The sequence below is a fragment of the Nicotiana tabacum genome, chromosome 5 (genome assembly GCF_000715075.1).
Source record: "Nicotiana tabacum cultivar K326 chromosome 5, ASM71507v2, whole genome shotgun sequence".
In the NCBI taxonomy this organism is placed as follows: domain Eukaryota; kingdom Viridiplantae; phylum Streptophyta; class Magnoliopsida; order Solanales; family Solanaceae; genus Nicotiana; species Nicotiana tabacum.
In genome coordinates, this window is record NC_134084.1 from 87,180,844 (window position 1) to 87,252,535 (window position 71,692).

Here is a 71,692-nt window from a genome sequence, read left to right on the forward strand (position 1 = left end):
GCCCCGCCATTTATGTGTTTATCCAGCGAGGCTCATCTTATTTATTTTAAAAGGGCAATCCTAAAGTGACTACATTTCTATTAAGTTTGTTTTTAAAATAAAGGGAGGACTCCTAGTTAATAATACTTCCTAACTCATGTTGCAATTATCCTTAACTAATTATCCACAATCATTCAAATATCCAAATATCAACAAATGCAAATCCAGAATCAATTTCCAAACTTATTTCCTTTAACAGAGTTAATCAACAAACTATTCTAGGCTAATTAGTGTTAAGCAAATCCAACAGTCAAATTATACCTCCAGTTTTGAACTAACTCACAATTTCATTACTAAGTACAAAACTGTATGGCTCCGGGAACTGCCAATTATTAGGACGAGTGAGGACTGTGAATCACAAGATTGCTTTATGTTTTGAATAACTTCTGATTTTTAAAGCTTAAATACACTAAATGAAATTAAAATACCACATGTCTTAACAAACTATCAAATGTCCCGAACAGTCCATGAGTTCGGCAATCCGAACCAATCTAAATCGTTGTAAGACAATTTTAATCACATTCCAAACTACTACAATCCATTAGGATATAATACGGCAAGAACTAAAGCTTTCAATGAAGTTATATTTCCATTTTTTATTTCATTTCAAATGGACAGCTACATGGTTTGAGATTCAGGACATGTACCTGGAAATGGCAATACAAGAAAAAAAGAAAGAGGAGTCAGCAACAGTAATAACACCGCAACAGCAGATTCAACAACACCGCAAAACCAGTAACAACCAGTAGAATAACCCAGCAACAGATTGAAAAATCAGCAATACCAAAGTGCAATCGCAGTCAAAGCAGAAGAGAGACGGATACAAGATGAAATAGTTTACTGATTTTGAATCACACTCGAGGAAAGGCAAACGGAAATTATTCAAGTGAAAGTTCAAATTGCCTTTCTCTTTTACTCTCAAAATGTTTCAAGTGTCAAAGTCCTCTTCTAAAAAAAAACTCCTCAAACTAAAAGCTCTCAAGTATTTCCCTTTTTTTTCGTCCCCGGTTTTAGTCTAAAACTCTCTTTCTTTTTAAATTGCCCGTTTTTTTTCAGTCCCAAAACTCCTAAGGGTAAAAGTCCTCTCATTTTTTTTTCTCTGTCAAATAATGTGTCAAATGACCCTATATATAACAAGACTCTTGTCTTGAATCCCCAACTCGAAATATTCCCCAATGCATGCTTTGCTTCCCACTTTCTTAAACAAATGAATTATTCCCCACTATTTTGTATCTTGTCCCCCATTATATTAAATAATTGTATCAACCCCACCCCATTACATCTTGTCCCCCATGCCTAACCTAAACAATTACAATATTCCCCTCCACTACATTATGTCTTGTCCCCCATTATATTAAACAATTATATCACCCACACTCCATTACATTTTGTCCCCCATGCTTAACATAAAGAATTATTCAAAATGTTCAATTACCAAACTACCCCTCCGACCTTATTGCAATTACCATTTTACCCCCATCAGCTATAACCAATCAATTAATCAAACTCAACCAAAATATAGCCAATAAGACCAATTTCTTAATCAATCTCAACAACAAACCATATGAACACAGATGAATCATTCAACTTCAAATTAATGGAAATAAATTAACCATATTGGGAACCAATCCTGGTTAACTTAGACCAAAAATGGATGGGCAAGGACACAACAATATTAACAACACAATACATGATTCAAACTAAATCAACAAATCAAAAACAAAACATAAATTCACATTAAATCACTGGATTAAAAACGAACTTCAAACAAAGATGAACATGAATTAAATCTATTTTAATCAACAAACATGACGGATTCAAACGATTTAACCAACGTTAACAATTTCTGAAAAAATACATAACACATGAAACAAACTGAAGAAATAATTAATTAAATTTCAATTTGCATCTAACAAACATTAAACTAACAATTTCACATGAACAAACTGAAAAATTAGCAAAACAATGAACACGAACAACAAACATTTCCCGATTTTAGATTTGAGAATATCAAAACGAAATACGGACAAAAGTAAAACTCAAAACCCACTAACCGGATCGAAACAATGATGAACTTGAACGGAAACAAATCTGCCCGGAAGCTTTGAAACTAAAATAACTCGAATCTGCCCAAAATTTTTGTATGTTTTCCGGTTGATTTTAGGTGATGAAGCAGTAACGTTTGGTCGTAGCAGAAGCAACAGAAATGAGCTGGAAGCGAGTGGTCGTCGAGGAAGGCAGTGGTCGTTCATGAAGCAGAAGCAGAAGCAGCTGGGGTGTGTTTGGTTTGTTTGTACGAAGAAGATGAAAGCAGAAACAACAGCGTGGTCTGCTTGGTTGACGACGAAGCAGTGGCGACGGGGTGGCTTCGAACCAGCTGCTCGACGGGCAACAGCAGTAGAAGAAGCAGACGATGCAACAGAAGTAGCGACGAAGCAGACGACGCAGCAACAACTTATGGAGAAGATGCAGCGGCAGCCATGAGAGCTCGAGTTCGAGCTCGATGAAGCTCGTCCATGGCTAGTCGTAGCAAAAGCAAGCAGCAGCACGACGGAACAGCAGCGGGCAGCAGCAAACACAGCAATGGCGGAGCAGCAACAACAGTCCGGGTTGTTTGGACGTAGCAGAAGCGACAATGGAGGAATCGAACATGGAGCTCGACGAAGAAGGCAGCCATGGGAGCTCGTGCTCGATGACGAAGACGAAGAGGATGAGGCAGCAACAGTGGTCGACATCGTTGGTTCGAAGGCAGCCATGGATGTGTGTGTTTTGGAGCTTTGGGGAAGATGAAGAGAAAGAAGGGGGGCGGGGGCGGATAGTTTGGTGTTAGGTTTTTAGGGTTTTTTTCTTTTATTTTGTTTTTTTTTTGAAATGCAAGATAGGGGGGTGTTGGGTCTTTTGGGTTATGGACCGGGTCGACCCGGTTTGAAATGGACCGGGTCGTGGGGAAGGTTGGACAATTTTTTGGGCTTGTGGTTTGAAATTGAAGAAAAGGCCCAATTCCGATTTTCTTTATATTTTTGCTCTCTTTTCTTCTTTTATTTTTCTAAAACTAAATTATAAAAATACTTAAATTATTAAGAACTAAATTAAGTTATAAAAGCGCAAATTAACTCCCAATAACAATTAACGCACAATTAAGTAATAATTAAGCATAAAATTGTATATTTGGACATTAAATGCTAAAAATGCAAAAGATGCTTATTTTTGTAATTTTTAATTTTTTTGTAAAACAAACTTAATTACTAACAATTGTAGAATTAAATCCTACATGCAAAATGCGACATATTTTTGTATTTTTTTATTAATTTAACAAATAAACATGCACAGACAAATACAAATAATTATCCAAAAATGTCACAATAATTCTCAAAATTGCACACCAAGGAAAATCATTTTATTTTGAATTTTTTGGGAGTAATTCTCATATAGGGCAAAAATCACGTGCTTACAGCTCCAATATCTGCTTCGTGACTTGGATATACCTCTCTCTGATCCTCCTTTGGTGCTATGTGACAATGTTAGTGCTTTGTATCTATGGACCAATCCCATTTATCATGCTTGTACTAAGTATTTGGAGATTGATTTCGCAAAAGTTCTCACTAAAGGTTTATCTTCTCACCGCCTCTCAGTTCTTCGTGACAAGCTTCACATTTCTCCTAATCCATGTTCAGCTTGAGGAGGCCTATTAATGTATTATAGTTTGGTTTGGATAGAAGTGTATCTAATTACAATTAGATAGAGAGCAGGAGCCTTATTGTTATCTCATTGAAGAGTTTGATTATAACTTGTAATCTGCATCATCTTTTAAATAGCAATATAACAAAGCGCAAAGGTGCGAAGGTTATTTCTCAACAACTAATGCTTGTTTTTTTATTTGAATGAGTAAGATTCAATTCTTCAATTTATTCTTATAATACAACCCCATGATGGAGATTTTCAGTTCTTTCACATATTAGAGACGCAAGGGATCTATCAACATATTCAGTTAAGATTGTATAGACTACAATATCTTGATCCTCGTCCGATTGGCCAAACACGGATTGCTAGCTCCTAAGTGACATAAGCTTTTTTCTTTAATTCACCACTAGACAGTCAAAATTGACCGCGGCCGACCAATTGACTTCGATCGGTTTTTCAATTATTATTTTTTACGAAACCGATCAACTTCTATCGATTTTTTTGACGTAAAATTGTGGAAAACTATTTTGGCGTCCCGCGAAATTTATTTTTTAAGAAACCGACCAACTTTAATTAATTTTTTATGTAAAATAATTAAAATTAATAATCAAAAAATCGGCTGAAATCTGTCGGTCATTTTAAAAAACCAACCGATTTCGGTCGATAATTTTATATTTTTAATAAAACCAACCAATTTCGGTCGGTTATTTTCGCGCGAAAATCCAACTAAAGAGTACAAATAAAATAAAAGAAAGTCTTAAACCAAAGTATATCAATGGTCTAGTGTAGAATAATATCCTGCCACAGTATAGACTCCGATTCGATTCTCAGACGGTGCATCTTTAATGAAAATACCGACCGACTTCGATCGATTTTTCGGCAATTTTTCTTTTGGCTGTTTATGATATTTAATTGACCGACCGAAGGCACCAGAAGTTGCCAAAATGAACGTACTTTAACTACCAGTTGAGCTTAGACAGTTACCGTGGCCTGTATATTAGAGTCGATACTCCCCTAATGGAGTGATAGGACGAATCTCGCAAGGATAGGTCATAAACCAAGTATTTTTTATTTTTTATAATATAGATATTTATATATAAAATATTTTTGTCGATGCTAATAGTTCCGGTGACCCCAAATCCCAAAGTAGGTCTATTTCTAAACACACGACTTATAATTGTGAAAAAACGTGCTCATTTAACAAATTTAAATTACGGGCGAATAGATTATATATTAATGTTATAATAAAGAGCAGATGGCTATTGAAAAAGGAAAAAAGATAATAATGACGATACCATTAAAAAATCACACGACAATACAATCATCAGTGTTCACTACTTTTCTCGTCCATTTTATACATCTATTTGGCATGTTCTTGTTTGACTTTTGGCGCAAATTTCATAATTCTTGGTCCCTATCTCTTTGCTGGATTTGCTAGTACGACAGTTGGATGTAGACCCAAGTTGTACGTAAGAGCTTTTAATTGCAGATCTCATCCTTTCCCTATATTCTAGCTAGTGTCATAGTCTCATAGATTAATTAGTAACTAGCTCACCTACATTCAACAGATCAGTCGAGGACCAAATGTTTTTATGTTGACACTCAAATTTATGAATGTTTTTGCTGCAAACTTGCTAGTATTTGCAATGACTTTTTGCAGTAAAAGTTGTCACTCATTCTACAGTTGTGATCTGAAAGCAAAATACTTGCTCCATGCCATAAATCACGGCTCTAAGATTTAGAAACGGTGAGTGATTGTTCTTTACATATATTACTTTATATTTTGCAAATACGTATAATGTATATAGGGTTTAATTTGGTTGAACCCACTGCAAAATGATAGATTTGCAAAATCTACCTACGTAGTTGTGCATTTGGTTTTTGAATTTAATTGAGATATGTGCAAATTAATTCAAATACCACCATATTATGATAAAATGAAAAAATCGAATGATATAATGCTAGCTAGTGAAAAACTTTTAAATTTCAGGATCATGGTAGTTCGGTGAAATGACAAGTGGAGATAATATAATAGTGAAGATTTTCATATACCAACATTTTTTCTTGTTTGAGAGTCAAATAGCGCTACGCGGGCCGAGTCAGACCTTAAAATAGGAGATCAGTTGTACTTTTATATTTATTTATTTATTTAATTTGGCAAATTTTTTAATTCTTACTTAAATACCTAAGGTACTAACCACAACAAATTAAGCTTCCCCTGTAAATGGATTAGCAGTTTGCAGTATACAAAATTATTAAAGATATAAACCTTGGACTTAATGGCGGTAAATTTTGGTACTTTTGTTTTCTGAAAATATTATTTGTTCTTTTGAAAAAAAATTATAAACAATTTCAAGTTGCAACTTTTGGTTAAAATATTTTCTTCCATTCACAAAATTTCAACTTTTTTTCAAATAAAATACATATCAAAATACAATATCAACTTTTAAAAATTATTTCTCATTACAGTTTCAAGGATTCTTTTTTCAAGTTTCAACTATAGCTTTTGGTTAGGCAATTGACACTATATAATTGGCTTTCTTAGAATTTCTGTGTACTTATTGTACTTTTCTTTTTATAAATTCCTTTCCCCTCTCAGATCCATTGTCAGTTTTTTTTGTCTTTATTCCGCAGTTTTGGCTGCCCGTCTGTGGTGCTGCCATGTTTGGTCGGCAGAATAACTTCTCCTGACTGAGTTGCGTCAACTTTTCTGTTAGTAGTATATTCAGTAAACTGTTCAAGTTTAAACTTAATGCGATCTTTTTACTCAATCAAATACAGTGGAAGATCGCAACATTTGTAATTACAATTAAGAAGAAGAGCGAAATCTTCAATAACTGCTTCAGCTCAATGACGACTAATTCCAACTGTAACCTTTACGTCCTAACTGCTTCTCAAGATGTAAATCTTGTCCAGTGTGAGTTTTTAACTGCTTCTTTCTCAAATCTAATCCGACAATTTCTTTATTGTTTGCATAATTATTTGATTATTTCTATACAAGTTGAGAGCTCGAATTGCAGCGAGCTGTCTTTGTTATTTCAGAGATCCCTTTCTATCCTTAACTGTTTCCTTTTTTGGCAATTACATATTGTCTGCTGGCTTTCTGTTTTTAGTGTCAAAGATCATGGACTGCTTTTCCTTTGTCTCCTTAATTCTTCCTTTTCAGGCAATATAAAATTGTTTAATGTTTTTTTTGGGGGGATTAAACATAAATGGAAGTCCTGACATTCTAATCAATTTGTTTCCATATCATGGAGGAGTGCGTGATTTTCTAATATCATTTGTCTATTCAGTCATGCTCCTCTTTTTACTGTATGCAATTTCCAGGAACGAATTCGGGTTGCTTTTGTGGCCAGTGGGAGAGCCAGGAATTTATGCTAAGGGGGTTCGAAAAAATACTAGAAAGTTACACTTGTGGATTTGAACCCCCTTTGATACTATACTAGAATCTTTATGTCAAGGGGAATCAATAGTTTATATACCCAAAGAGATTCATTTTTGGCCTATTTCCGCTGTATAATTTTCGGAGAAAGGGGATTCAATTGAACCCCCTTTGCTCTACATAGCTCCGCTCCTGTTCGTGGTTATATGGCAGCACTCAAGTTCATGGATGGTATAATTTACTCACTTGAATTTACTTTCTGTAATCATTCTGTCATTCTAGCTCCATAATCTTTCTTTTAGCTTTGCTCATTTCATTTTCTTTCTTCAGCTTGTGAGTACAATAAGCCTCCAGGGCTGGTCAGCGATGGTGGTGGCGCTGAACTGGAAAATTACTTGTCAGAAGAAACTCGAGAAGCATGTTTAGGACTTCATCCAGATAGACTTGCATCTATTGTTAGTTCCTACGACATCAAAACCTTAAATAAAATAGGAGGAGTTGAAGGGATCGCAAGTAGGCTGAGAGTCTCATTGGATGAAGGAGTGAAAAAAAGTGATGTGCATATCAGACAAAATATATATGGATCGAACAAATACATTGAGAAACCTTTTAAAAGTTTTTGGACTTTTACATGGGAGGCTTTGCAGGATATAACTCTCATCATCCTCATGGTTTGTGCTGTTGTCTCTATTGGTGTGGCGCTTGCCACCAAAGGGTGGCCAAAAGGAACATATGACGGGCTGGGAATTCTACTTAGCATATTCTTGGTAGTCATAGTTACTGCAATTAGCGACTACAAGCAGTCATTGCAGTTCAGGGATTTGGATAAGGAGAAGAAAAAGATATTTATCCAGGTCACAAGAGATGGATCCAGGCAGAAGGTTTCCATTTATGACTTGGTGGTTGGTGACGTAGTTCACTTATCTATGGGGGATCTGATTCCCGCTGATGGAATATTCATATCTGGATACAGCTTGCTAATTGATCAATCAAGCCTATCTGGTGAGAGTGTACCCGTAAGCATATATGAAGGAAGACCTTTTCTTCTATCTGGAACCAAAGTGCAAGATGGTTCAGCTAAGATGCTAGTAACAACTGTTGGAATGAGAACCGAATGGGGTAAGCTGATGGAGAGGCTAACAGATGGGGTAGAAGATGAGACTCCTCTGCAAGTTAAGTTGAGTGGTGTTGCTACCATTATTGGAAAGATAGGACTAGCATTTGGTCTGCTTACATTTATGGTGTTGACAGTCAGATTTATGGTAGAGAAAATACTTCACCACGAGCTCACGAAATGGTCTTCGAGTGATGCACTTACTCTTCTAAATTACCTCGTGACAGCAGTGACTATAATTGTTGTTGCAGTTCCAGAAGGACTGCCTCTGGCAGTGACGTTGAGTCTTGCATTTGCAATGAAAAAGCTAATGGACAACCAGGCATTAGTGAGGCATCTTTCTGCATGTGAGACAATGGGTTCAGCTACTTGCATATGCACAGATAAGACAGGAACACTTACTACAAACCAAATGGTAGTCAAGAAGATATGGATTTGTGAAAAAACTAAAAAGGTAGAAACTGATGGAGGTGGGGATGCAGTAACTTTGAATATATCAGAAAATGCATTGGCCTTTCTTTTACAGGCAATATTTCACAATACGGGAGCAGAGGTAGTTAAGGATCATGATGGAAACAAGTCGATTCTGGGAACACCAACAGAATCAGCAATATTAGATTATGGATTGCTTCTTGGTGGTAATATTTATGAGCAAAGGAAGGACTGTAAATTCCTAAAAGTTGAGCCTTTCAATTCAGAAAAGAAAAAGATGTCTGTGCTTATTGCTCTCCCAGATGGCAAAGTCCGAGCTTTCTGCAAGGGTGCATCTGAGATAATCCTAAAAATGTGTGACAGTCTTATTGATCTTAATGGTGAAATTGTTCCTCTGACAGAAAATAGAATAAGAAATATTATGGATGTCATTAGTGAATTCGCTGGCGAAGCCTTGCGTACTCTTTGTGTGGCCTTCAAGGACTTTGAGGATGGCTGTGAAGAAAATATTATTCCTGATAGTGGCTACACATTGTTAGCTATTATTGGGATTAAAGATCCAGTTCGTCCTGGGGTTAACAAGGCAGTAAAAACATGTTTAGCTGCTGGAATTACTGTGCGAATGGTCACCGGTGACAATATTAATACAGCCAAAGCCATTGCTAAAGAATGTGGGATACTAACTGCTGATGGTTTGGTCATTGAAGGCCCAGATTTTCGGGACAAAACTCCTGATGAGATGAGGCAAATAATTCCTAGAATTCAGGTTTTGTTCTTGATTATTTAATCTCACTCTTGCAGATCGATCTGATGTAAATTAAATGTTGCTGAAATGCTACAATATTGAATGCAGGTGATGGCGCGATCATCACCAACGGACAAGCTTGTGTTGGTAAAGAATTTGAGAGGTATGTTTAAAGAGATTGTTGCAGTTACTGGTGATGGCACGAATGATGCCCCTGCTCTCCGTGAGGCAGATATTGGACTTGCTATGGGTATAGCAGGAACCGAGGTTTGTAGATTTGCTCCTGTTTTAGGTTAATATATTCTTACCATTTTATTGTATTAAAGATTCCAAATTACAGTTTTTCTTTTCTTCTGCAGTTAATATTTTGTTCTCATATAAGGGCATAAACTATACCTTAGGATTTTCCATTTGAATTGCTCATTTACTTAAGTCTATACAGTTGCCATACTTATAAAGAAGAAAGGTTTTGGAGTCCTAACTGAAGTGGCTCATTGACAAGTTAGAGCAATTAAAAATCAATGGTCTTTCTCGCAGTAGTATGTTCAGTCGTTTGCAATTGCAATAAATTCAAGATTATGGCCCGGTAGATCCACAGCATATAGGTGTTTATTTAGTTTTTTTTTTTTTTTGTTATCCTAATATTGATCCGATACAACTTACCGATGACAGTCTTCGCACCAAGAGTTTTAAATGGTGGAGGCCAGGACTTTCCAGTTCTATTCTGGACTCAAAATAAAAACAAAAAAAGTTGCCTGCTTTCATTTATCTTTTCTTTGTTTTTCCAATATCAATACCTCAACTTACGCCTTCCCTTATATAGACAATTTTAAGCTGTGTTTCTTAAATGCATTATCAGGTAGCTAAAGAAAGTGCTGATGTTATAGTACTTGATGACAACTTCAGTACAATTGTGAATGTGGCTAAGCGGGGTCGTGCTGTGTATGTAAATATTCAGAAGTTTGTGCAATTCCAGCTAACTGTCAGTATTGTGGCTCTGATGATCAATTTTATTTCCGCATGCATCTCAGGTATTCAATATTCTGTTGGAGAAGTTCATTTCATTTCCTGTTAGTGATCAGTGTGTGCCAATGAAAAAAAGTGACACATTTTTCCAAAATTGATGACTGGTATTTATCTGTTGCTATAACATAGCAGGATCGGCTCCTCTTTCAGTGGTTCAGTTGCTTTGGGTCAACCTTATCATGGACACTTTAGGTGCAATTGCCTTGGCCACTGAACCACCTCATGAAGGACTAATGAGCAAGCCTCCTGTTGGAAGGGAAGTGAGTTTAATTTCCAAGACGATGTGGAGAAATATGATTGGACAGAGTATCTACCAACTGGCTGTACTATTGGTTTTCAACTTCACTGGACATCAGATTTTGAGAATTGAAGGTTCAGACACTACCACAGTTCTCCATACTTTCATTTTCAACACATTTGTGTTCTGTCAGGTATTTAATGAAATAAACTGCCGGGACATGGATAAGATAAATGTTTTCCGTGGCATTTTTGGAAGCTGGATATTCTTAGGTGTTGTGGTTTCTACTGTTATCTTCCAAGTAATCATAGTCGAGTTCTTAGGCACAATTGCAAGCACAACACCACTCAGCTGGGAACTATGGCTTCTCAGTGTTTTAATTGGTGCTGCAAGCCTGATGGTTGCTGTAATTTTGAAGTTGATACCTGTCGAACAGAAGAATACCAAGCACCATGATGGTTATGATTTACTGCCAAATGGTCCAGAACTTGCCTAAGAAAAGGGGAGAGCCAATGGATAATAGAAAGCCATGCGATATGAGAAAGTTTAATTGGTCCAAGTTCGAATGATACAATACCTGGTTTTCAGGTGAGGAAAGGAAAACAACACCAATGGAAAGAAAATACAGACAAAAGATTTCAACAGCTCATACACCAATAAACCTCCAAGAACCAGTTCAAAGGTATTTGTTTGATTTTTACTCATGTTTTTGTAAATGGTGCTTGGGATGTTGTTGGAAGTTCATTTCTTGGTAGCACCTAAATGTGTCAAGATACGCGATTCTTTTAATAGGGGAAAAAAAGCTTATTTTTGTTTGTGAAGACAAGTTGTTTGAGAGCAGATTTTGGACCTTGCATTTTAGCCGGAACGTTCTTGATTTTGAAAAAGCATCAAGTAACCAAAAAAAAAAAAAAGAATTCCTGATTGACAAGAATCACAAGATACAATATACTTGGAGAAGTGTTGATTCCAGCAAATGTTGAAAAAAGTATTACTTTCTTGCTTTGTTTACCATCTGAGATGGATCATTATTTTTCAATTATTTTTTGGTTGAATTGAGTTTCCTGGATCTGCACGTGCATACAGATCATAAAAGGAGTTTCTTTTGGAGAAGTTTTATACGTTAAAGCGTTGCTTTAATAAAGGTACCTCAACATTCTTGGGACCGCAAAATTCTAAATTCTAAAATTGTAGAACCAATTGATTTTAGCCCAAGAAGGCAAAAAATCCCTGCCAGGGTGCATATACCGGGAGTGTCAATGTGGAAATTTGATTGTTTGATCCTAGCCAGAATAGTAGGTTTCTGTTACAGGTAAGCTCCCTTACTCTCAAAAGTTTGGGAAGATGCCGGAAAAATGTTTTTTTAAATAGTGTATGAAATATGTAGTTAAGTGTACTCGAATAATGACAACTTCTTGAGTGAAATAAATTGTTAAGTAGTTAGTCATGTATAGTGTCCCACGTTGGAAAATAGATACCTATTATTATGTAATTGTTGTATATAAATAGGATGTTGTACAACACTTGAGATAAGCATTAATATTTTCTCTCGTGCTTTCTCATATAGTATCAGAGCATTAGTGAGAAAAGATCGATGTGCGTCATTCCCGCGACATCCAGGAAGACATAACTCAATCACCGTGCAATTTTCCGGTGACCTAAGTGACTGATTTGTCACGTTTGGTGAGTGTTGTGCACAAACAAATACCACCATTGGACTCAGAAACCTCCGACGACTAAACCCCAAAAAGATTCTCCGGAAACAGATGCCCCACGCGCCACCCAGATCTGACATTCCGCCGACGCGTTTGTCCCACGCACCGGTGCGTGAGTGCATCTCCAGCTATATTTTGGTCAAGCTTCTTCAGGACAACCTGGTCGCACAATAATTCCAAGTCTACCAGTACTATTTCCGACAAATTCCGACAACTTTGGAATTTTCCGGCGAGCTACAGTATTTTCCGACGTAAAATAGTGTTATGTTTTTATGCTGTGAACAGTGTTTTCCCAAATATTTCTTCAGTTTTCCTGCAGGAGTTACTGATTTCCACTATTTCAAGTTAATCGTACTACTTTTAGTCATGATTTTGAGAAATAAATTGTAGCGAAATGGGATCCAATAGTATGAATGGTTGGATTTCTCTACTGGATTATATTGAGTTTCTTCAGTATAAAGCATGTAAACAGACATCTTCAGGGATAGCTTCCGTTGTTCAAACAGATAGTAGCGTTACTTATGTCTCCCAATCTTCAACCTCTAAGTCTTGGGTCATTGCTTCAGGTGCATCTGATCATATTTCTGGTAACAACTCTCTTTTCACTGCTATTTCATGTTCTCAATCTCTCCCAACAGTCATAATGGTCAACGAGTCTCAAACCACGGCAACCGGAATAGGACAAACAAATCATCTTCCTTCCTTACCTTTAGATTCAGTTCTTTATGTTTCCAGTAGTCCTTTTAATCTCATAGCTGTGAGTCGCTTAGCCAAATCACTTAAATGCTCTGTTTTATTTTTTGATGATCTTGTTTATATACATGAATGCAGTACAGGGCGTGAATCAAATGGACTTTATTATCTTATCCTTGCAAAATCACATTGACTCACATCTTATCTTCCTTCAACAACTTGTCCTGTTACCAATTCACTAGATTTATTACATAAACGGGTGGGACATCCCAGTTTGTCAAATTTTCAAAAAATGATACCTTGTTTATCTCACTTGTCCACTCTAGAGTGTGAGTCATGTCAGCTAGGTAAGCATACCCGCTCCCATTTCCCTCGGCGTCTTGATAATCGAGCAAAGTCACCTTTTACTTTAGTCCATTCAGATGTTTGGGGTCCTAGTCAGGTTAGTTCTACCTTGGGATTCCACTACTTTATCAGTTTCATTGATGATTATGCGAGGTGCACTTGGATATTTTTTGATGAAAAATCAATCTGAGTTGTTTTCTATTTTCCAGACCTTCCATACTAAAATTCAAAATCAATTTGGGGTTTCTATCCGCACATTTTATAGTGATAATGCCCTAGAGTATTTGTCTTTCCCATTTCAGCAGTTTATGAACTCTCATGGGATTATTCATCAAACATCTTGTCCGCACACATCTCAACAAAATGGGGTAGCTGAAAGAAAGAATAGACATCTTATTGAAACTGCTCATACGCTAGTCGTACAATTTCATATTCCGTTGCGTTTTTGGGGGATGCATTTCTTACATCTTGCTATCTTATTAATCTTATTCCATCTCAGCTATCCAAAATCAAGTTCCATTCTCTGTCTTGTTTCCCCACTTACCTTTGTTGTCTCTTCCACCCCGTGTCTTTAGAAGCACGTGTTTTGTTCATAACCTTACTCCAGGAAAAGATAAGTTAGCTCCTCGTGCTCTTAAGTGTGTATTTTTGGGTTACTCAAGAACACAAAAGGGGTATCAATACTATTCTCCTGACCTCTAGTGGTACCTTATGTCCGCTGATGTCACCTTCTTTGAAACTCAATCATACGTCACAGGTCCAGGTAATCACTTAGATATTTCTGAGGTGCTACCAGTTTCATTTTTTGGAGATTCAGTCACTATCTCCCATTCATCTTCTTCTATAACTCCAGCTCCACCACCTACAGCTCCAGTTGCAACTCCACCACCTATAACTCCAATTCCACCACCTAGTCCAGTTCTACCTTTCGTAGCTCCATCACTCTTGACTTATCATTGTCGTCCACGTCCATCATCAGACCCAAATAATTCACGTCGTGCATTAGATTCTGCACCTACTGCGGACTTATCTCCTCTTAGTCAACCAATTTCACTCCGTAAAGGTGTACGATCCACACTTAATCCTAATCCTCATTATATTTGTTTATGTTATCATCGTCTGTCATCACCTCATTATACTTTTATATCATCTTTGCCCACTATTTCTATCCCTAAGGGGTCGTTTGGTAGGGTGTATAAGAATAGTGCGGAATAAGGTGTATTAGTAATGCATGGATTAGTAATGCATGGGTTAGTAATGCAAGCATTAGTTATGCAAATATTATTTCTTATCTATTGTTTGGTGTGGTGTATTAAAATTATAATGCATTGCATAGTTTTTAAGAAAAATAGTTGCTTACAAAAATGTCCTCCATATTCTCTTGCTTTAAGGGACTTTATGGATAATTTTGTCTTTAACCATGTTAATGCATGCATTAAAGCCTTGGTATTACTAATGCCATGGTTTTCTATGCATTACTTATGCATAGGATAATGCCAAGTATGATGTATAACTATACAAGTTGAAAAAATGTACCAAACAAGGTAGTAGTAATGCATAGAATTAATGCTTGCATTATTTTTTCTAATACCTCCTCCCAAACGACCCCTAAGTATACAGGTGAGGCACTATCTCATCTAGGATTACGAGAGGCTATGATTGACGAGATGTCTGCTTTACACGCGAGTGACACTTGGGAGCTTGTTCCTCTTCCTTCAAGTAAGTCTATCGTTGGTTGTCGTTAGGTTTATACAGTCAAAGTCGGCCCGGATGGCCAGGTTGATCGACTTAGGGATCGTCTTGTTGCAAAAGTATACACTCAGATTTTTGGGCTTGATTATAGTGACATTTTTCTCCCATGGCTAAAGTAGCATCTATTGGTCTCTTTTTGTCTATGGTTGTTGTACGTCATTGGTCTCTTTATCAGTTAGACATTAAGAATGCTTTTATCCACGGTGATCTTGAGGAATAAGATTATATAGAGAAACCACCTGATTTTGTTGCTCAGAGGGAGTCTAGTGGTCTTGTATGCCGATTGCGCAGGTCACTATATGGTTTGAAACAGTCCCCTCGAGCATGGTTTGGTAAGTTCAGCACAGTTATTCAGGAGTTTGGCATGACTCGTAGTGAAGCTGATCACTCTGTGTTTAGCGGCATTCTGCTTCTAATCTGTGTATTTATCTGGTGGTTTATGTTGATGATATTGTTATTACTGGCAATGATTAGGATGGTATTACTAATCTGAAACATAATCTCTTTCATCACTTTTGGACTAAGGATCTGGGTAGATTGAAGTATTTTCTAGGTATTGAGGTCGCTCCGTCTAGCTCAGGTATTGTTACTTTACAACAGAAGTATGCCTTAGATATTCTTGAGGAGACTAGAATGATGGGTTGCAGACTTGTTGACACTCTTATGGATCCGAATGCTAAGCTTCTGCCTAGACAATGGGAGCCTCTTAGAGATCCTACGAGATATAGGAGGTTGGTCGGCAAATTGAATTACCTCAAACCAGACCTGACATTTCTTTTCCGGTGAGTGTTGTAAGTCATTTATGGATTCTCCTTGTGATAATCACTGGGATGCAGTTGTTCGCATTCTTCAGTATATAAAGTCAGCTCCAGGCAAAGGATTACTATTCGAGGATCGAGACCACGAGCAGATTGTTGGGTACACAGATGCTAATTGGGCTGGATCACCTTCTGATAGACGTTCTACGTCTGGATATTGTGTTCTAGTAGGAGGCAATTTGGTCTCTTGGAAGAGCAAGAAACATAATGTAGTTGCTCGATCTAGCGCCCAAAGCCAAATATCGGGCCATGGCTATGGCAATGCGTGAGCTAGTTTGGGTCAAGCAGTTGATCAAGGAGTTGAAGTTCAGAGAAATCAACAAGATGGAACTGGTGTGTGATAATCAAGTTGCTCTTCATATTGCGTCAAATCTGATGTTCCATGAGAGGACTAAACATATTGAGATCGACTGTCACTTTGTCAAAGAAAAGATCCTCTCAGGAGATATTGTTACAAAATTTGTGAAGTCGATGACCAGATTGCAGATATTTTCACTAAGTCTCTTACTGGTTTTCGTATTAGTTGCATCTGTAACAAGCTTAGTATATATGATTTATAAGCACCGGTTTGAGGGGAAGTGTTAAATAGTTAGTCATCTATAGTGTCCCACGTCGGGAAGTAGATGCCTATTATCATGTAATCATTGTATATAAATAGGGCGTTGTACAACACTTTAGATAAGCAATAATATTTTCTTCCGTGCTTTCTCACACAAATGATCTCAATCTCTCATTTCAGAGAAATAACTCACTCATGAGGTTGATGAGGTAATCCAAGTGTAAGACGCAAGGCTTCTGCGTTGAAACAAGCTCACTTTTCTCAATTTGAAGTCATAAAGCGTCTATATCTGGCTTAATTAATTGCTTCTTGGAGGAAAAGGCACTACTGGTTTTAGTGAAGGCAGCGAATAAGTTTTGCTTACTCCCTGACAAACTAAGCGTCAATACTTTTGAGGTACAGCATTTTCACCTGTTTCATTCTCAATTCATGCATTACAGAAAGTAATTGCCACTAAAATTCTTAACACAGAAGCTAAGAAGACACCAAACAGCACTTTCAAAGTTCCATGCTATGCTTCAACCACAAATGTAGGCTGAACATTCATATCAGCAACAGGATTTACATACAAGCGAACAAATATTCAGCAGAGGATAACAGAAAACCAATAGGATACTATATTACTCTGGTGTGATAACATACAATCTGATACAACTGCGTACATTCTATCACGTGGATAAAAAGAAATACAACAGAAGAACGAAATAGTTCCCTGCCGTGTCCCTTAAAACTTTAGTGCGACGACATAGAATCTGATACGACTGCATACATGCTCTCATGAGGAACATAAAGAATACAACAGAGGAATGGAAACGATTCCCCAGACCCCATCCCCTTTTCCATTTCATCACTTGATCTATGGGCTACAACGTTGCAATGGAAATCTATCTTTCCCTAACTCTACCATGCACCTACCTTTCAATAAACAAAACTGGGGGACTCTGCATGGCCAGCTCATTTGTGTCTTCTTTTGGATTCTCCATAAGCAACGACCCCCATGACGGTCATTGCATAGCCCGCAATGCCAATAAAAGTTACAGGATTGCGGAAGAGAAGTATCGAGATAACAACAGCCACAGCACCTTTGGCATTCCCTAGGACCTACAAATATCCACAGAGAATAAAGATGTTCAAAATAGGTTAAAGCAAAATGTACTAAACAGTAAACAGAGAAGCCTAATTATGACAACAAAAGGGGGAAAAACGGGAACGAGGCAAGAGAAGGAGAGTGCAAACCTGGAGTGTCAATGCACTGGTGTGCTTAGTTACCAAAAAGTTCAACAAGTTGGCCGCATATGCCATTGCAGAATTGATCAAAACAAGTAGGACCAGGTATCTCTGTGTTGCCGCAAGCGTAATAGTGACATCTATCACATTGGGCTCCATTACTAGTGTCGCAGGCAATAAGACTAAAACAGCAATTGGTGACATGTAAAGTAGCAGATTCATGGAGTTCAACTTTTCCCTAAAAAATAACAGGAGGTTACAAAATGTGAAGCAGCAGATCCATGGAGTTTCAACTTACCCCTAAAAACTATCAGCAGGCTATAAACGAGGTCACAAAAGAAAACTAGAGCAGGCTATCAGCAAAGCAAATGAATAAGATATAATCTACCAAAGAGACAAGGCTAAATATAATAATAACATACTAGAGGAATGACCTTTGAAGTGTTGAAGATGAAAATTAACCACAACCTTCGATTGCATGGAAATACCAAAAGCTGTTTTCATTCCAATATTTGACAAGTTGCAGATTGACGATTGAACAACTTGGAAACTCAGACAAGCTAAACAGCAGAAATTGGACAAATGAAGCAACTAGAATTCTAGAAATTGTTAAGCTGCTGGATTAGTTCCACACTCCTATAATGAATGATGGGGTTGGGAAAATGGTCAAAATTATATCCGCTTGATTGAGGACACTGCCCAGTTTTTTGAATTAAAGCTACGTATTAAAAAAAAGTATAAAAAAGCACAATAAACAAACAAGATAATTGTAGTAAAAAGAATATTTTGGTTGACCCTCCTATCATTTGATGTCCGCTCGTTCCCCAATTTCAATTCCCAATGAACAAAATTATCTTGACATATAATTTGTTTCTAGTTATAATGTTATTATATTATTATAAATGGGATATAGGAGTAATATATATTCATATATTTTATTTTATTTTTGGATATATCAGTTTCATTTATATGACTGTGCCAACTTCATAAAGAGTATGCACGTATTAACATTAATCTTCAAAATGTCCAACCATCTTAACAGAACACGGTATCCTCGTTTTATAACAAAAGTGAAAATGCAACAACAAAGGACTTTTGACTATCTATAGTGGTCTTCCAACTCCTTCAAGTTTTCTACTATTCATTTCCCTCCAAATCATCCAAAATGCGAAAAGAGGAGCTACCTTTCATATCTTTTTCTTCCTGGCATCCATCTTTCTCACCCTTCAACTTGCTATAGCTTCCATCATTGTTCTAGGAGGTAACCAGATTATATCAAAGAAAGAATGTCCTAACAAGTAACAACCATAACTCTATTGCAAAGCTGCAATGTAGAAAACAGTGGTCCACACTCCTTTAGCACCAGCTTCAAGCATTGAGAGCCATGATCTCGGCTTATCAACTTCGCTTATGTTTGTGATAATAACCTGCCAGCTACTGGATTGACACTCATTTCTGTCCTTTATTATTTGTTCTCCTTGCTTGGCTCGTACTGATGGACCTGTCAGGGATTTCTCAACTCGTCGATGTCCATGATAAGGCCCGATAATCTTGCACAATTTGAGAATTATTGATATTCAAATTGTCGTGTATTCTCTCCAACTGATTTGTCGTGTATTCTCTCCAACTGATTTGTGCTGTTCCTCAAGCCAATCAAACTCTCTGTGTTCATTTGGCGACTTCAAAACTTGGCACCTTCTCTGTGGCGCAGTCTCTTCACCGGTTTGAAGTCAAAGTATATTGCACTTATGCACTCCTACCACATATAATTTACTCTCTGTGTTACTGGAAATCATAGTGGCTAGGTTCAGAAGCAAATTGATACCCCTTTTCAGGGACAGCCCTAGTTCTATAGCATACTTTGCATTCTGCAACCTACCACAAGCTTAACTCTCGACATGTCGATTAAACGGAACAGTACTAACGACCATCAGGATGATCGTGTAGCAAGAAGGCCTCACCAATCCACTGTCACCCTAGTAAGAGACAAACTACCTTTGGAGGAAAGCGGAATAATAGTAGTGTATGTCCTAAATTTGACACCTTTAAACCTGGCAAAACTTTCCATACTTGAGCTGCCCACTTGCAATAGCTTCCATTGATCTATTTGCTGATCATAGTGGCCCAATAAACATGTATTCAGGAAGCCTTTTCTCTTTGTTGTTTCACTAATGGATACACGGGGACTTGTTTCATCAACAGTCATTGCTGGGGGAGATTAATGGCCAACCTGCTACCTCCTTATAGGACTTTAAAATGGAAGCCATTTTGCTAGACTTTTTACAAGCTTTGCAAACAAAAGTTCCTTATTATCCCTCCACAACGCCATATAATCCAGGGAAATGACTTGTCGAACAAAGTCAAGAAGTTTTATTGCCATTGCTGTCAAGCTGTTTTTCACAATGCGAATGTCCCAAGGCAAAGCACCAAGAAGTGCACAGCAAATTTGCCCCAAAAATACACAAAAATGTGTAGTTCTGGAGTGAGAGTTCACATAGACCCAAAAATATACAAAAAGGAAATAGTTGCATTTATTTCCATAAACTGACTAATATAAGGATAAAGAAAAGAACCAACAACAATTATAACACTACTTAAAACTTAAACAGATGGCTGGAAGCAGGAAAAACTAACCCTTCATTGGAAAGAAGGACGCCTTGAAGAACAGACTTAAAGGCTCTAGCAGCAGTTGCACTTATGCACATGATAAATCCATACAGGTGGAAGCTTGGTTCACCCTGCCAGCAATTAAGATACTTATCAGACAACAAGTCAAATCAAGTAAATAAGCCACTGGAAAGAGGATTGAGATGTCAACTAGTTGAAACGTTTTATAAATCAAGATGTTATCATTCTTTTCTTACTATGGTGTAACTGATATCAACATTGAACAGATCAAGACTAATGATTTAGGAAGACTAACTATCTTAGATAGAGGTAATTCCTGCTAGTGCACAGCCATAAGCCATTACGCTGATATCATTCACTTACTCCCAACTGGGAATACTTTGGACCAATAGCTGTTCAAATTATATCTGCAACTTCAGTTAGCTAATTAAGCTTACTCTCCATTAACTAATTTGCATCTACAGAAGAGGGATATTTAATCTTTTACAATCAGAAGGTAATTTCCCCAAAGCACATATTTTTTTATATAAACCTATCTTCCATATTTCTCTCCTCAAAAAGTACTTTATATCAAATGTATTAGAAGAGGATATAACTTGGAACTTGACATATTTGGCGCTAATCAGAATATTGAATGACAAGGTATTAAGGTGGTAATTTTTTCATTAATTTTCAATAAGGTAAGAAACCTATATATTACCTTGTTTTTTCACAGGATAGACCTAATATTTCAGCTCCACTCGCGTGCTTACCTACTTAGAAACTTGAAATAGTTAATCATCACTTTCTAATTTAATTTAGAACTTAAATTCTCGCTAGCAGACTTTGGATCTCCCAGTTTATTAAGTCTATTAATCATAAAATGGTGACTACATTGCAAGTCAATCTCAATAAGTCCCACATTGGTAGCTGAAAAGACTGGGAGCATAATATAAGGTGTAGGGATCTCTTAATGGTGTGAGGCCTTTTGGGGAAAACCGTGCGAGCTGACCCATCTCTTAATGGTGTGAGGCCTTTTGGGGAAAACCGTGCGAGCTGGCCCAAAGCGAACAATATCACACCATGTTAGAAGTATCTTTGGGTTGGTTGAACCCAGCAACATAATTGCTTGCATTCTACAGCTAAAAACAAAGATACTAACACAACTAGTACTATCAAATAAGAATTTGCATATTGTATGAAGGGAATACACAAAATTCTCAGATCTGATCTTAAGCTGTAAGATTCACACTTTAAAAGAAAACCTTCAAAAATCCTCCAATTTAGTACTTAGCAAGTATAGATCCACTAGAGTTTTTAAAATAAAATAAAAAAAATCCCAAAAAGGTTCAAAAAACAAGAAACACAACAACAAAAAAACACAAAGTTAAGCAAATTTAAAATTGATCCAAAAAGAAAAGATTTTGAACATACCCCACTAGCAATGACAACACCACCAACCACAGGCACAAGGCAGCCATAAGTAATCCAAGATTCCTTCTTATGTGTAATCAAATAAGCAAATAAAGCTGTGAAAAACGGCGTCGTTGCGCCCACAGCCTGATTAAAGGATACAGCCAGGTACCTAAGAGAAATATTACCACCGACAACAGACCCACAAAAGACAATGCTGAGAGTAGCAATTCTGAAAAACTGAGATCTTGATTTGATTCTTTGAAAAGGAACAATCTTTAAGAAAATAATGGACACGTAGCTTAAGACAGCACAAGCTGACATGTGACACATTGTTAAGAATATAGGGAAAGAAAATCCATAGTTTGAGAGTAATAATTTGTTAAGGAGAAGGACTCCAATGTTTGAGGAGTACCAGAAGATGATTAGTGAGGCAATGAAAAGAGTTTGTTTTTCTGATTGTGCTGCTGACATTGTTTTTGTTCAGTGTGTATGTGTGTTTTGGTGTTGTTGGCTTTGTAAGGGAAGGTTTCATTGATGTGCTTTCCTCAGGTTGAGGAAATGTTTTACTAGTAATCTGAAGGGTGATTTTTGATTTTGTATATAGTGTGTGTGTGTGTTTTTGGGAACGTTTGTAGGGAAATGTGCAGGTGGAGGAAAGAGAATATATGATTTGTGTGCGACTGGACGTGTGTCTTTGTGTCTCTCGGACCGCTTCGATGCTGATCTACGAACCCTTTAGATAATGACCGTAACATATGCTAAGATAAATAAATACGCAAATCTATTATGTTTTCGTTTTATTTATCTTAGTTTTATATATATGTTTATCCGTAAAACGGTACAGTTGAATTTATATACGTCGTTTATAGACAAGTGAATTGATTTGATTCCAAAATAATAAATAAATTAAACAAGATGTAAAACTTAGCATTGAAACCGAGATAAGACAGCAAAAATCCTGGTTCCGAGAGCAGAGCTTCCGAATGCAGTAGTAACAATATTACTAAGCAAGAAGATCAAATATTATTGAGCTTTGAATTGAATATAGTATATGCTTGTCAGAAAAATCGTGTCCCTTATAACGGTTGTTGAGCCCTCTATTTATAATTGTACCTAGGGAACAAGGTCCTAGAATTGACGAGGCCATTGTCTATAGGATTTCCCTGCTTGTGCTTTGTCAAATTCTAGTATAGTTTATGATATCGTCCCACAGAGATTAGAAAATCTAAGTTAAAAACTATTATTATAGCACAATATAAAATATAAATAGAAAGTTCCAAAGCAAGACTGTATTAAAACTGAGATAGTATTATAATATATATATCAAGCTTCATCAACTATCCCAACAAAAAAAAAAAGATTACTCCATTATGAAGTAAGAAAAAGAACCTAGTTTAGAAATACGAAGAATTGGTGCAAAGATATTATTTTTCACAAAAGGATAACTACTAGGACTTAGGAATATTAAAGACAAAATAGAGACCAAGAATAGTTCTTCTCTGCTCAAGACTCGATGTCTTCTTTCCAACATTCACTCTCTATTTATAGAGTTTTTTTTTCCTAAGATTCTTCATAGTTGCAATTATGGGAATTGTAGTTGCAACTATGGCCTTATCAATTTCTTCCTTTTGCGGAGAAAGACTATAGTTTCAACTATAGTTCTCTAGTTGCAACTATGTGATTTCCTTCATGATTCTCCATTGTTATCGTCGCAACTATGGTGTTTTAGTCCATTTGCTTCTTCATTCCCAGTAGACTACTCAATTCCCACTTTTTTGTTTCTTTTCTTCGATTTTCATATGCTCTTTCATTTGCGAAGTATGTTTGAAAATATGGGAGAATATGATATATTTATTCATGTTTTATTTAAAATATTTAATATTTACATATAAAAATATATAAATAAATTACATCCATCAAGAATCAAGTCATTCTTAAATGACAATTATGAGAGCAAAGCATTTCTATTGATAATTTTTTTTTTGTGTAACATTTTCTTCAAAACGTTTGGTCTTTATAGGATAGAAAATTTATTCAAAATAACTTCTTTCATCATGCCAAATGATTAATCTTTTAACCTTCACCAAATCTTTTACCTTGCCTCTGATTTTACTTTTGAAAAAATAAAATTTGCATTTTTTTCCTCTTGAATATTTCGGAATTGATAACTTTATGATCACAAGTCTTGAATATCACAATTGTTCGTTTATAGGCTGCTCTTCATGTTAATCTCCACTAATGTAGATTCAACACTTATTTTTGAAATCTATTTAGGGCTTTTTCTTGGCTTATAATGTCAGGCTTCAGGCTGACAGGATAAAGATATTTTTGTAGTGACTTTTCTTCTTCCAGCTTGGAGCAAATGTTCCTTGGTACTAATTATTCCATTTTTTTCCAGTATTTGTTTTTTGTATATATGCTTTCATCAATATAAAGAGATATAATAATATACACACACTTATATATTATATCTCTCTCTTGTTCCTTTTTTTCTTTTCTGTTTCGTGCCTTGCACAATCTTTCTTTTCTTTTTCTAACAAACATTACTTATCATGGCTGGAAGAAGTAATAACTATAATAGTAATATACATCTTTTTTTTCTTTTTTTTTCTTTTGGGGGTTATAGACCATGGTGTTTTGTAAAAAAAAATAGGATAAAGGCTCAAAGATAGGTTCTAAGAGGTAAAAACTTTTTTTCTTGAAGAGAATAAACTAAAAGGGGCTAAAAGGTGTATCAAAGAAAGCCTAATTTCATCTTTCAAGAATCAGTGTCATCCATTATTTCGCCTCGAAGAACATTTAGAGCAAGTTCTAGAAAAATTATTGAGTATACCTTCTTGTAATAATATTTTTTCTCAATTCCTTTGATCTCGGGAGTTGGAGACGCTAGTTTTTGCCTTCACAAAATTAAAGTCATAGGCATGGAATTGATATGATAATGAAAAAAAGACTTAATATTTGAGCACAATAGAAAGAATTTATTTTACTAATTAAAAACCTACAACGACACAATCATTTAAGAAGAAAAAATTCACAATTAGTTAAGAAGAAAAAATTTATTATAACATTATAGAAAAAAAGTATATATATACATGAAGTACTAAAGAAATTTTTGAAAAAATAAATTAAAAATCTTTTTAGCTTTCAAATTTACAGTCACAGAAGAAAGCTTGAAAGAAACTGTGACCACACATATTCTATGTGTAATAGACTGGACTAGCTTTTAGACCTTATCAGTCATGGGGTCCGGGTTTTGATATAAACTAGAAAATTTACCTGAGCCAATAATTAATTTACACAATTAGATGGTTAACCAACCAGTAACTTAGGCATACCGACCACCATGGAATTACTCTTATATAGATGGCTCTATTTTTGTTGAGGCCTGCATGAGATGTCCTGGTTGTACAATAATCTGGATATTAACCAGATCAATTGGTTAAGCATATATTCATACAAATTATATTGGGCTTATGAGGCTCCATTGCTTCACCCTCAATGGCTACGGGTAAAGAAATTGTAGTTCTGAATTTAATGTCGTCAGTTCGACTTATTAACAGTGGAATATATTAGGCTATCAAGGTTATTGATGGTTGTTGCTCAAAATGGCCTCCAAAATACAACTTTAACTTGTGACCATTTACCTTAAATTTGTCTCCTCCATTGATCTGTTGAATTTTAATTGCCCCATATGGAGTAACATCTGTAACATTATAAGGACTTGTCCACCTGGATTTTAATTTCCCTGGAAATAGCCTCAGCCTGCTATTATAAAGAAGTACTTGATCTTCAATTTTGAAACTTTTTTGTTGGATCAAATTGTCATGCCATATTTTTGTTTTTTCTTTGAATATTCTGGCATTTTCATAAGCTTCCAACCTCAGTTCTTCCAATTCATTAACCTGAAAAAATCTTTTTTTACCAGCAGAGGTTAATTCAAAGTTTAATGCTTTCAGTGCCCAAAAAGCTTTGTGTTCTAATTCAACTGGCAAATGGCAAGCCTTTCCAAAGACTAATTTATATGGAGATGTTCCAATTGGCGTTTTGAACGCCGTTCGGTATGCTCATAATACATCATCTAATTTTAAAGATCAGTCTTTTCTTGAAATTCCAACCATCTTTTCAAGAATTCTTTTTAACTCGTGATTGGAAACTTCAACTTGCCCCTGTGTATGAGCATGATATGGTGTTCCAGTTTTATGAGTCACACCATATTTTGATAGCAAGACAGAAAATTTCCTATTCACGAAATGAGTTCCTTGATCACTAATGATGACTCAAGGTGTGCCAAATCTAGTAAAAATATATTTTCTAAGAAAATTACACACTGTATGAGCATCATTCTTCCTTGTGGAGATGGCTTCAACCCATCTTGATACATAATCCACAGCCACAAAGGTATATTCAAATGAATGAGAAGAAGGAAAAGGACCCATGAAATCTAGTCCCTAAACATCAAATATTTCACATACCTTTATTGATTGTAACGGCATCTCATCTTTCTTAGTGATATTACTTATTTTCTGACACCTGTTACATTGTGCAACATATGCTCGGGCATCTTTAAAGAGTGTTGGCCAGAATTATCCGGCCTCCAATACTTTAAATGTCGTACGGTTTGTAGCATAATGACCTCCAATTGCTCCATCATGACAGTGATACAAAATTTTGGTCATCTCTTCTTCGGGTACACACCTCTTAATGATATTATCTGCACAAATTTTGAACAAGTAAGGTTCATTCCACAAATAATACTTAGCATCAGAAATAAGCTTTTTTCTCTGCTGGTAAGAGAGATCTTGGGGTGTCCATCTTCCAACCAACTAGTTAGCAATATCTGCGAACCAGGGTGGTTGAGTCACAACAGAGTCAACTGAAAAAATGTGTTCATCAGGAAATTCTTCTTTTATCTCGCTGAACTCAAGGGGAGGGTCTTCTAGTCTAGACAAATGGTCAGCTACCTGATTCTCTGTTCCTTTTTTGTCTTTTATCTCAAGGTCAAATTCTTGCAGAAGTAAAATCCATCTTAACAATCTAGGTCGAGCATCTTTTTTGGCTAAGAGGTATTTTAAAGCTGCATGGTCAGTAAAAACAGTCACCTTTGTTCCTATCAAATAAGAACAAAATTTATCAAATGCAAATACTACTGCCAGTAACTCTTTTTCTGTTGTGGCATAATTCAGTTGAGCCTCACTTAGTGTTCTACTAGCATAGTAAATAGGACGAAAAATCTTATCCTTTCTTTGGCCTAGAACAGCTCTAACTGTCGTATCACTAGCATCCACATAACCTCAAAAGGTTGACTCCAATCAGGGGACACAACTATGGGGGCAGTTGATAATTTCTCCTTAAGGGTGTTAAAAGCTATCATACAATCACCTGAAAAATCAAACTTAACATCTTTCATCAAGAGGTTAGTCAGAGGTTTTGAAATTTTTGAAAAATCCTTTATGAACCGTCTATAAAAACCTGCATGACCTAGAAAGTTTCTAATGCCTTTAACAGTTGTGGGAGGGAGTAATCCTGCTATAAGATTAATTTAGCCTTATCAATTTCTATCCCATTAGCAGTGATTTTATGTCCTAAAATAATTCCCTCTGTAATCATAAAATGATATTTTTCCCAATTCAGAATCAAGTTTGTCTCTTCATATCTCTTAAGAACTAAAGCCAAGTGGTAAAGACAATCTTCAAATGTTTTGCCAAAGAGTGTGAAATCATCCATAAAAATTTCAAGAAATTTTTCAGTCATGTCAGGAAAAATTGCTGACATGAAACGCTGAAATGTAGCAGGGGCGTTGCACAGACCAAATGGCATTCTCCTGTATGCATATGTTCCATGAGGACATGTGAAAGTTGTTTTATCCTGATCTTCAAGTGCAATTGGTATTTGGTTATACCCTGAATAGCCATCAAGAAAACAGTAAAAACCATATCCTACAATTCTTTCTAACATTTGATCAATAAATGGTAAAGAAAAATGATCTTTTCTGGTAGCATCATTGAGGCGTATATAATCAATACAGAATGTCTATTCTGTAACAGTCCTCGTAGGTATGGGTTCATTATTTTCATTCTTTATAACTGTCATACCTCCTTTCTTTGGTACTATCTGAACTGGACTTACCCAAGGGCTATCTGCAATTGGGTAAATAATACATGCCGCTAGAAGCTTGACAATCTCCTTTTTCACCACTTCCTGCATTGTAGGATTTAATCTCCTTTGGGGTTGGATTATTGGCTTGTAGCTATCTTCCATGAGGATTTTATGCGTACAAATTGCTGGACTAATCCGTTTGATATCCTCTATAGTCCACCCTAAGGCTCCTTTGTGTGCTTTTAAGACCTGAATTAGTCTTTCTTCCTGTTCTACAGTCAAAGAAAATGAAATAATTACTGGAAATAGTTCTTGCTCAAGATAAACATATTTTAAATGAAAGGGAAGAACTTTGAGTTCAATTTTTGGTTTAACTTCTTCTGATTGCATCTCCTTATCCTCCGAATCTTTTTCCAGTATTTTAGCTTCTCTCCTAATTGTGGGATCATCATCTTGTACGGTGCCTGATTCGGTCAAACATATTTCATTGAGTCTGAAATTAATTGATCATCTTTGAATTCATCTGCAAGATCACTAATCATGTCAATAGAAAATCATGAAGATGATGCCTCATCTCCTGAAAATCTTAGTATCTTTTGCATGTAAAAAATGACTCTTTCTTCATCAACTCTCAAGATTAGTTGCCCTTGATGAACATCTATGATTGCTCTTCCTGTAGCAAGAAATGGTCTACCCAAAATTATCGGTTCATCAGGACATTCTTTCATTTCAAGTACTATAAAATCTACAAGAAAAACAAACTTATCTACTCTTACAAGCAAATTTTCAATTATTCCCATAGGTTTCTTTGTACTTTGATCTGCAAACTGAAGAGAAACACCTATGTCTTTCATTTCACCAAGATCCAATTTTCTAAAGATAGAAAATGACATCAAATTTATTGAAGCTCCAGAATCGCAAAGTGCTTTTTCAAAATATACACCTCCCAAAGTGCATGGAATGGTAAAACTGCCAGGATCACCAAATTTTTGTGGTAGTTTATTTTGAAGTATAGCACTGCATTTTTCAGTAAGCATTACCACAGAAACTTCTTCCAATTTTCTTTTACTTGACAAAATTTCTTTTAAAAATTTAGCATATAAAGGCATTTGCAACAAAGCATCAGTAAAAGGTGTGAGCACGTGATTTTTGTTTACACGACAATTACTCCAAAAGAAATCAAAAAATAATAACAAATGGCCTTGCTGTACAATTTTTGGAGTTTACGTGACATTTTGTTAGCTATTTGTGGTTTTGTCCGTGTTGATTTAGTCTTATCAAACAAAAATACAAAATATATGTCGCGTGTAAGTTCAGGATATCATTCTACTATTAGGAATTAATCAAACCATAATTCGGTTATTAAAAGAAAAATCACAAAATATGCATCTTTTATTCTATTTTTGCCGTTAAGTGATTTTATTTTAATTAAATGTTAATATGTGTGATAATTGTTGTTTAATGTTTGTATAGTTTTATTTTACAATTTAGTTGGGATTTTTAGAAATTAAAAGAAGAAAAGAAAGGGGTTTTAAAACTAAAGGAATTCGGACTTGGGCTTAAAATTGAGACCAAGAAGCAGGCCCAATATATTTTCCCATGACCCAGTCCAGTTCGGCCTCGTCAAACGACGTCGTCCAAGGCCTACCAGATCTGGACCGTTGATCTGACATATCTAACGGTCCAATTCAATTCCCATTTTAAAACCAAACGACGCCGTATAAGGGTGTTCAATCAGAGCCGTCCATCTCGTTCAATCCTACGGCCTCCCCTACTCCTTATTTAACCCGACCCATTTAACCCCATAGACCGACCCAGTCTCACTTAAATCACACGACGCCGTTTCACCCCAGTGAAGGATCTGGGTCGTGGATCATTCTTGATCTAACGGTCCAGATCAAATGTCCCACTAAACTATATAACCCCAATCCCTTCACCCCGCGCCCTAAGCCGGACCCCCCTTTTGCCCTTAGGTCGTCTCCCTCACCCAAACCCCAAATCCCTTAGAACCCTAGCGCCGCCCCCTTTCCCTTCACCGTAAAACCCAGCGGCAACAATGCCGGTGACCACCACCTTAACACCCTAGGACCACTCAACCGCCCTGAACACAGATCTGCTAACCTTAGGTCTCGAATCTTCCCCCACCGTCTCGAATCTTCATTTGAAGATTCGAGCCGGGCCTCGACCTGTGCCAAACCACCCCAAATCCATGCCAGGCACTCCCCTGACCTCCCTCATGACCAAACCAGGTTTGGTTTGGTCCGAATCCAACCAGGACAACCTGAATCCCAAATCTGCCCTAAGAACCCTAGAAGTCCCGAGTCCGATTTTTGTCCGTTTGAACCAGAAGTTTAGGGTCTAATCGACCTTAATCGAAGTGTTCTTAGTTTGAGAACACTTCGATTAAAGTCCGTTCAACCCCAAAAAAGGTCGATTCAAATCCGAGACAAGGCCTTCTGATTTTTTCAAGCCTTTAAGGTATTTCTGTTTCCCTTCAACTTGTCAGTTCATTTTGTTGTTTTGTTATAGTTAAATGTCTGTTCATATGTCCAAATGTTTAGTTTATTTGTTTTGAATTTTTTGTGTCGACTGTTCTGTCCTTGCCCGGACCTCTCATTTGGTCGAATCTCTTTTGCTATTCGTTGATGAGTGTATGTGTTTAACAGAGTAATCGTTTGAAATAAATTTCGATCGATTAATTAGTTCCCAAGGTCATTTCTTGTTTTGACAGTGCAATCTGAACCCCCTATTCAATACTGTTCGATTCCGATCATTAGCTGTTGATTGTATGTGTTGTAATTCGCGTAGTCGATTCAATATATGTCGTCAATTAGTTTCAGCCTTGAATGGTAATAATTTGATTCATGTTATTTGTTTTCTGCTGAAGCTTTGTTTGAATCCAATTAAGAATTGAGTATAGCTGCTTGTTAGTGTGTTCAATTCGAATCAGAAACATTTAAGGGTTGGGTTATAGTTACATTTCAGGTTTGAATCTGAATTGATGGCATGTGCACTCTTGGGCAGCATGTGCATTATAGTTTCCTTATTGAATTAGAGCAAATGAGACAACATGTGCTGTCAGGGCATATGCAGGCTGCCCATACTCTTGTTTTAGCTTAATAAAAAAGAAATCACTTTTAATATTTAAAGATAGGGCTGTCAGGGGGAATCTCATGGGAGGGGTTTTTATTTTAATCTGTTGAGTGGAAAGAACAGAGGGAGAACATGGGAGGGAATTGAGTTTGTTGAATAGGCTGTTGAATGGGTTGATGCTAGGATAAATAGAGAAGTTTTCCACTGGTTTAGGGGGGATAGACACAGAAGCTAAAAAACTGAAAAAGAGAGTAGAGAGTTCAAGGGAGTTCTAAAATCAGAAAAGATATTTCTGAAAAGTCAAAAAAGGAGAAGAAAACCCAGGTTGTTTCATTGAAGTTGAAATTCTGTTTTGCCTCACCCTCTTTCTCTGTTTGAAAAAATCAGAAATTGTGTTCCATTATTGTGTCGGATTCACCTATTACTGCCTGTTGATTAACATTGGTATTTCGGAGTCCCAACTGAGTCTGCTGAGTGTGATTGTTTGGGTACTGGGTTGGTTTCATTGGGCTATTTCTGTGTGGTCCATCTGGGGTTTGATTCTGCCCTACTGTTGCTACTGTCAATTTTTTTGCTGCTGCCATTTCTCTTTGTTGTTGTTGCTGACTTCTCTACCTTTTGCTTCTTCTTTTGCATTTCAGCATCCAAGTACACACTAGAATTTCGCATTGTTGTAACAGTGAAAGCATGAAATGAAAGATGTTGAAGAAGTTTAAACATTTGCTGCAGTAATTACAGTTTTGTAAGATGTTGTTAGGTTCGTATAACTTGCTAGGTTGTAACTCAATAACATAAAACAATAGGTAGTTTTTGTACTTAACTAAAGTATAGTTTGTTTTTAGTATCGTGATTTACAGTTGTTTGGTTGTACGAATGATATAATCATGCGATTTGTGGAATGCACGAATATTCGGCATAGTGATTATAGACACCGGATTTTTGACCCTCCCCGAGAATTTTCACATTTTTTAGCATAAATATGTAATTTAGGTCTAATATACCTATTTTGACTATTTTTGCTTTATTTCGTTTCAAAAAGAAAAATTACAAAAATATATATATAAATTTTAGTTTATGTATCTCTCATAAACTTGAAAAAAATACAAAAATTGCATTTTATTTTTGTACTTTATATAATTTCGAAAATTACAAAAAATATAATTCTATTAAGGTTTTGTAGTCATTTTAATTTGGAAAAAATGCAAAAATATTACTTTATATTTTATCTTTATATAAAAAACGAAAATTACAAAAAATAGTTTTATTAATATTTTGTAGCTATTTTAAATCTTGAAAATATACTTAAAAAGATATAGTTTTGTTTAAATATTAGTCTTATTTTGGTTAGTTATTTGCTTACGTAGGACTAGTTGAGCAACGTCGTGTTCCTATTTCTCGGGTCTGGGCAAAAGAATAATATTCGGGTTCAAACTACCCGATTTTAGGCCTAATTTTTGGACCTAGCCCATAATAATCCGAGTCCACCACACGTGGGGAACACGGATGGAATCCCATACACGGGGAACCCCACCACGCGTGGGGGACACAAGCCTCGAACCCCACCACGCGTGGGGCTCATTTCCCTGGACAAATGGGCATTAATACACGGACAAAACAATTTGAAAGGGGAGGATTTTAAAAATTTTGGGGAACGAACTGGACTTGGAAAAAATTGGGTACTGTTCACGCTTCTTCTTCCTAAAGAAGAAGAAGCAAAAAACCCTAGCAACTAAAAACCACCACTCCCTCGTATCCAAACGACCCCTTCCTGCTTCATCTTCCTCGCAACGACCAACCAGCCCCTCTCCGTCTCGCCACCTCCGTCAAACAACCAAACAGGCTCGTCGACCACTGCTCGTCGCCACCACCAAACGACCACCCCATCTCCTCCCCAAACTCCATCGCAACCAGCCATCGCTGCCGCCCAAACACCTACCCGTCAACAAACACCCAAAACCCTACTGCCCGTTACCAGCATACCGCCCTACTCCTCCATCATCGACCACTGTCCAAACCAACCAGTCCTACACCCTAAACCATCATCAAACCTACCCAACACCACCACGACCCTTCCACCTCCAGCTGCCTCACCCGTCATCACCTTCCTCGCCTCCAGGCTTCCATAACCCTCGACCCTACTGTCAAAACTATCAGCCCACGTCCACTCCTCCTCCAGCTCCGCCAAACAGTCCGTCAACAACCACCAGTCCAAAACACCACCTCCAGCCATAACCAGTCGACGACCAAACGACCCAGCTCACTCGCCATCATCGTCACTGCCCCTTCGCACGCCTGAACCGCCAGCAAACAACCATTCGTCGACCCACCACCACTGCTTCAGCTGTTATGTCCAAACACGACAACCAATCAGCCCATGTTATCGCTGTTCTTTCACTGTCGTCGTACAGTCCGTTGAGGTCGTCTTTGTTCGTCGAGGTCCGGTGCGTCAGGTTGTTCGTTGAAGTCGATGTTGAGGTTTGGTCCATGGCTCTATGCGTTTCTGTTTATTCAGGTTAGTAAACCTCGATGTATTAGATAAAGAAATTTTACGTTAAATGTTCGAAGATGCAATATATAAATTGATATGATAATCTTCTGCTTATGTTTTCATCGTATGCATTTTTGCTCATTTTGCGTTATGTGATTCTTGTTTATTCGATGTCATTCAATTAAGTTGGACTAGTTGTTTTAGGACACAAGTTTGACGTTAATTTGTTCGTCCTTCCCTTCGCTTAGTTCATTCGGACGAAAAATTATTATTAGTGCATGTTGTTACTACTCCCGAAACACTCTTTCGCTAAAACTCCTTTTATTAAACTTCTAACAAGTTATGAGATTTTAGTTGTAAAGAAGCTGTAAGGTTTAGTATGGTTAAAGGCATAAAAACGACATCCTTTAAAAATAAAAAATAAAAAAATAAAAAATGAGATGAGCCTCGCCAAATAAAAGGGACAAATTGCGGGGCCCTCACAAAAATATATGTGTTAAATACTAGATTCCGGGACGGGCCGTTTAGCAAATTTCACGGCCCTACCCAAAATAAATAACACGATAGTCTCTTTAGGCGTGTGTTTAATAATCTACTTTCTTAAACTTTGGTGTGCATTTCATGCGACCCAGATCCAAATCCCAAAACATCAAATAAAATATGTTTTGGATTGTGGGTGCATTTCATGTGACGCAGTCCAAAGACATGTTTTAAACGATGTTCACATTCTTTTAAAATAATAATAATAAAGCGGTAAAAAGTTAAAATTTGCACATAAGTTCATATTGTATAAAATCAGATAATCAAGCCGAATATAACAGTTGAGCGACCGTGCTAGAACCACTGAACTCGGGAATGCCTAACACCTTCTCCCGGGTTAACAGAATTCCTTATCCGGATTTCTGGTACGCAGACTGTAATATGGAGTCATTTTTTCCTCGATTCGGGATTAAAATTGGTGACTTGGGACACCCTAAATCTCCCAAGTGGCGACTCTGAAATAAATAAATAAATCCCGTTTCGATTGTCCTTTAATTGAAAAAATTCCCCTTGCACCCTCGCGGGTGCGGAAAAAGGAGGTGTGACAGCTCTGGCGACTCTGCTGGGGACAAGACCCAGAACCACTGGTTTAGGGTTAGAAATTCGAGCTTAGATAAATTGTTATATTTGGTTGTATCTGATTTTTACATGTTTGAGCCTAATGTGCTAAATGCTGCTTTTACCGCTTTGATATTATTTGGACTGTATATAAACTGTGCCGAAACCCTTCTCTTCTTACCTCCGGGGAGAAGCTCGCTGGTCGAGACTCCCTATTCTGTTAGTGTCAATACCCGAAATAAGAAAGAGGACGGATAAGTTACGAAGCCGGACGGCCTTTTGGTTCCCGGTAAGTTGCCCCCTCCTCGACTCGAGTTGTCCGCTCGGGTACACTGTCTAGAACACTTACCCAGGTTTTGAACATAGAATAACGTGACTTCATGCCGGATCCCTAGTAAGAGAGTTTATTTGCATCATGTGCATTTGACTTAGGGGACTCAACACAGGGGTTGGGTCCGTCTAGGACAAGCAACCTGAAAATAATAGACCATCTTTCGGCATCCTATGTGCTACATGTTGTATTTAGTCAAGGGCGAATGGGTCATTTGGTCATTTCCAGCATGGTGTTATTTTAATCAAAGCATGGGGAACATTTGTGGAATCCAAGAAGCCTTGGAATTCCCTATGTCCCCCACGCTTCATTTTTGGGAAAAGCACCTAGGGAACATTTGTGGAATCCAAGAATTCTTGGAATTCCCTATGTCCCCCATGCTGCATTTTTGGGAAAAGCACATGGGGAACATTTGCGGAATCCAAGAAGTCTTGAAATTCCCTATGTCCCCATGCCACATTTTTGAAAATATAATAAATATAAAAAATAAAATATATATGTATATATATAAAAAAAAAAACATTGAAAATTCAAAAAAAAGATTGTGTATGTTTTCATCATCCACAAATTAGAAAATAGTGGAAAAGAGGAGAAAATGGCAGTGTAGAGATATAACTACTTATTTTTAGAAGGAAAAAACCAATGTCCAAGTAGTATCGAAATTCTACCAAAATTTTGAGAAAATGAAAAGAAATGTCTTATTGGTTTGTTATATTAAAAGCAAAGGAAAAATAGAAAAAAAAATCATCATTGTTCTGTCTTATTTTTTTTCAAAAATATTGAAAAGAAAATAGTTTGTTTTGCCATTAAATGAAAATGAAAAAGAGTCTGGTTTTTAAAATGTTTTTTATTTTATTTTATTTTGCTTGTCTATGAAAATGCCAAAAATAAATAAAAAAAATATAAAAAGAGTCGGGCGTTGAACGTGATTTTATTATTTGTTCCAAAATAAATATATATATAATCCAAAAAAAAAAATTTCAAAAGAAAATTCAAAGTTCAAAATTTTTTTTTTAAGCATTTCTTTTATTAAAGGTAAAATTCCAAAAAAAAACATTTTCTTTTTTCTTCAGAATAAGTAAAACAAATGAAAAAACGAAAAAAAATTATTATCTTCCTTTTGAAATTCTCAAAGTTCGAGTCAAAAGAAAAGGAATTCTTAGAAGTCGTTCTTTCAAAAAAATAATAAAAAAAAAAAATATATATATATATATATAGTTTATTTACTCCCTTCTCGTTTGCCCGAACTACGCGGGTTTGATTCTCACCGGATGTGAGATACGTAGGCAACCCTCATCGGGTCCAACCCCACCTTTTGCTAAAAAAACCAAAAACAAATAAATAATAGTAAAAAACAAAAAACAAATAATATGTCAAATTTTAATTTTGTTATAAATAAGTCAGATGATGCTGTTTTGTCATAAATAGCCGAATGTTCCCGAAAGGGACGCCGGAAGGCTGACTTTGCATAAACAGCCACCTTTGGGTCATTTTTAAGACTTGGTCCAGTTGACCCCCACAGCCTAAAAATCTTCGTCCCCGAGACGTTGAAAGGCCGTGTTTGCAATATTGACTTTTCTAATTTGAAAAACGATAAAAAAGAGTTATAAATAAGTCAGGTGATGCTGTTTTGTCATAAATAGCCAAATGTTCCCGAAAGGGACGCCGGAAGGCTGATTTGGCATAAACAGCCACATTTGGGTCATTTTGAGATATGGACCCACACAACCTTAAAAATCTTCGTCCCCGAGGCGCTGAAGGTCCGTGTTTGCAACACCAGGTTTTTATTGCAATTTGAAAAGAAAAAAAAAAACAAAGAGTCAGCGGTCAGGTGAATACTGTTTGGATTTTGGTCAAAATAAGTCGAGCCAGCTTCGGCCGCGTCTTAAACCGTTCTTGCCGAAATAGCCTTAGAGTATCTTTCAGTTGTCGAAAGGTTATTTTCGTAAAAGAACGGACAAGTTTGTAAAGTGTCATAAAATAATCCTCCCCGGCCTCAAAATTCATGTGAAATTTGGAAGGGGCCACATTTGCAAAAATAACCGTTTGGTTGCATTTGTCGAACAGAGAAAGGGAGCTAGCCTTTTGTTTTTGAGTTTATAAATCTCTTGATTAGAATATATGGGGTGTTTGATTTTCGAGTTTGTAGGTCATCTTTAAACCTTTGAAACCCAGTTTGTTTTATTATGAAAATTGATAAGAAAAAATGTTTATTATTGTTTATCTTTTATTGGTCCGAACTACGCAAGGTCTGATTCATGCGGGGTCATGATACGTAGGCAATCTCCATAAGATTCGACTACAACAAAAAGAAAAGCAAAAAAAAATGAAAAAAGAGAATGAAAAAAAAGAATGAAAAAAAAGAAAGAAAAAAAGGGAAAAGAAAAGAAAAAAAATGAGAAAAAAACCCGAAGAAAAATGAAAAAAAGAGAAAAGGAAAAAATCGAAAAAGAAAGAAAAAGAAAGAAAAAAAAAAGAGAAAGGATGTTGTTAATAATGGGGATCGACTGAGTCCATTCTAACCTGTTTGTTTTGCAAAGAAAGTTAAGGTGGTTGGTTTGTGGTAAGTCAGACAATGACACCCATAATCTTTTACTTGCATCTCATGATACACACTCTGCTGGGATCAGGCCTGATAACAGAAGCACTCGAATCCTATTGGGGACTTGCTGACGGAGGTTGATGATATTGAAGCTGGTAATGGTCTTGACAGTATTGATGCGAAGTTCAGTGGCTAAGATGCCAGTTTTGATAAAGGGGAGGACGCTCCATTCCTTGGTTAGCAAGAGAGAAGCTTGTGGTGGCTTATTTTGTTGTCATTTCTGTTGTCCGGATTATTAAGGTTGTAATTTGGATTTTGTCCTGTGTCAAACCTTCTTATCTTTCCATTTTGTCATAGCAGTTTGTTTAAATTTTGTTAGGATTTTATTCTGGTTGTTTTGTTTGTTTCATTATTCAAACCATTTCGCCGGTAGTCTAATACAAAGCCGGTCTTTTGTTAGTTCCAGTCGTCTTTTTGTTTAGTCCTTTTATCATTTCGTTCAATGCCGATTCTAGGGACATGACATGCGCACCCAGTTTGGGCCTAATCTTAAAAGTTAATCATAAAACCCTGGAAAGGCGATCAGACCATTTAAAGGAAATAAGGACGGTTGAGATTATTCAGAGCTCGAGTCATATGGAACTGGGGCAAGTGAAACACAAAGAAAAACCGTTAAAATCAAGGTTCGCCAAATTGGCATGAGGGTCGCCCAACAGTGCTTTAGAAGTGACAAATGAACAAACAAATGTTGAATATAATTGTCAAGTCAAGCACCATCAGAAGAGACTACAAATTTAAATTGTGTTGTTTGCACTTGGCATGTTTTGAAGACTGGAATGACGAAGGCATTGTGTTCTGCTACCTAAACACTTTATCCTTCGTTACCCCTTTTTGAGCCTTACTTATTTTCTTTCATACCCCTCGTTCGGAATCAGTAGCAATGAAGAGAAAAAAAAGGAGAAAGAAAGAAAACAACAAAACGAAAAAAAGAGAAGGAAAGAAAACAACAAAACGAAAAAAAAAAGAAAAAAAAGATGAAAAATGATAACAAAAACAGAAAAAAACAAAAGAAAGTCAAATGAAACAGAGGAATTGGGAACTACGTTTGACCTGATTCCTCAAAGAGGATACATAGGCGCTTCACGGCTCGGTCATAGTTTTGAAAAATAAATTAAAAATCAATTAAGATATCCCCAAGCAAGAAACCGGGGCAGAGGTTGCGTTCGTTGTAAATAAATCTGGTTCCGAAGGTTGTAATTTTTAACCCAGAATTTATTTTGAATTTTTGAGGCTTTTATACCCTTTCTTTCTAACCCTGTCCAAAACCCACATTACGGTCCAAAGAAAGACCTTCTGACCAGTCTTCAAAAGATGCCAAGTCAGACAAATGAGAGTCTTACCGGCGAACATAACATTCTGTTCCACAGCAGAAAGGACTCTAATCTCCAGCAGAGAGAGTCATACCGGCAACACTCCAAATCCCCAGCCGGAAAGTGATGCAAATGAGAGAGTCTTATCGGTGAAAACCTTCACAGGCACCATAAGGCGATGAAAGCTGAGAGAAGAACCAAAAATGAGAGAGACTTGATAGTGAAAACCCTTCGGGCACTACAAGTCGAATAAGATTAAGAATCAGATGGGGAATCACCAATTGAAGATCTTGAAAGATGATTGACGGTAAAGGATAAGCCACATACGCATGTCATGGCCATTAGAGTTGGTATCTGCATTTGATATATTTTTATTTATAGTTTCTTTTGTAAAAGAGTCATCGTTTCCTTTGTCTTTTATTTTGTTTCTTTTATCTTTCTCCTTTCATAAAAAATTCCCCAATAGAGTCTGTCCGGTCAGAACAAGTATGAAATGACTGCAAAATATGCCATCAGCTTTCCAAGATGAGATCTGACTAGTATATCCAAATGGTATAGTCAGCGAGGAACAAGCGCGAGGCCAGTGTCAAAAAAGATATCCCCAGCAAAGGGAATTGACAAAAGGATTGACGAGCGTCAAGAGAGATATCCTTGCCAAAACCAAGGTTATAAACCTCAAGGCCAAGGCCCATGAACAGAGCAAGGAGAGCAGTGAGCATGATTTGGCGAAATCCATACTAGACTAAAAGGTCGGGAAAATGCCAGTTTCCGAGCTATGCCACAAAAGAAGAGGGATATCCCCAGCAGGAAGGGATTATCCCCAGCACACAATATCATCCCCAACAAGTTGTGGAACGCAGAGCAAGGAAGGAGAAAGGGAAAACCATCCCAGTGGGAGTATCACAACCAACCACCGTGTTTTAAACTAACAGGTAAATGAAGTGGCATTGATGACAGAAATGCATGCCACAAGGGATTATCAAACTGGGGCAGAAAATTTTCTTTTCGTTTAGAAAATTTTCTGAAAGTCAGATACCCATTCGGGGAGGATTAAAGATAACGGCAGCCTCAAGGGAAATGGTCTTAGAACCAGTGTTGCCCCCAACAGCAAATGGATGAAACTTGAGCTCAGTGAAGCACTGGTTCTGAAGGAATCAGAATTCCCCAACAGTATTATCCACGACAGCATTATCCCCAGCTGATAACGTTTTACCCCCCGACAGGTAAGTAAATAATCCCAACAATGTTATCCCTAGCAGGTTTGAGGAGTCCAACACAAGTTTGGTGAAAATCGGTATCTTCAGCGGTTCCTTTCAGGTTAAGGCAAAACAAGTCTCAAAGGAGTTAGTCTTCAAAGGAAGAAGCTAATAATAATAATGATAAAAAAAAAAGAATAATAACAAAAAATAAAAAATAAATGGGGAAGGTAGAAAGGGAAAATTCATCCCAATCCCCAACAAGTATTCAAGGTAAGACATCTTCAAGTCTTAAGGATATTTTGGGTTCATTCGCCCTCAAATAGGATATGTTGGGTTAATCCTCCCTCAAACAGGATATGTCGGGTTAATCCGCCCTCAAATAGGATATGTCGGGTTCATCCGCCTTCAAATAGGATATTTTGGGTTAATCCTCCCTCGAATAGGATATTTTGGGTTCATCCGCCCTCGAATAGGATATGTTGGGTTCATCCGCCCTCGAATAGGATATGTTGGGTTCATCCGCCCTCGAATAGGATATTTTGGGTTCATCCGCCCTCGAATAGGATATTTTGGGTTCATCCGCCCTCGAATAGGATATTTTGGGTTCATCCGCCCTCGAATAGGATATTTTGGGTTCATCCGCCCTCGAATAGGATATTTCGGGTTCATCCGCCCTCAAATAGGATACGTTGGGTTCATCCGCCCTCAAATAGGATGTTATTTTCAAAATTATTGATGAAGACAGGCGCCCACCTGAATAACGAGAGAAATACTTTTATGTCTTAGTTTAAACAGGCGCCCACCTGAATAACGAGAGGAATACTTTTATGTCTTAGTTTAAACAGGCGCCCACCTGAATAACGAGAGGAATACTTTTTGTCTGTTCATTTCATATTTTTAGGCGCCCACCTGTATAACAAGGGAGTACATTTTGTGTCTTTACCATTAGGCGCCCACCTGTATAACAAGGGAATACATTTCACGTTTTGCCCATAGGAGACGCATTTCCACCTAAATTTAAGTTTTCACCCATAGGAGATGCATTTCCTCCTAAGTTTTACCCATAGGAGATGCATTTCCTCCTAAAGTTTAGTTTCACCCATGGGAGACGCATTTCCTCCTAAGTTTGTTTTACCCATAGGAGATGCATTTCCTCTTAAGTTTAGTTTCACCCACAGGAGATGCATTTCCTCCTAAGTTTAGTTTGAAGAACGGGGAAACAGTTTCAATACATTTAAGTTCTAGGTCGCCCACCAGTATAATGCGGGAATACATTTAAGTTCTAGGTCGCCCACCAGTATAATGCGGGAATACATTTCAGTTCTAGGTCGCCCACCAGTATAATGCGGGAATACATTTAAGTTCTAGGTCGCCCACCAGTAAAATGCGGGAATACATTTAAGTTCTAGGTCGCCCACCAGTATAATGCGGGAATACATTTCAGTTCTAGGTCGCCCACCAGTATAATGCGGGAATACATTTAAGTTCTAGGTCGCCCACAAGTAAAATGCAGGAATACATTTAAGTTCTAGGTCGCCCACTAGTATAATGCGGGAATACATTTAAGTTCTAGGTCGCCCACCAGTAAAATGCGGGAATACATTTAAGTTCTAGGTCGCCCACCAGTATAATGCGGGAATACATTCAGTTCTAGGTTGCCCACCAGTAAAATGCGGGAATACATTTAAGTTCTAGGTCGCCCACCAGTATAATGCGGGAATACATTTAAGTTCTAGGTCGCCCACCAGTATAATGCGGGAATACATTCTGTTCTAGGTTGCTCACCAGTAAAATGCGGGAATACATTTCAGTTCTAGGTCGCCCACCAGTATAATGCGGGAATACATTTCAGTTCTAGGTCGCCCACCAATAAAATGCGGGAATACATTTAAGTTCTAGGTCGCCCACCAGTATAATGCGGGAATACATTTAAGTTCTAGGTCGCCCACCAGTATAATGCGGGAATACATTTAAGTTCTAGGTCGCCCACCAGTAAAATGCGGGAATACATTTAAGTTCTAGGTCGCCCACCAGTATAATGCGGGAATACATTTCAGTTCTAGGTCGCCCACCAGTATAATGCGGGAATACATTTAAGTTCTAGGTCACCCACCAGTATAATGCGGGAATACATTTAAGTTCTAGGTCGCCCACCAGTAAAATGCAGGAATACATTTAAGTTCTAGGTCGCCCACCAGTAAAATGCGGGAATACATTTAAGTTCTAGGTCGCCCACCAGTAAAATGCGGGAATACTTTTAAGTTCTAGGTCGCCCACCAGTAAAATGCGGGAATACATTTAAGTTCTAGGTCGCCCACCGGTATAATGCGGGAATACATTTAAGTTCTAGGTCGCCCACCAGTAAAATGCGGGAATACATTTAAGTTCTAGGTCGCCCACCAGTAAAATGCGGGAATACTTTTAAGTTCTAGGTCGCCCACCAGTATAATGCGGGAATACATTTAAGTTCTAGGTCGCCCACCAGTAAAATGCGGGAATACATTTAAGTTCTAGGTCGCCCACCAGTAAAATGCGGGAATACTTTTAAGTTCTAGGTCGCCCACCAGTAAAATGCGGGAATACATTTAAGTTCTAGGTCGCCCACCAGTATAATGCGGGAATACTTTTAAGTTCTAGGTCGCCCACCAATAAAATGCGGGAATACATTTAAGTTCTAGGTCGCCCACCAGTATAATGCGGGAATACATTTAAGTTCTAGGTCGCCCACCAGTATAATGCGGGAATACATTTAAGTTCTAGGTTGCCCACAAGTATAATGAGGGAATACATTTAAGTTCTAGGTCGCCCACCAGTAAAATGCGGGAATACATTGAAGTTCTAGGTCGCCCACCAGTAAAATGCGGGAATACATTTAAGTTCTAGGTCGCCCACCAGTAAAATGCGGGAATACATTTAAGTTCTAGGTCGCCCACCAGTAAAATGCGGGAATACATTTAAGTTCTAGGTCGCCCACCAGTATAATGCGGGAATACATTTAAGTTCTAGGTCGCCCACCAGTAAAATGCGGGAATACATTTAAGTTCTAGGTCGCCCACCAGTAAAATGCGGGAATACATTTAAGTTCTAGGTCGCCCACCAGTAAAATGCGGGAATACATTTAAGTTCTAGGTCGCCCACCAGTATAATGCGGGAATACATTTAAGTTCTAGGTCGCCCACCAGTATAATGCGGGAATACATTTAAGTTCTAGGTCGCCCACCAGTATAATGCGGGAATACATTTAAGTTCTAGGTCGCCCACCAGTATAATGCGGGAATACATTTAAGTTCTAGGTCGCCCACCAGTAAAATGCGGGAATACATTTAAGTTCTAGGTCGCCCACCAGTATAATGCGGGAATACATTTAAGTTCTAGGTCGCCCACCAGTATAATGCGGGAATACATTTAAGTTCTAGGTCACCCACCAGTATAATGCGGGAATACATTTAAGTTCTAGGTCGCCCACCAGTAAAATGCAGGAATACATTTAAGTTCTAGGTCGCCCACCAGTAAAATGCGGGAATACATTTAAGTTCTAGGTCGCCCACCAGTAAAATGCGGGAATACTTTTAAGTTCTAGGTCGCCCACCAGTAAAATGCGGGAATACATTTAAGTTCTAGGTCGCCCACCGGTATAATGCGGGAATACATTTAAGTTCTAGGTCGCCCACCAGTAAAATGCGGGAATACATTTAAGTTCTAGGTCGCCCACCAGTAAAATGCGGGAATACTTTTAAGTTCTAGGTCGCCCACCAGTATAATGCGGGAATACATTTAAGTTCTAGGTCGCCCACCAGTAAAATGCGGGAATACATTTAAGTTCTAGGTCGCCCACCAGTAAAATGCGGGAATACTTTTAAGTTCTAGGTCGCCCACCAGTAAAATGCGGGAATACATTTAAGTTCTAGGTCGCCCACCAGTATAATGCGGGAATACTTTTAAGTTCTAGGTCGCCCACCAATAAAATGCGGGAATACATTTAAGTTCTAGGTCGCCCACCAGTATAATGCGGGAATACATTTAAGTTCTAGGTCGCCCACCAGTATAATGCGGGAATACATTTAAGTTCTAGGTTGCCCACAAGTATAATGAGGGAATACATTTAAGTTCTAGGTCGCCCACCAGTAAAATGCGGGAATACATTGAAGTTCTAGGTCGCCCACCAGTAAAATGCGGGAATACATTTAAGTTCTAGGTCGCCCACCAGTAAAATGCGGGAATACATTTAAGTTCTAGGTCGCCCACCAGTAAAATGCGGGAATACATTTAAGTTCTAGGTCGCCCACCAGTATAATGCGGGAATACATTTAAGTTCTAGGTCGCCCACCAGTAAAATGCGGGAATACATTTAAGTTCTAGGTCGCCCACCAGTAAAATGCGGGAATACATTCTGTTCTAGGTCGCCCACCAGTAAAATGCGGGAATACTTTCAGTTCTAGGTCGCCCACCAGTATTATGCGGGAATAATTTCAGCTCTAGGTCGCCCACCAGTATAATGCGGGAATAGTTTTCATTTCTAGGTCGCCCACCTGTATAATGCGGGAATACATTCTGTTCTAGGTCGCCCACTAGTAAAATGCGGGAATACTTTTAAGTTCTAGGTCGCCCACCAGTATAATGCGGGAATACATTTAAGTTCTAGGTCGCCCACCAGTATAATGCGGGAATACATTTAAGTTCTAGGTCGCCCACCAATAAAATGCGGGAATACATTTAAGTTCTAGGTCGCCCACCAGTAAAATGCGGGAATACATTTAAGTTCTAGGTCGCCCACCAGTAAAATGCGGGAATACATTTAAGTTCTAGGTCGCCCACCAGTAAAATGCGGGAATACATTTAAGTTCTAGGTCGCCCACCAGTATAATGCGGGAATACATTTAAGTTCTAGGTCGCCCACCAGTAAAATGCGGGAATACATTTAAGTTCTAGGTCGCCCACCAGTATAATGCGGGAATACATTTAAGTTCTAGGTCGCCCACCAGTATAATGCGGGAATACATTTAAGTTCTAGGTCGCCCACCAGTAAAATGCGGGAATATATTTAAGTTCTAGGTCGCCCACCAGTTTATGCTGGAATACATTTCAGTTCTAGGTCGCCCACCAGTATAATGCGGGAATACATTTAAGTTCTAGGTCGCCCACCAGTAAAATGCGGGAATACATTTAAGTTCTAGGTCGCCCACCAGTATAATGCAGGAATACATTCTGTTCTAGGTCGCCCACCAGTAAAATGCGGGAATACTTTCAGTTCTAGGTCGCCCACCAGTAAAATGCGGGAATACATTCTGTTCTAGGTCGCCCACCAGTAAAATGCGGGAATACTTTCAGTTCTAGGTCGCCCACCAGTATTATGCGGGAATAATTTCAGCTCTAGGTCGCCCACCAGTATAATGCGGGAATAGTTTTCATTTCTAGGTCGCCCACCTGTATAATGCGGGAATACATTCTGTTCTAGGTCGCCCACTAGTAAAATACGGGAATATATTTAAGTTCTAGGTCGCCCACCAGTTTATGCGGGAATACATTTCAGTTCTAGGTCGCCCACCAGTATAATGCGGGAATACATTTAAGTTCTAGGTAGCCCACCAGTAAAATGCGGGAATACATTTAAGTTCTAGGTCGCCCACCAGTATAATGCGGGAATACATTCTGTTCTAGGTCGCCCACCAGTAAAATGCGGGAATACTTTCAGTTCTAGGTCGCCCACCAGTAAAATGCGGGAATACATTCTGTTCTAGGTCGCCCACCAGTAAAATGTGGGAATACTTTCAGTTCCTAAAGAAGAAGAAGCAAAAAACCCTAGCAACTAAAAACCACCACTCCCTCATATCCAAACGACCCCTTCCTGCTTCATCTTCCTCGCAGCGACCAACCAGCCCCTCTCCGTCTCGCCACCTCCGTCAAACAACCAAACAGGCTCGTCGACCACTGCTCGTTGCCACCACCAAACGACCACCCCGTCTCCTCCCCAAACTCCATCGCAACCAACCATCGCTGCCGCCCAAACACCTACCCGTCAACAAACACCCAAAACCGTACTGCCCGTTACCAGCATACCGCCCTACTCCTCCATCATCGTCCACTGTCCAAACCAACCAGTCCTACACCCTAAACCATCGTCAAACCTACCCAACACCACCACGACCCTTCCACCTCCAGCTGCCTCACCCGTCATCACCCTCCTCGCCTCCAGGCCTCCATAACCCTCGACCCTACTGTCAAAACTATCAGCCCACGTCCACTCCTCCTCCAGCTCCGCCAAACAGTCCGTCAACAACCACCAGTCCAAAACACCACCTCCAGCCATAACCAGTCGACGACCAAACGACCCAGCTCACTCGCCATCGTCGTCACTGCCCCCTCGCACGCCTGAACCGCCAGCAAACAACCATTCGTCGACCCACCACCACTGCTTTAGCTGTTCTGTCCAAACACGACAACCAATCAGCCCATGTTATCGTTGTTCTTTCACTGTCGTCGTACAGTCCATTGAGGTCGTCTTTGTTCGTCGAGGTCCGGTGCGTCAGGTTGTTCGTTGAAGTCGATGTTGAGGTTTGGTCCATGGCTCTATGCGTTTCTGTTTATTCAGGTTAGTAAACCTCGATGTATTAGATAAAGAAATTTTACGTTAAATGTTCGAAGATGCAATATATAAATTGATATGATAATCTTCTGCTTATGTTTTCATCGTATGCATTTTTGCTCATTTTGCGTTATGTGATTCTTGTTTATTCGATGTCATTCAATTAAGTTGGACTAGTTGTTTTAGGACACAAGTTTGACGTTAATTTGTTCGTCCTTCCCTTCGCTTAGTTCATTCGGACGAAAAATTATTATTAGTGCATGTTGTTACTACTCCCGAAACACTCATTCGCTAAAACTCCTTTTTATTAAACTTCTAACAAGTTATGAGATTTTAGTTGTAAAGAAGCTGTAAGGTTTAGTATGGTTAAAGGCATAAAAACGGCATCCTTTAAAAATAAAAAATAAAAAAATAAAAAATGAGATGAGCCTCGCCAAATAAAAGGAACAAATTGCGGGGCCCTCACAAAAATATATGTGTTAAATACTAGATTCCGGGACGGGCCGTTTAGCAAATTTCACGGCCCTACCCAAAATAAATAACACGATAGTCTCTTTAGGCGCGTGTTTAATAATCTACTTTCTTAAACTTGGGTGTGCATTTCATGCGACCCAGATCCAAATCCCAAAACATCAAATAAAATATGTTTCGGATTGTGGGTGCATTTCATGTGACGCAGTCCAAAGACATGTTTTAAACGATGTTCACATTCTTTTAAAATAATAATAATAAAGCGATAAAAAGTTAAAATTTGCACATAAGTTCATATTGTATAAAATCAGATAATCAAGCCGAATATAACAGTTGAGAGACCGCGCTAGAACCACGGAACTCGGGAATTCCTAACACCTTCTCCCGGGTTAACATAATTCCTTATCCGGATTTCTGGTACGCAGACTGTAATATGGAGTCATTTTTTCCTAGATTCGGGATTAAAATTGGTGACTTGGGACACCCTAAATCTCCCCAGTGGCGACTCTGAAATAAATAAATAAATCCCGTTTCGATTGTCCTTTAATTGAAAAAACTCCCCTTGCACCCTCGCGGGTGCGGAAAAAGGAGGTGTGACAGTGATAACTAGATTTCCTTTCAGTTATATGTTGTACGTATAGGGTAGAATGCTCTAACCTTGCTAATACAACATAGTTTGAATCTTTTGAGTTTTTAACTTTAACGGATCCCGTTAGGCAGTATATAGGACCACGTTCGAATCCCATTAGTAACAACTTCTAGTAGTTTAATTCTATTAATCTATTTAAATAAGTTAGCTTAAATTCAAACTCGAAGGACGTTTAGTGTGAGCTTAGCATGCTACTCACCTTGCCTGCAATCTCTTTTATCAAATTAAAAGCATGTTCAATAAGGTACAGAATTCCTCACCTCGCAGATAATTAATCCGATAATTGATAAGGGATCAGAGTTGGCCAAGCATGTAATTTAATTAGCACGAACTTTCTTTTCTTCCATTTTTAGAGATAAACATAATAGAAAAAATATAGTGGCTGTAAGTTTATCCTTTCAAAAATGAGATGAGCCTCGCCAAATAACATGCACGAACTGCGGGGCCCTCATAAATGTACATATTAAAATACTTAGAATTTGGGATGGGCCGTTCAAGTGAATTTCACGGCCTTCCCCAAAGATATTAATGTGTTAGACTCTTTAGGCGCGACTTAATTAAATTACATTCTTAAATTCGGGTGCGCATTTATGTGACCCAAATTCAAATCTCAATGGAGTCGAAATGTGTTAACAACTACGGGTGCATTGATTGTGACGTGGTTCGAGATGCATTTTCACGACGTTGCAATTCTATAAAAATAAATGATAATAATAAAGCGGTTTAAACTTAATAAAAGCACATAAGTCACAACATGTATTTAAATCAGATATTTAGCCATTATAACAATTTAAGCGACCGTGCTAGAACCACAGGATTCGAGGGTGCCTAACACCTTCCCTCGGGTCAACAGAATTCCTTACTTAGAATTTCTGGTTCGCAGACTTCATTTGGAAAGTCGAATATTTTCCTCGATTTGGGATTTAAGATAAACCGGTGACTTGGGACACCAAAAACCAAACCTTTCCCAAGTGGCGACTCTGAATTAAATAAATAATTCCATTTCGAATATTGTCACTTAAAAGGAGGTGTGACAGCTCTGGCGACTCTGCTGGGGAACTAACCCAAAACATTTTGTTTAGGGTTCAGAATTCGAGCTTAGATAAATTGTTGTATTTAGTTATATCTGATTTTCCTACATGTTAACGTGCTAAATGTTGTCTTTTACCGCTTTGATATTATCTGAACTGTATATAAACTGTGCCGAAACCCTTCTCTCTTCACCTCCGGGGATGTGCTTACTGGTTGAGACTCCCTATTCTGTTAGTGTCAATACCCTGAAATAAAAAAGAGGCTCGGACAAGTTACGAAGCCGGATGACCTTTTGGTTCCCGGTAAGTTGCCCCCTCCTCGACTCGAGTTGTCCGCTCGGGTACACAGTCTAGAACATATACCCAGGTTATAAACCTAGTATAACGAAACCTCATGTTGGATCCCTAGTAGGAACGTTTATTTGCATCATGTTGCATTTGACATAGGGGACTCAACACAGGGGTTGGGTCCGTCTAGGACAGACAACCTGAAATGAAAAGACCATCCTGCTACATCTTGTTTGTTTTGCGCATTTATTTGCTTCAGATCTGAATGCTGACCGGTTTCTAAAAAAAAACTTTTAAAAAAAAATGCAGCGTAGGGAGACAATTACTTATTTTTGGAAAAATAAAACCAATATCCAAGTAGTGTCAAAACCTTGCCGGAATTTTCTTAAAAAAGAAAAAAAAGGAAAAAATGAAAACAAAGTTTGTCTTTTAGTTTGATTTATTAAAAAAAAAACATATATATAAAAAAATTCCTTTTAATCACTTTCAAAATCCAAAAAATATATATATATTTATTTAAAAGTAGAAAAAAGGGAAAATTCAAAATTCAAAAAAAAATGTTGTTTCTTTTGTAGTATCTCTTTTATAAATTCAGACTAATAGTCCAAATACTCCCTTAAAAAGATTTTTCTTTAGTCTTTATCTCTTTTCAAAAATAAAAAAAATAAAATATAAAAATCCAGAAAAATATTTTTCCTTTTCTTTAAAAGATTGTATTCAGAAGGGGTTTTACTCTACGCTTGATCAAACCTGAACTACGCCGGTTTGATTCTCACAGGGTGCGAGATACGTAGGCAACCCTCATCGGGTCCAACCTCCCCTTTTTCAGAAATAGCCAAAATGTCAGAATTTTAATTTATGAGTCGGGTGATGCCATTTTGTCAAGAATAGCCGAATGTTCCCAAAAGGGACGCCGGAAGGCTGACTTTGCACAAACAGCCATTTTTGGTCATTTTTTGAACTTTGACCAATTTGCCCAACAGCCTTGGAATCCTCGTCCCCGAGGCTCTGTGAGGCCGTGTTCCCAATGTCGGGTCACCATTCTAAAAATAAAAAAATAAAAAAATAAAAAAAATCAAGTGATGCTTTCGTTGTCAAAAACAGCCGAATGTTCCCGAAAGGGACGACAGAAGGCTGACATTGCATAAACAGTCATCTTTGGTCATCGTTTTTTTTTCGACCGGTTGATCCTCGCAGCTTTAAAATCTTCGTTCCCGAAGTGCTAAAAGGCCGCACTCGAAAACCGAGCCCATTATTTTACAAAGAAAAAAACATAGATAGATTTATTTTTTGAGTCTAATGAAAGTTTTTCGTTGGCATAATCACCTTAATAAATGTGCAGGATGAGCACGATACAAAACAAACCCTTTTCGATAATGACAAAGATCCCTTTTGAGTTGCGATTATGGTGGAATGACTTAGGCAAGAAGGGGCAAGACAAAGTAAAGAAGTATCTGAAAGATCTCCCGGATTTACTAGACATTCAGCCTCGGGGTGATATTATCAGATCATTGGTCACTTGCTGGGATTCAGCACACAATGTATTTCATTTCTCGGACTTTGAGCTCACCCCGACATTGGAAGAAATAGCGGTATACATCGGAAGTGATGAAGCTCCGTTAAGGTTCAAGTACTTGATTGCACCTAGGGCCGTCACGGTACACCGGTTTCTGGATTTCCTAAAAATACCCCGAACATTTCACCATCCAGATCTTGCCAAAGTTTTCTGCAGTCTCCACCTCATATATGCTAGATACGGCCACGTGGGCGGTTTCAATAAGCCAGACTTCAAACTATGCAGTAGAGGTAACCGACAAAAGTGGGACGAACATATGCTGGTAGCTTTTATGACAGCTTTTTTGGGTCTTATAGTGTTCCCAAGGGAAGACGGAAACATCGATCTAAAAGTAATTGGGGTCGTCAGTACCTTGCTCACCCAAGATAAAAGTACTCTGGCGCCTATGATTATGGCTGACATCTTCCGGGCTCTCACTGCTTGCCGAGTCAGGGGCGACTTTTTCGAAGGATGTAACCTATTGTTGCAAATGTGGATGACCGATCATTTATGCCACCGCTCCCCGCTCTTGGGTTACGATTCGCCCGAGAAAACTTGTATTGGAGAATTCTACACAAGAATCAAAGGGTTTAGTCTACCCGAGGGAGTCACAGCTTGGACATCATTTTTCCGAACTCTCACTGCCAACCAAATCCAGTGGACGCTCGGATGGTTGCCTATTGAGGAAATCATATACATGCAGGCAACCAGGCCCCACTTTTTGTTGATGGGACTTAAAAGCATCCAACCCTATGTACCGTATCGGGTTTTAAGGCAGCTTGGGAGGTATCAAGTAGTGCCGAAAGATGAAGACTTAAGTACCCAAGTAATTGAAATCAGTCCGGACGGTCGTTTTCCCGAAGAAGAAGTTTGCCAAATCTGGAGTGAGTGCCAACATATGACAGCAAACACTTGTGTGATGGATACGGCTAAAGGGGAAGTTGCTCCGGGGTATCACGCTTGGTTTAGAGGTGACATGTCTTGCGAGAGACCAGCTAAAAGACCTCATCTCAAAGATTTTGTTGAGTCATCCCAAGAGCAATGGAACTGGTTAGCAAAGGAAAAGGGGTATCGGGCAGAGATCGGTGATTTGAAGCAACAGGTTGACAGTCTGAAATTCAATAACAGTATGCAAATCGCTGCGGATCGAGGCAAAAAGAATAGATTGGCCCAAGAAAATGAAGAACTTAGGGCCCAAATCCAGAAATTGAGATTGGCTTTTGATAAACAACCAAGGAGTCGATCAGACGAGCAGTTGATAAAAGGGATGAAAAGTGAAGTCAGGGAATGGTGAGATGGTTTAGAAGAGTCTGAAAACATCATAGCAGAGCTCAAGGTACAGTGGGGTACAAGAGCAGATAAGCATCGCCGATACTTGAATCAATTGAAACGCGACCACGAGAAAACTGTTGCCAAAATGAAGAGAGAGATGGCTACACTTGAGGTTAAAGCAGTTAAGCAGGCCGATGATTTCCAAATTGAGAGCAGATACTGTTACGACTTGTTGGCCCAAATGAAGGTAGAAGTACGACAACTGAAGAATCAGCATATGCAGGATTCTCAAGTTTTAAAAACGTGCAGTGATCAGACAAAACGCCTGCTCATAGAGAAGAAGCAAACCAGAGAAAAGATCAGGACCATTGCCCACGCCATCATCATACGGTGTCTACGGTGTGAAAACATGACCAGCATTACCGTTCTCTCGGCAGTGATGGGTTATGTCAAGCAGACCATGCATGAGCTGGAACAACTTGAAAGGGATCTCACACCTAGGACCGCGGCGAGGCCGAACGATGCCCCGCGGGCGCCAATTTTCGAAACCTTAATGTATTCATAGGTCGAGTCTGTCCGTCTTTTGCATCAAGGTGTATTAGTCTGTTGAGTCCGTACTTTTTTCAAGGTTTGTTATTTTCTTTTTTCGAAAGTGTTCGTTTGTAATAGATTGTTCAGTAATAAAATGTGTGCTTCTTTTACACTCATCTCTTTTCGAACTACGTAATGATCTGATTCACGCGGCATCGTGATACGTAGGCAATCTTCATCGGATCCGGTCATATTTTTAACTGCAAATATTGAAAACAGTAATAAAAAAAAATAATAATAAAGGGAAGCCTAAAAAGAAGCCGGAATGACGCATGCCTTCGTTGCAAACATGTAGGAATTCACTTAACTGTATAGGTGCATCATGCCCCAACGTGAGATTACCTATCTGTTATTTGTTTCGAACTAACTGTTTGTTTGTCGTTGAGTCTTTCCAGGTTTTAGAAAAGGCGATTGGTTTGGTGAATGTCTGGCCTCACATTCATACTTCACGAGGTCGAAAGCGAGTGTTCAGTTACCCGTTGTTAAGTCAAGAGGGGGTACTCACACTTACTTCACAAGATCAAAGGGAAGCATAGAAATGTCTTCAGAAATTCCTTTGTCGACAGTTCCTGTTTATGAGGAGAGTTCAATCTCGGCCGTCCTCACGCCCGAATCTGCAACTGCGGAGGAAAATAGAATCTTGCGGCTCCGCATGTTGGAAATGTTAGACGACTAAAATAACGAAAAAGAGCCACCGAGTGTAATCCCTGGGTTCCCTGAGTTGTTCTCCAGGACAAGTGGGACTTCCAACATGGCTACGAACATATTCACTGCACCTCCCTGTCCAATCGTGGCACAGCCTGCTACACACAAGCCAAATTTCGACTCATCCTCATTCACATTCCAAGCACCAACCTTCTCACTGGAACCGACTTGGTTCACCACCAGCACTCATCCTCAACAGCCTCAATCGAGTTTGCACCTAGGCAGGATCAAAACCCCAAAACTGCTGAACAAGATGAGATGGCAAAAAGAATGAGGAGCCTTGAGCAGAGTTTGAATGGACAGAAGAGAGTCTCCTATACCTATCTATGCATGTTCCCCCATGTGCACCTACCCGTGGGTTTCAAAACCCCAAAATTTGAGAAGTATGACGGGCACGACGACCCCATTGCTCATCTCAAGAAGTATTGCAACCAGTTGCGGGGAGCCGGCGGTAAAGAGGAATTGCTAATGGCATACTTTGGGGAAAGTCTGGTAGGAATAGCCTCAGAATGGTGTATGGACCAAGACATATCTCGATGGCATATATGGGATGATCTCGCCAGAGATTTTGTGAGACAATTCCAGTATAACATCGACATTGCACCAGACCGAAATTCTCTGTCAAACTTGAATAAGAAACCTTCAGAAAGCTTCAGAGAATATGCTATTAAGTGGCGCGAGCAGGCATCGAGGGTAAAACCTCCCATGGAAGAGATAGAAATGGTCACTACTTTTCTCTAGGCTCAAGAATCAGACTATTTCCAGAATATGATGTCAGCCATGGGAAAGCCTTTCGCAGAAGCAATCAAGACCGGGGAGATGGTGGAGAACGGTTTGAAAACGGGTAGAATCTTAAGTCAGGAAGCCATAAGGGCAACCTCCCAAGCCGTCCAAAGCGGGTCCGGAGGAATGGCAAGAGGGAAGAAAAAGGAAGAAACGTTCATGGCAGCATCAGAAGCAAGGGAATATCGTAATCCCAGGTCCCGTTTTCCAGAAAGAACCCCACAACACTACTACCCCCACCAAAATGTGACATATGCTCCTCAACCCTATATGGTCATGAATACCCAGCCCTATGTCCATCCGCCATAGCAAGCCAATCGAGGCCAAGCTCCACCTCCCAAAAATCAGCCTCCCTACCACAACCACTATAATCCACAGCCTCCTCAAAATAACTTCCGCCCTCAGGAACCACCTAGAAGACGGACTTTCACACCCATCGGTGAACCATATTCTAATTTGTTCCCAAAGCTAGTCCAGTTGGGTTTCCTGCAGCCAGTCCCTCAGACAAGGCACAATCCGGCATCACCTACTTACAAAGCCGGTGTTAGGTGCGCCTATCATTCAGGAGCGGAAGGGCACGATACAAATGACTGCTGGTCTTTGAGAAGGGCAGTCGAGAATTTAATAGAGCAGGGGAAAATAGTACTAAGGGACGAGGAGGTCCCAAATGTGACTAACAATCCGTTGCCCGCTCACAATAACGGGCCGCTGATTGGAATGATTTGCAAGGAAAAAGAATTTGATCCTGCTTTAAAAGCTATAATCTCCATCGTCGATGCAGGGAAAAATCCTAAAACCACCCCGAAGCTAGAGAAAGGGGAAAAGAAGGTCAGTACTGTCAAGGGCGAGCCCGAAGAGAAGGTGGAGAAAAAGACAGTGACGATGTTGCCTGTAAGGAATGAAGTTCTTTACGTTCCACGAGGTCGAGTAGAGAAATCGCAGAGTTTCGAAGTCAAAAGGGCAAAACCAATGTACGTACCAAAAGTGGCCTATGTGGTCCGGGGGACGATTCAACCACCTCGGCTGAATGAGCCAATGGTTATCGGACGCGTGCCACAGAAGCCGATGACAAACCCGTCCACAGTACCGTGGAACTATCAAAGAACGTTGGTTACGTACAAAGGCAGAGAAGTCACGGGAGAACTTCCGAAAAATACTTTCATTGGAAGGTATTCGAACACTCAAGAGTTAAACAACGCCACACGGAGACGCTTCCCACCAAAGAAGCCTGTAAGCGTTGAAGAAGCGGAAGTTTTCTTCCAAAAGATGAAAATGCCAGACTACGAAGTGGTAGATCAACTACACAATTGCCCCAAGCAAGTGTCCATGCTATCTCTGCTGATGAGGTTGGCCGAACACCAAAAGATCTTGCTCAAGACCCTGAACGAAGCATACGTACCAGTTGAAACCTCAGTCGAACAACTGGAACGAATGACGGAGAGGTTCTTCGCCGTTAACCAGGTTTCTTTCAGCAAGAACGACTTACCTCCAGAGGGAGCAACTCACAACAAAGCCTTACATCTGACAGTTAAATGCGAGGACTACTACGTCAAGCGGGTAATGTTGGATGGAGGTTCAGGTGTTGACATTTGTCCGCTCTCCACACTACAGAGAATGGAAATTGGGACCGGAAGAATCCGCCCCAATAATGTCTGCGTAAGGGCTTTTGATGGCGTCAAGAGGGACACCCTCGGGGAAATAGACTTGGTGTTGACTATAGGACCAGTGGAGTTTGAAATAACTTTCAAGGTGCTTGACATGAATACGTCTTACAATATTCTCCTCGGCAGACCTTGGATTCATGCGGCAGGGGCTGTGCCTTCCACTCTTCATCAAATGGTGAAGTTTGAGTACGAAGACAGGGAAATTGTGGTCCACGGAGAAGACGAACAGTCTATTTATCGGGACCCATCCATTCCATATCTTGAACCAAGGGAAGGGAGCGAGCACACGGTTTATTAGGCTTTCGAAGTTGTGCTAGTAGAGCAATATGAAGAAGGAAGACCTTGCCCCCAACCTTTCTTGTCCAACGCCTCAATCATGGTGGCCAAAGAAATGATCCGACATGGATTCAGGCCAGGGAAAGGGCTCGGACGAACACTGCAAGGAATAACGGAACCCATCACCTTGCCTTCCACCAAGAAACTTTTTGGGATAGGTTTTCAACCCACTCCAAAAGATGAAGAGTGGGCAAAGAAGAGGAAAAATGAGGGTTGGAAACTGCCTCGGCCATTGCCGAATTTACATGAAACTTTCGTCGGACCAAAATACATCGAAGAAGAAGACGATGAGGTTTTCACAGCCGAAGAGATCGAGGAGATATGTGGGGCAATGAGAGAAATGCTCTACGAAGCTCACATGGTTCAACCAGGAGAAGGCACAAACACCGCTGAGATGCTATATGTGGGGCCAAACGCCAAGCTTCGAAACTGGGAGGCCACGCCATTCCCTACTAGACAGGAGTCCGGGTAGACCTGTGCTGCCACCCTTCCTGCATCACGAGTTATCCCCAGGATATAACTTGGATGTTTTTCCCTTCAATTGTTGTTTTGAATTACTGAGTTATAAACATTATTATCTTCCAAATTCCAAGAAAATAAAAATCATTGTTTTCTCATTTTTCCTTTGTTCTGATTTTTGTTATTTTTCCTTTATCATTTCTTTCAGTTATAATAATGCAGCTTTAAATAATATGACATGCTTGCGGACTTCACGCCCAGATCACAACGAGCTATTTAATTGTGAAATAATGAACCAAGAACAAGAATATGACGAAGAAGAGGCTTTTAGGGAAATAAACCGAGAATTGGAACACTTTGAGAATAAACCTAAGCCGAATCTGAATGACACTGAACCGGTTAATTTGGGAACTCCTGAAGAAATCCGAGAGACCAAAATAAGCATTCACACGGACGAGAAAATGCGAGACGCAATAATTCAACTCCTTTTTGAATTTAAAGATGTGTTTGTTTGGTCATACGATGACATGCCAGGATTAGGTGTTGATCTAGTGGTTCATAAATTGCCAATCCACCCTGATTTTCCTCCAGTTCAACAAAAGCAAAGAAAGTTCAAAACTGATGTCAGTGACAAAATTAAAGAAGAGATCACCAAGCAGCTGAAAACGGGAGTAATTCGGGTAGTCCAGTACACCACGTGGTTGGCGAATGTAGTTCTAGTGCCGAAAAAGATGGGAAGACTTTGGTATGTGTGGATTATCGAGACTTGAATAGGGCGAGTCCCAAAGACAATTTCCCATTGCCCAACATCCACATCCTTGTTGATAATTGCACCAAACATGAGATACAGTCTTTCGTAGATTGTTACGCTGGGTATCATCAGGTGTTGATGGATGAAGAAGACGCCGAGAAGACTGCTTTCACTACACCTTGGGGCACTTACTGTTATCGGGTTATGCCATTTGATCTGAAGAATGCTGGGGCAACTTACATGAGGGCTATGACTGCTATTTTTCATGACATGATGCATCAAGAAATAGAGGTGTATGTGGACGACGTGATAGTCAAGTCCAGGACGCGGGACAATCATATCCAAGACTTGAGGAAATTCTTCGAGAGACTGAGGAAGTACGACTTAAAGCTGAACCCAGCCAAATGCGCTTTCGGAGTCCCATCGGGCAAGCTTTTGGGTTTCATAGTAAGCAGGAGAGGTATCGAATTAGATCCAACAAAGATAAAATCTATCAGAGATCTACCTCCCCCAAGAACGAAGAAAGACGTGATGAGTCTGTTGGGCAGGTTAAACTATATCAGTCGATTCATTGCCCAGCTGACTAGCACGTGTGAGCCCATATTTAAGCTATTGAGGAAAGATGCAGCGATCAAATGGACGGCTGAGTGTCAAGAAGCGTTTGACAAAATCAAAGAATATCTTTCAAATCCCCCAGTTTTGGTCCCGCCAGAGCCAGAGAGGCCACTGTTCTTGTATCTGACAGTCTTGGAAAATTCTTTCGGTTGCGTCCTCGGGCAACATGACATAACCGGAATGAAGGAACAAGCGATCTACTACTTGAGCAAGAAATTCACTAGCTACGAGGCCAAGTACACTTTACTAGAAAGAACGTGTTGTGCTTTGACGTGGGTTGCTCCAAAGTTGAGACATTATCTCCAAGCTCACACTACTTACCTCATAAGCAGGCTGGATCCTTTGAAGTACATATTTCAGAAACCAATGCCTACTGGAAGGCGGGCCAAGTGGCAAATCTTACTTACTGAATTTGACATAGTCTATGTCACCCGCACGACAATGAAAGCCCAGGCGTTAGCAGATCATTTGGCCGAAAACTCGGTTGATGAAGAATACCAACCGTTGAGTACTTATTTTCCGGATAAAGAAATAAACACCGTAGAAGTAGTCTCGAAAAATGCTCATGTTTGGAAGATGTTCTTTGATGGGGCCGTAAATGCCAAAGGTGTAGGAATTGGGGCAATTTTGATCTCACCATCTGGTCAACACTATCCTGCTACAGCTAGACTGCGCTTCTTTTACACGAACAATACAGCGGAATATGAAGCCTGCATCATGGGCATGCATATGGCGATCGATCAGGATGTTGGAGATTTATTGATTATGGGAGATTCTGACCTGATTATCGGCAAGCCTAAGGTGAATGGGAAACTCGGGATATCAAGCCTATTCCTTACCGACAGCACGTGGAGGACCTCGGCAAGCGTTTTAAATCAATAGAGTTCAGGTATATCCCGCGGTGCACAATGAACTAGCGGATGCACTTGCTACCTTAGCTTCAATGTTACCCTACCCAGGCAACGCCCACGTCGATCCCTTGGAAATCCAAATCAGGGAGAGACACGGTTACTGTAATGTAATCGAGGCAGGATCGTGTACACAGCCATGGTACCATGATATCAAGAGGTTCTTGAAGACACAAGAATACCCCGAACATGCTACTGGAGATCAGAAGAGGACTATCAGGCGGCATGCAGGATGTTTCTTTTTGAGCGGCGAGGTATTGTATAAAAGGACCCGGACCTCAACCTGCTAAGATGTGTTGACGCCGAGGAGGCGGGAAGGATCATGCATGAAGTACACGCAGGAGTGTGCGGGCCCCACATGAACGGGTATGTTTTGACAAAGAAAATCCTTCGAGCAGGTTATTACTGGATGACCATGGAAAATGACTGTTTTAGCTTCGTTCGAAAGTGTCATCAGTGTCAGGTGCACGGTGATTTGATTCATGCGCCCCCCACAGAACTGCATCCCATGTATGCACCTTGGCCATTCGTTGCTTGGGGTATGGATGTCATTGGTCTGATCGAGCCGAAGACCTCAAATGGACACAAATTTATATTGGTTTCTATCGACTACTTCACAAAATGGGTGGAAGCTATCACTCTCAAGTCAGTCACTAAAAAGGCTGTAGTGGATTTTGTGCATTCAAATCTTATTTGTCGTTTCGGTATTCCTGCAACTATCATCACAGATAATGCGGCGAACCTGAATAGTCATTTGATGGGAGATGTATGCGAACAGTTTAAAATAACGCATAGGAACTCCACTCCTTATCGGCCCAAGGCCAATGGCGCTGTTGAAGCAGCAAACAAGAACATCAAGAAGATTTTGAGGAAGACGATCCAGAGTTACCGACAATGGCATGAACAGTTACCCTTTGCATTGCTGGGATATCGCACCACAGTACGCACGTCAGTAGGAGCAACCCCTTATCTGTTGGTTTATGGGACCGAGGCTGTGATACCAGCGGAGGTAGAAATTCCTTCACTCCGAACCATTGTCGAAGCAGAAATTGAAGATAGCGAGTGGGTTAAGACTTGATTGGAGCAGTTGACTTTGATTGACGAGAAACGCATGGCTGCAGTTTGTCACGGGCAGTTGTACCAATGAAGAATGGCCCGTGCTTACAACAAGAAAGTCCGACCTAGGAATTTCGAAGTGGGTCAACTGGTACTGAGGCGCATTCTGCCACATCACCAGGAAGCGAAAGGAAAATTTGCTCCAAATTGGAAAGGCCCATACATCATCAGGAAGATATTGCCGAGAGGAGCATTGTATCTGGGTGATATTGAAGGAAATGATCCTGAAACAGCAGTGAATGCGGATGCAGTCAAAAGGTACTATGTCTGAGTTATACTCCAGTGGTCCTGACACATTTGAGATGATGAAGGTTTTATTCCCGCTACCCCAAACACTATCAACTCTCTCTACAAACCCTTTGAGCCGGTTACATTTCTTTGGCTACCTATCAAAAAAAAGAAAAAAAAAGAGAAACAAAACAAAACATTGATTGAGCCTGAACTACGTCTGACTTGATTCCTAAAGGATACGTAGGCAGCCTCTCTCTGGGGTTCAGTCACACCAAAATAAAATCCAATTTACCTTGGAATTGAAACCGAGGCACATCAAACGGCTTAGAAGTTGTAGTTTCGTCTACCATTCTTTTACCAAGCACAAGTCCTTCGGATCAATTACCAAAGGTAGGGGGAGCCAAGAGATATCGCGATTGGAGGCCAGTACATTCAGAATTGATAGAAATAAAATGAGAGAGTCTTGTCAGTGAAAACCTTCGGGCACCGTGAGGCGACGAGAGTAGAGAAACCAAAATGAGAGAGCTTGTTTAGTAAAAACTCGCAAAGAGTGCTATCAAGCGACAACAAGGAGAGAAATGAGAGAGGTCGACTAGCGAAAACCCGCAAAGGGCGCTGTCGACCGAAAGGATGATTCCACCTAAGGAAGTCTTGGCAAAGTTCCACCGGTTTGGAAACATAGTTCCGCTTTTGGTTCATGGGGAAATACAAGTTCGTGAAGATCGGGCGTCCAGTCCAAAAAGCATGTCATGTCAATTTAAAGTCAGCATGTTTCCCTCAGATAAGTCTTTCTTGTCCCGTTCTTCGAAAGTGCCCGAAAGGGACACTTCTCTTCTAAAATTTGCTTTCTCGGTTCTTTGTTTTACTTTTCTTTGAATCCCTTTCATTTTAACTCCAAGTTCCAGATATACTGGAAAGAATAGGTGGCAGGACCGGTTTCACGGAGTTCCGTTTCGTAAGAAGTAAATACCCCGCTTTAGTGGTACGTTTGTCCAAACCCGATGGATCATGATGTTGGCTGCATTCAAAGTAATGCCACACACACACACACACACACAAAAACCCCACAGAGTCTCCCTTTGTACAAATCCCCACAGGGCCTCCCTTTGTAAAAATCCCCACAGAGCCTCCCTTTGTAAAAAGTCCCCAAAGAGTCTGCCCGGCTAATCCCCAACGAGTCTGCCTTGTACAAATCCCCACAGAATCTCCCCAATAAAATCCCCACTGAAAATCCCCAAGCAGAACGGGATGGGAAAACCAAAGCCTTACACGGGCAAATCATCACAAAATCTGGAAACGCGACTCTGGGTAGTCCAAAGGGTTTCACCTGTGAATCCAATCAATGGCAGAGTTTCTCAACAGAAATAAGGACGCGACAAAGCAACTGGAACAATCAAGGTCACCGAACCAACCGCCATTTCCGAACTGACAATTGTTCTTTGTTTGGAAAATTGAAACAGGCGTGACCCAAAGCAACCGTACAAGAAGCAGGTTCGCCCAAAAAGAAAAGAAATACATGAGTGTAAGAAACGGCTTGGCAATAAGGAGTCCACTCAAAAGGGAAGTTTCCCCAAAATTCTCTTTTACATTTTACTAAAAGAAGAAAACCCAAAAAGAGGGTCAGTTAGAATCACCGGCATTTTCTGTTAGCCAGAATTAGGGCTCCAACTCTGAACTGAGCATTTTTCCTGTTAGCCAGCATTAGGGCTCCAACCCTAAACTGAGCATTTTCATGTTAGCCAGCATTAGGGCTCCAACCCTGAATTGAGCATTTTTTCTGTTAGCCAGCATTAGGGCTCCAACCCTGAACTGAGCCTTTTCCATTTAGCCAACATTAGGGCTCCAACCCTGAACTGAGCATTTTTTCTGTTAGCCAGCATTAGGGCCCCACCCTGAACTGAGCATTTTCCATTTAGCCAGCATTAGGGCTCCAACCCTGAACTGAGCATTTTTTCTGTTAGCCAGCATTAGGGCTCCAACCCTGAACTGAGCATTTTCCATTTAGCCAGCATTAGGGCTCCAACCCTGAACTGAGCATTTTTCTGTTAGCCAACATTAGGGCTCCAACCCTGAACTGAGCATTTTTTCTGTTAGACAGCATTAGGGCCCCAACCCTGAGCTGAGCATTTTTTCTATTAGCCAGCATTAGGGCTCCAACCCTGAACTGAGCGTTTATTTTCTGTTTAGCCAGCATTAGGGCTCCAACCCTGAACTGAGCATTTTCCATTTAGCCAACATTAGGGCTCCAACCCTGAACTGGGCATTTTTTCTGTTAGTCAGCATTAGGGCTCCAACCCTGAACTGAGCATTTTTTCTGTTAGCCAGCATTAGGGATCCAACCCTGAACTGAGCATTTTCCATTTAGCCAGTATTAGGGCTCCAACCATGAACTGAGCATTTTTTCTGTTAGCCAGCATTAGGGCTCCAACCCTGAACTGAGCATTTTCAATTTAGCCAGCATTAGGGCTCCAACCCTGAACTGAGCATTTTTTCTGTTAGCCAGCATTAGGGCCCCAACCCTGAACTGAGCATTTTCCATTTAGCCAGCATTAGGGCTCCAACCCTGAACTAAGCATTTTTCTGTTAGCCAGCATTAGGGCTCCAACCCTGAACAGAGCATTTTCCATTTAGCCAACATTAGGGCTCCAACCCTAAAGTGAGCATTTTTTCTGTTAGCCAGCATTAGGGCTCCAACCCTGAACTGAGCGTTTATTTTCTGTTTAGCCAGCATTAGGGCTCCAACCCTGAACTGAGCATTTTTTCTGTTAGCCAGCATTAGGGCTCCAACCCTAAAGTGAGCATTTTTTCTGTTAGCCAGCATTAGGGCTCCAACCCTGAACTGAACATTTTTTCTGTTAGCCAGCATTAGGGCTCTAACCATGAACTGAGCATTTTCCATTTAGCCAGCATTAGGGCTCCAACCCTGAACTGAACATTTTTTCTGTTAGCCAGCATTAGGGCTCCAACCCTGAACCGAGCATTTTCCATTTAGCCAGCATTAGGGCTCCAACCCTGAATTGAGCATTTTTCTGTTAGCCAGCATTAGGGCTCCAACCCTGAACTGAGCATTTTCCATTTAGCCAGCATTAGGGCCCCAACCCTGAACTGAGCATTTTTCTGTTAGCCAGCATTAGGGCTCCAACCCTGAACTGAGCATTTTTTTTCCGTTAGCCAGCATTAGGGCTCCAACCCTGAACTGAGCGTTTATTTTCTGTTTAGCCAGCATTAGGGCTCCAATCCCTGAACTGAGCGTTTATTTTCTGTTTAGCCAGCATTAGGGCTCCAATCCCTGAACTGGGCGTTTATTTTCTGTTAGCCGGCATTAGGGCTCCAATCCCTGAACTGAGCGTTTTTACCTTATGGCGACATTAGGACTCCAATCCCTGAGTTGCTTTTTGTAGACTAGAGTTTTCCAATCCCCTCATCAATTCTGTAAGTTGTTATAGCGATTAATTCACGAAATTTTCCTAGTGAACTGGGGCAGAAAAATTTCGTTCGTTTGTTTTGTTTGTCTCGGCAGGTCTGACCTCGAGGCGCATGTATCGAGACGACCTACGGGATGAGTCTCAATCCAGAATAAAGAAAAGAAGAAAAGGACAAAAAGAAGATGTTCTGAGATATTGGAACAAACATAGGGCAGATCGGTCCAAAATTTGATCAAAGTCCCGACTCCGCCAATCCCGTCTCACTCAATAGCGCAGAAATAAACAGGCGCCTACAACTTGCATGCATCAAGATTCGGATCGAAGTCTACAAGCAGAATCAGCTAAGACCCAAGTTCAAGTTGCAAAAGAATTATAGATAGGAATCTTGTAACTAGCAGTTGACAGGCATAAATAGTTAGTTCAGTTTCAATTTCCTTTGGTTGTAATAAGGCGGTCGGTAAGCAGTAGTGGCAACAGCAACGGCAGTAACGACAAGCATTGCAATCCCATGGTAGTCCCAGCTACCAAAGTTTCCCGAACTACATTGACCTGATTCCTGTTTAGCCCAGGATATGTAGGAAATCTTCGAAGCAAAGATTCGGTCAAATCTTTCAAAAATGCACTTCACACGGAGTATTCCAATATGCAAAATCGCTCATATCCGCTCACTTTATCTTTGTACGAAAACTCTTCGTGTTTTCGCACAAAGAGGGGCAGCTGTGAGCACGTGATTTTTGTTTACACAACAATTACTCCAAAAGAAATCAAAAAATAATAACAAATGGCCTTGCTGTACAATTTTTGGAGTTTACGTGACATTTTGTTAGCTATTTGTGGTTTTGTCCGTGTTGATTTAGTCTTATCAAAAAAAAATACAAAATATATGTCGTGTGTAAGTTCACGATATCATTCTACTATTAGGAATTAATCAAACCATAATTCGGTTGTTAAAAGGAAAATCACAAAATATGCATCTTTTATTCTATTTTTGCCATTAAGTGATTTTATTTTAATTAAATGTTAATATGTGTGATAATTATTGTTTAATGTTTGTATAGTTTTATTTTACAATTTAGTTGGGATTTTTAGAAATTAAAAGAAGAAAAGAAAGGGGTTTTAAAACTAAAGGAATTCGGACTTGGGCTTAAAATTGAGAACAAGAAGCAGGCCCAATATATTTTCCCATGACCCAGTCCAGTTCGGCCTCGTCAAACGACGTCGTCCAAGGCCTACCAGATCTGGACCGTTGATCTGACATATCTAACGGTCCAATTCAATTCCTGTTTTAAAACCAAACGACGCCGTATAAGGGTGTTCAATCAGAGCCGTCCATCTCGTTCAATCCTACGGCCTCCCCTACTCCTTATTTAACCCGACCCATTTAACCCCATAGACCGACCCAGTCTCACTTAAATCACACGACGCCGTTTCACCCCAGTGAAGGATCTAGGCCGTGGATCATTCTTGATCCAACGGTCCAGATCAAATGTCCCACTAAACTATATAACCCCAACCCCTTCACCCCGCGCCCTAAGCCGGACCCCCCCTTTTGCCCTTAGGTCGTCTCCCTCACCCAAACCCCAAATCCCTTAGAACCCTAGCGCCGCCCCCTTTCCCTTCACCGTAAAACCCAGCGGCAACAATGCCGGTGACCACCACCTTAACACCCTAGGACCACTCAACCGCCCTGAACACAGATCTGCTAACCTTAGGTCTCGAATCTTCCCCCACCGTCTCGAATCTTCATTTGAAGATTCGAGCTGGGCCTCGACCTATGCCAAACCACCCCAAATCCATGCCAGGCACTCCCCTGACCTCACTCATGACCAAACCAGGTTTGGTTTGGTCCGAATCCAACTAGGACAACCTGAATCCCAAATCTGCCCTAAGAACCCTAGAAGTCCCGAGTCCGATTTTTGTCCGTTTGAACCAGAAGTTTAGGGTCTAATCGACCTTAATCGAAGTGTTCTTAGTTTGAGAACACTTCGATTAAAGTCCGTTCAACCCCAAAAAAGGTCGATTCAAATCCGAGACAAGGCCTTCTGATTTTTTCAAGCCTTTAAGGTATTTCTGTTTCCCTTCAACTTGTCAGTTCATTTTGTTGTTTTGTTATAGTTAAATGTCTGTTCATATGTCCAAATGTTTAGTTTATTTGTTTTGAATTTTTTGTGTCGACTGTTCTGTCCTTGCCCGGACCTCTCATTTGGTCGAATCTCTTTTACTATTCGTTGATGAGTGTATGTGTTTAACAGAGTAATCGTTTGAAATAAATTTCGATCGGTTAATTAGTTCCCAGGGTCATTTCTTGTTTTGACAGTGCAATCTGAACCCCCTGTTCAATACTGTTCGATTCCGATCATTAGTTGTTGATTGTATGTGTTGTAATTCGCGTAGTCGATTCAATATATGTCGTCAATTAGTTTCAGCCTTGAATGGTAATAATTTGATTCATGTTATTTGTTTTCTGCTGAAGCTTTGTTTGAATCCAATTAAGAATTGAGTATAGCTGCTTGTTAGTGTGTTCAATTCGAATCAGAAACATTTAAGGGTTGGGTTATAGTTGCATTTCAGGTTTGAGTCTGAATTGATGGCATGTGCACTCTTGGGCAGCATGTGCATTATAGTTTCCTTATTGAATTAGAGCAAATGGGACAGCATGTGCTGTCAGGGCATATGCAGGCTGCCCATACTCTTGTTTTAGCTTAATAAAAGAGAAACCACTTTTAATATTTAAAGATAGGGCTGTCAGGGGGAATCTCATGGGAGGGGTTTTTATTTTAATCTATTGAGTGGAAAGAACAGATGGAGAACATGGGAGGGCATTGAGTTTGTCGAACAGGCTGTTGAATGGGTTGATGCTAGGATAAATAGAGAAGTTTTCCACTGGTTTAGGGGGGGATAGACACAGAAGCTAAAAAACTGAAAAAGAGAGTAGAGAGTTCAAGGGAGTTCTAAAATCAGAAAAGATATTTCTGAAAAGTCAAAAAAGGAGAAGAAAACCCAGGCTGTTTCATTGAAGATGAAATTCTGTTTTGCCTCACCCACTTTCTCTGTTTGAAAAAAATTAGAAATTGTGTTCCATTATTGTGTAGGATTCACCTATTACTGCCTGTTGATTAACATTGTTATTTCGGAGTCCCAACTGAGTCTGCTGAGTGTGATTGTTTGGGTACTAGGTATTGGTTTCATTGGGCTATTTCTGTGTGGTCCATCTGGGGTTTGATTCTGCCCTACTGTTGCTGCTGTCAATTTTTTTGCTGCTGCCATTTCTCTTTGCTGTTGTTGCTGACTTCTCTACCTTTTGCTTCTTCTTTTACATTTCAGCATCCAGGTACACACTAGAATTTCGCATTGTTGTAACAGTGAAAGAATGAAATGAAAGATGTTGAAGAAGTTTAAACATTTGCTGCAGTAATTACAGTTTTGTAAGATGTTGTTAGGTTCGTATAACTTGCTAGGTTGTAACTCAATAACATAAAACAATAGGTAGTTTTTGTACTTAACTGAAGTATAGTCTGTTTTTAGTATCGAGATTTACAGTTGTTTGGTTATACGAATGATATAATCATGCGATTTGTGGAATGCACGAATAGTCGGCATAGTGATAACTAGATTTCCTTTCAGTTATATGTTGTACGTATAGGGTAGAATGCTCTAACCTTGCTAATACAACGTAGTTTGAATCTTTTGAGTTTTTAACTTTATCGGATCCCGTTAGGCAGTATATAGGACCACGTTCGAATCCCATTAGTAACAACTTCTAGTAGTTTAATTCTATTAATCTATTTAAATAAGTTAGCTTAAATTCAAACTCGAAGGACGTTTAGTGTGAGCTTAGCATGCTACTCACCTTGCCTGCAATCTCTTTTATCAAATTAAAAACATGTTCAATAAGGTACAGAATTCCTCACCTCGCAGATAATTAATCCGATAATTGATAAGGGATCAGAGTTGGCCAAGTATGTAATTTAATTAGCACGAACTTTCTTTTCTTCCATTTTTAGAGATAAACATAATAGAAAAAATATAGTCGCTGTAAGTTTATCCTTTCAAAAATGAGATGAGCCTCGCCAAATAACATGCACGAACTGCGGGGCCCTCATAAATGTACATATTAAAATACTTAGAATTTGGGATGGGCCGTTCAAGTGAATTTCATGGCCTTCCTCACAGATAATAACGCGTTAGACTCTTTAGGCACGACTTAATTAAATTACATTCTTAAACTCGGGTGCGCATTTATGTGACCCAAATTCAAATCTCAACGGAGTCGAAATGTGTTAACAACTACGGGTGCATTGATTGTGACGTGGTTCGAGATGCATTTTCATGACGTTGTAATTCTATAAAAATAAATGATAATAATAAAGCCGTTTAAACTTAATAAAAGCACATAAGTCACAACATGTATTTAAATCAGATATTTAGCCATTATAACAATTTAAGCGACCGTGCTAGAACCACGGGATTCGAGGGTGCCTAACACCTTCCCTCGGGTCAAAAGAATTCCTTACTTAGAATTTCTGGTTCGCAGACTTCATTTGGAAAGTCGAATATTTTCCTCGATTTGGGATTCAAGATAAACCGGTGACTTGGGATACCAAAAGCCAAACCTTTCCCAAGTGGCGACTCTGAATTAAATAAATAATCTCATTTCGAATATTATCACTTAAATTGGAAAAACTCCCTCGCGCATTTACCCCTCGGGGCGGGCGCGCAAAAAGGAGGTGTGACAAAAGGAATATTAATATGAATTTGTTTTAAGATTTCCAAAAACTGTGCAAATTGACCATCAAGCTTTTCTCGTTTCATTTTTTGTGGAAAAGGAATTGTCACAGGTGGGGCAACCATTTTTTCAGAAATTTTTTCTTCCTTATTCTTTATTTCTTTTTCCTTTGATGGTTCAGATGGGTTTTCAAAATTCTTACCCTTGTCTACCTGTTGTTTTGTCTGGTTCTTTTCTTGTCTGTCTGCATAAGGTTCATCAAGTTCCTTACCTGACCGTAAAGTGATGGCCTTAAGGTGCTCCTTTGGATTTTTCTCTGTTTTGCTTGGTAAGGGACCCTGAATCTTTTCTAACATAAGAGCTGCCAATTGGGTTAACTGAATTTCCAGATTTTTGAGGGATGAATTTTGGGTTTCCATCTTTTCATCAGTGACCTTAATATTCTTGTACAAAAGGTCATCAAAACTTGGATGAGCTTGTTGGGGCCTCTACTGGTATGACCCTGTTTGTTGATATGGTCCTGCTTACTGATAAGGTCTGTAACTCGGCTGCCCACGATTTTGACTTTGGTATCCCGGCGGACCCTGTACCTGTTGTTTCTGGAAGCTTTGAGAATTTTATGCACCATTTGGGTTACTCCACTGAAATTCTGGATGCTTCTGTGCCATTGGACTCCCAAAAGAATGTGACTTGTAACCGATGAAATTAACTTGTTCATCCGTTTGATTGGTTGCTTGACATTCATAGTTCTGGTGATTTCCTCTGCACATGTCACAAGCCTTAGATTGGTTTTATTGTTATGTATTCACCTGAAAAGATTCAAACTTTTGTGCCAAAGAAATAATCTGCTGTGTTAGTGTATTTAAAGCATTAACATGATTTACCGTAACAGCCTTTTTAATGATTACATGCTTAGATGACCATTGGATAGCGTTCTTAGAAATTTCATTCAACAACTGCAATGCTTCCTTTGTGGTTTTTCCCATTACAGAACCTCCTGCAGCTGCATCTATCACATTTCTAGCAGAGGGTTTTAGCCCGTGATAGAAAATGTACAATTGCATATGTTCAGGAATGTCATGGTGTGGGCATTTTCTTAACATTGCTTTTAATCTTTCCCAAGCTTGATAAACTGACTCAGTGTCAATCTGCAAGAAATTAGATATGTCTTATCTTAACTTTGTTGTTTTAGAAGGGAAAAAATATTTGTTTAAAAACTTCTGAGTCATCTGGTCCCATGTTGTAATGGACCCTTGAGGCAAACTACGCAACCAAGTCTTGGCATCTCCTTTTAAAGAAAAAGGAAATAGCCTTAACTTGATAGTTTCAGGAGGTACTCCATTGTATTTAGCAGTTTCTACAAGTTCTAGAAAATTAATTAAATGATTATGTGGGTCTTCACTTGTATCACCAGTAAAGATACAAGATTGTTGAATTGTCTGAATTAGGCCGGTCCTGATTTCAAAGTTGTTGGCTACCACTGGGGGCTTCCTGATACTAGATTTACAGTTGAAGCGATCAGGTCTAGCATAATCCCTAAGGATTCTGTTTGCTGGCCTCGACGCCACTTCATCAAATTGCTCCTCTACATGGACTGGTGGTGGGATCCCAAGTGGGTTAATGTCCTCTGCTTCCTAATTTTTCATTTCTTTACAAGATGCTCCACTTTCCTGCGCAATCGAATAAATCTTTCAATTTTAGGATCGTAACTGGTCAACTCTTTTGTAGAAGAGCGGGTCATAAACTACTTAAAATTCTTAAGTAAAGAAAGTACATGAAAAAGAAATAAGTATATAAAAATTACAAAAATGATAAAAATAGCAGGTGCTAAGCAAAAATAATTGTACAATAATTTTATTATCTATAGAGAATAATAATATTATACTCAAACTTATAATAAAATAGACATAAAGTAAAACAAAATGACGCAACAGTGAACTACGACAAGAAACAATACTATAATACTATTATATATTAAAAAGGTAATTAGTGATAGTACATATAATTAGAATGGTCAAAAGAATATTTTTCAGTAGTAAAAAAATACTTCAATGTGAAAGAACTAACAATAGTATAACAGTTATAAATATACACGTTATAAAAACAGTAAATAGTAGTTATAACACTATTCTTATGATAAGGAGAGAGTACTAATAGCAGTATGTATAATTTGCTAAAAACAGTTAATGATGGAACTAGTGTCACACCTCCTTTTTGCGCGCGCGCCCCGAAGGGTTAAAGGCGCGAGGGGAGTTTTTCCAATTTAAGTGACAATATTCGAAATGGGATTATTTATTTAATTCAGAGTCGCCACTTGGAAAAGGGTTGACTTTTGGTGTCCCAAGTCACCGGTTTATCTTGAATCCCAAATCGAGGAAAATATTCGACTTTCCAAATGAAGTCTGCGAACCAGAAATTCTAAGTAAGGAATTCTGTTGACCCGAGGGAAGGTGTTAGGCACCCTCGAATCCCGTGGTTCTAGCACGGTCGCTTAAATTGTTATAATGGCTAAATATCAGATTTAAATACATGTTATGACTTATGTGCTTTTATTAAGTTTAAACCGCTTTTATTATTATCATTTATTTTTATAGAATTGCAACGTCGTGAAAATGCATCTCGAACCACGTCACAATCAATGCACCCGTAGTTGTTAACACATTTCGACTCCGTTGAGATTTGAATTTGGGTCACATAAATGCGCACCCGAATTTAAGAAAGTAATATTATTAAAACGCGCCTAAAGAGACTATCACGTTATTATTTTTGGGGAGGGTCATGAAATTCGCTAAATGACCCATCCCAGATTCTAAGTATTCAATATAGACATTTATGAGGGCCCCGCAGTTTGTGCATCTCATTTGGCGAGGCTCGTCTCATTTTATGAAACGGGTAAACCTACAATGACTACATCTTTATTATGTTCGTCTCTAAGAAATGGAAGAAAGAAAATACATTCTAATTAAATTGCATGCTTGGCCAACTCCGGATTCTTGTTTGATTATCTGATTAGTTGTTTATGAGGCGGAAATTGTCTCGTGCCTTATTTCACGGGTGAACATGCTGTTAATTTGCTAAAGGAGATTGCAGGCAAGATTAATAAAAATACTAAACTTACACTAAATGTTCTTCAAGTTCGAATTTAAACTAACTTATTTGGGCTTGATTAATGGAATCAACTACTTATTAGAAGATGCTACTAATTGGATTCGAAACTGCCTAATGGAATCCGGACGTGACAGAGTTAAATTAAATGATTTAAAGCTATATTGCGTTTGTCCAGGTTAGTAGCAATCTACCTTATACATACAGAATATAACTAAAAATGAAGTCTAGTTATCGATATACCAATTACTCGTGCATTCCACGAATTACATAATTACATCATACGTACAAACTAAACAAGCTAAACCATTGTAAATCACAATAATTAAACAAACTAAGTTTTCAATTAGATACGAAACTACCTGCTGTATTTTCCTATTGAGTTACAACCTAAAGATTTGCACAAATCTACTAACACTTTA

General features: G+C 39.1%; 4 protein-coding genes and 1 non-coding gene across 10 annotated transcripts; 2 read left to right on the top strand and 3 right to left on the bottom strand.

Annotated features, from left to right (window-relative positions):
* The first annotated feature begins 5,242 nt into the window (after nt 1–5,242).
* Nucleotides 5,243–11,478, top strand: LOC107800460 (putative calcium-transporting ATPase 11, plasma membrane-type). Of its 6 annotated transcripts, none has more exons than XM_075253772.1 (7): nt 5,243–5,467; nt 6,502–6,637; nt 7,048–7,333; nt 7,433–9,414; nt 9,502–9,660; nt 10,253–10,424; nt 10,549–11,478. In XM_075253772.1, the coding sequence occupies exons 3-7, from the start codon at nt 7,309–7,311 to the stop codon at nt 11,151–11,153; spliced, it is 2,943 nt and encodes a 980-aa protein (XP_075109873.1). In that variant the 5' UTR covers nt 5,243–5,467; nt 6,502–6,637; nt 7,048–7,308; the 3' UTR covers nt 11,154–11,478. The 6 variants fall into 6 exon arrangements, with proteins under 6 accessions (XP_075109873.1, XP_075109876.1, XP_075109874.1 ...); XM_075253775.1 differs by having other exon boundaries at nt 10,552–11,478; XM_075253773.1 differs by lacking the exon at nt 6,502–6,637 and having other exon boundaries at nt 5,343–5,467.
* A 5,655-nt stretch (nt 11,479–17,133) lies between these two features.
* On the bottom strand, nt 17,134–22,512 carry LOC107785930 (UDP-URONIC ACID TRANSPORTER 1-like). Its single transcript, XM_016607355.2, has 4 exons — nt 21,808–22,512; nt 20,401–20,504; nt 17,776–18,004; nt 17,134–17,640 (listed from the first exon to the last, which is right to left on the bottom strand). The coding sequence occupies exons 1-4, from the start codon at nt 22,258–22,260 to the stop codon at nt 17,494–17,496; spliced, it is 933 nt and encodes a 310-aa protein (XP_016462841.1). The 5' UTR covers nt 22,261–22,512; the 3' UTR covers nt 17,134–17,493.
* A 2,263-nt stretch (nt 22,513–24,775) lies between these two features.
* On the bottom strand, nt 24,776–28,275 carry LOC142180847 (uncharacterized). The gene is made up of 6 exons (XM_075252943.1): nt 27,882–28,275; nt 27,492–27,689; nt 26,635–26,896; nt 26,262–26,319; nt 25,434–25,691; nt 24,776–24,787 (listed from the first exon to the last, which is right to left on the bottom strand). Exons 1-6 carry the CDS (start codon nt 28,273–28,275, stop codon nt 24,776–24,778), a joined length of 1,182 nt encoding a protein of 393 aa, XP_075109044.1.
* Nucleotides 28,276–28,439: 164 nt separating this feature from the next.
* Nucleotides 28,440–32,893, bottom strand: LOC142180848 (uncharacterized). The gene is made up of 2 exons (XM_075252944.1): nt 32,775–32,893; nt 28,440–28,902 (listed from the first exon to the last, which is right to left on the bottom strand). The coding sequence occupies exons 1-2, from the start codon at nt 32,891–32,893 to the stop codon at nt 28,440–28,442; spliced, it is 582 nt and encodes a 193-aa protein (XP_075109045.1).
* A 36,346-nt stretch (nt 32,894–69,239) lies between these two features.
* On the top strand, nt 69,240–69,346 carry LOC142181320 (small nucleolar RNA R71). The gene has a single exon (XR_012709987.1). It is a non-coding gene; the product is annotated as a small nucleolar RNA R71 (small nucleolar RNA).
* Nucleotides 69,347–71,692: the final 2,346 nt, after the last annotated feature.

Excerpts from the sequence above, each read along its gene's own strand:
- LOC107800460 (XM_075253772.1), top strand. The coding sequence starts at position 7,309 with ATGGCAGCACTCAAGTTCATGGATG. Across the intron at positions 7,334-7,432 it reads AGCACTCAAGTTCATGGATG|CTTGTGAGTACAATAAGCCT; the intron begins GTATAATTTACT and ends TTCTTTCTTCAG. Across the intron at positions 9,661-10,252 it reads TGGGTATAGCAGGAACCGAG|GTAGCTAAAGAAAGTGCTGA; the intron begins GTTTGTAGATTT and ends ATGCATTATCAG.
- LOC142180847 (XM_075252943.1), bottom strand. The coding sequence starts at position 28,275 with ATGCAATCAGAAGAAGTTAAACCAAAAATTGAACTCAAAGTTCTTCCC. Across the intron at positions 27,690-27,881 it reads GATAGTACCAAAGAAAGGAG|GGTATAACCAAATACCAATT; the intron begins GTATGACAGTTA and ends ATGGCTATTCAG. Across the intron at positions 25,692-26,261 it reads TGCCGTTACAATCAATAAAG|GTTAATGAATTGGAAGAACT; the intron begins GTATGTGAAATA and ends AGATTTTTTCAG.
- LOC142180848 (XM_075252944.1), bottom strand. The coding sequence starts at position 32,893 with ATGGCTGGTTGCGATGGAGTTTGGGGAGGAGATGGGGTGGTCGTTTGG. Across the intron at positions 28,903-32,774 it reads GGCGAGACGGAGAGGGGCTG|TGCTATACTTCAAAATAAAC; the intron begins GTTGGTCGTTGC and ends TGAAAAATGCAG.
- LOC107785930 (XM_016607355.2), bottom strand. The coding sequence starts at position 22,260 with ATGTCAGCAGCACAATCAGAAAAACAAACTCTTTTCATTGCCTCACTA. Across the intron at positions 20,505-21,807 it reads GTGTTGTCATTGCTAGTGGG|GGTGAACCAAGCTTCCACCT; the intron begins GTATGTTCAAAA and ends AATTGCTGGCAG. Across the intron at positions 18,005-20,400 it reads GTCCTTCTTTCCAATGAAGG|GGAAAAGTTGAACTCCATGA; the intron begins GTTAGTTTTTCC and ends GTTATTTTTTAG.